Source organism: Aedes aegypti, chromosome 2 (assembly GCF_002204515.2).
Source record: "Aedes aegypti strain LVP_AGWG chromosome 2, AaegL5.0 Primary Assembly, whole genome shotgun sequence".
In the NCBI taxonomy this organism is placed as follows: Eukaryota; Metazoa; Arthropoda; class Insecta; order Diptera; family Culicidae; genus Aedes; species Aedes aegypti.
The window spans coordinates 184,334,014-184,401,804 of NC_035108.1; the positions used below are offsets into that span (position 1 = coordinate 184,334,014).

General features: G+C 36.9%; 3 protein-coding genes and 1 long non-coding RNA gene across 4 annotated transcripts; 2 read left to right on the forward strand and 2 right to left on the reverse strand.

Moving 5' to 3' along the window:
- Positions 1 to 19,535: 19,535 nt before the first annotated feature.
- On the reverse strand, positions 19,536 to 21,373 carry LOC5572631 (carboxypeptidase B). The gene is made up of 4 exons (XM_001654078.2): positions 21,222 to 21,373; positions 20,940 to 21,149; positions 20,457 to 20,735; positions 19,536 to 20,395 (listed from the first exon to the last, which is right to left on the reverse strand). The coding sequence occupies exons 1-4, from the start codon at positions 21,293 to 21,295 to the stop codon at positions 19,681 to 19,683; spliced, it is 1,278 nt and encodes a 425-aa protein (XP_001654128.2). The 5' UTR covers positions 21,296 to 21,373; the 3' UTR covers positions 19,536 to 19,680.
- A 64-nt stretch (positions 21,374 to 21,437) lies between these two features.
- LOC5572630 (carboxypeptidase B) lies at positions 21,438 to 28,965 on the reverse strand. Its single transcript, XM_001654079.2, has 3 exons — positions 28,816 to 28,965; positions 28,020 to 28,752; positions 21,438 to 22,004 (listed from the first exon to the last, which is right to left on the reverse strand). The coding sequence occupies exons 1-3, from the start codon at positions 28,893 to 28,895 to the stop codon at positions 21,504 to 21,506; spliced, it is 1,314 nt and encodes a 437-aa protein (XP_001654129.2). The 5' UTR covers positions 28,896 to 28,965; the 3' UTR covers positions 21,438 to 21,503.
- A 9,335-nt stretch (positions 28,966 to 38,300) lies between these two features.
- On the forward strand, positions 38,301 to 50,121 carry LOC110676250. Its single transcript, XR_002500205.1, has 3 exons — positions 38,301 to 38,435; positions 41,213 to 41,215; positions 50,109 to 50,121. It is a non-coding gene; the product is annotated as an uncharacterized LOC110676250 (long non-coding RNA).
- A 3,745-nt stretch (positions 50,122 to 53,866) lies between these two features.
- On the forward strand, positions 53,867 to 55,751 carry LOC5572636 (carboxypeptidase B). The gene is made up of 3 exons (XM_021843394.1): positions 53,867 to 54,392; positions 54,449 to 55,202; positions 55,275 to 55,751. The coding sequence occupies exons 1-3, from the start codon at positions 54,289 to 54,291 to the stop codon at positions 55,731 to 55,733; spliced, it is 1,317 nt and encodes a 438-aa protein (XP_021699086.1). The 5' UTR covers positions 53,867 to 54,288; the 3' UTR covers positions 55,734 to 55,751.
- The last annotated feature ends 12,040 nt before the right edge of the window (positions 55,752 to 67,791 follow it).

A 67,791-nucleotide genomic window follows, 5' to 3' on the forward strand; every position in this document is an offset into this window, starting at 1 on the left:
TCCAACTTTTTTTAAATTTTCTACTTTGCTATCATGCATGATCTGCATGTTTCTCGAGCAATGTTGCCAGCTGCACGAAGATTCGTGTATCTGTATATATTTTAGTACTCAACCTACTTTATCTTAGCCAAACATTAGCTGTCGTTGTGCTCAATATTCAATGATTTCTAAATGTAACAATCCCGTATAATGGACTCTTTTGGTGATAATCGAACCGTGTTGCCATTCAAAGCCAAATTTGCTATCATGCATGGCTATTCTGGAGAACTCTTAAACTATGCTTCAATATGAATATGCATTTTGGACTTCTAGACCTTGCACTTTTCACAAATATAATTCATCCGGTTGTACCCCGTTGGACATAAGGTCATTTGGCATGAAGTCGTTTGGCATAATGAGTGATTTGAAACGAGCAGATTCAAACACAATATATCATATATAATTCTTGATTTCTTTTGCACCTTCGAAACATTTTTTGAGATTTTTCACCGAGATTGGCACCACCGAGCACATATCAAAAATTTATGACTAGTTCTCAGCAGACTAAAGCACAAGGCAGTGACAAAAATACCGTACACTATTTAGGGGAACTTACGTATTCTCGGCAGTCTAAGCCGATACTGCGCTTCTTTTGTAAAATTCTCGGACATCAGCAGATAAATTCCGTGTTTGTCTGTTTACATTTATGCGTTACTCAATCCTCTATCGATTTACACCGACAGATTTGTCAAAATGCTTTTGGAAACGTTTTTACAACGCTGCCAACATCTCTTGTCAGTGTGACTATTGTCGGCAGCCTCATTCTGTTCGGCAACTTTCCCATAAGAACTGCTGGTGAATCAGTTCGGCAGCTCCAAATCAGGCGCATTTTGAGGCGTGTTCATTTGAATTAATGACATCTCTGGCGGTATTGTTTGTTCAGTCTCAGAAATCTCGTCAGTGGAAAGCGAACAGAACAAAGAATCATTTGAATGGTTTCAATGACGGGTTTTGATAGAATAATACTGTGAATTTGGCGTTTGAAATTCGGTTGCCGATAATAGTCGAATGGTGCCGAAGCCGTAATTCTCCCTAGGTTGTGTTTACATCGTAATGTTTTAACCTAAGCAAACCGAAATAAGTCTAAGAAACCGTCAATTTGAAAAAATGAATCCTGAGTAGAGTTTTTAATCAATTTATCAATAATGGTTGTCAAGAAAACAGGTTAATGTAGGACTGAAATATTCACGAACAGGTTTTCAGTAATTATCGAAGAGCATAACTTGATAAAATTACATAACACTGATAGCTTAGCTTAGACTGACTACACATATCAATGGTTGCTATTCCGTAACTGACCGAAGTCAGTGAAAATGCACAAATAATCAACTAGAAGTTCGGCTGGGATTGACTCTAATCTTTTTCAATGTGCATAATTCAGTGCTTCTATGTATAAATGGCCAATAACGGCGCCAGCCACGTACAGGTCAGGTGGGATTGGGGAAAGGAATTTAAGTGTGTAACCTTTACTCTTTTTAGACCATGTTTGCCTCTGCATCTCCACAAAGGTTACTGGGAGGGATGTTTATTAGTGGGGTGGATCATTGGATCACAGGATTCACTTTGATAAGCGATTAGACCATGATAAAACAATATTTGGGAGATATAAACATGCTTATAAACATTATATTTTCAATTGATATGGAAAAATTTTAAGTAGAAGAAAATAATGTCGATACTTGAAGTGATGAACCATTCAAAGTTTTTTGAGCAAATAGCTAAACTCAATATTCTTTCAGGTGTCAGGATGAAAGCATACATGTTGTCATATTTTACTCATATGAAAATAAAAGGAAAAAACACGAATGTCTGGAGCATCATAGAACACACTTCCAATGACGAACCATTCAAAGTTTGTAGAATAAAGTAAACCTTTTGCCAGTCTACACTTAGAGTGTCAAACCACACTGCGGAACACGATTTTGTCTCAAACACCAAAATACCGCTGTTTACTTTATTAAGGGTTGCTGAATCCATTGCCATTTACAGAAATATCATAGCACGTCTAGTTTTTGAGATATTAACTGTTGAAAATGCTAAATTTGACTATTTCAGCCAACTTGCATGCAAGTTTTTCAGCTTGTATGTCAATTTATTTTCTTAATTTGCCACAGATCTCAAACTTCATGTTGTTATACATACATATCAACAAAGTTCACAATACTTCCGATACTCAAAAGTTATTTTTTGTTGGTTTAGAAAAGAATTGTATTTTTCCATAAAAAAGAAAAGAAGAATTTCATATGGAGACTGCAAGCAGGTTGAAAAAATCGATTTAACCTCAATTTAATCGTGCAATTTCAATCAAATTATATCTGAAATGAGAGGTTAAGTGCTATTTTGCATGGTTGGTAGATTGGATCATAATATTTTTTGATGAATCATTGTTAAAATTTTATGTAAACATCAATTAAACCAGTGTTTTGTGCAACTTTGGCGACCTGCAACTGCCGACACTCACAGTGACCAACCATTCATAGTTTATTGAAAAATTACAGATTTAAAATAAAAGCATGAAACGAGCTCATCAGTTGATCCTTCATCCTTGATTGAGCAGCCGCAATCCACTTTCAACTTGACTTAACATGTACAGACACTATACATAGAAAGAGAGCAATCACTATCACTAATATACATATTAAACGTTAATAAGGGATTATGCCGACTCTTGAAGTGACGAATCATCCATAGTTTGTTTGAAAAATACAAAAAAAAACGTAACGTTGCCTCGATATAAATATGTAAGAAAAGCATGAAACGAGCTCACCAGTTGGTAATCCATCCTCGATTGAACGCGAATACCTTTTCGCACTCGCCAACGATAACGGGTCACGATTTATCTTGATTATATCGCTCGCTCCATGGGGACATAGAACAGAATCAACACACTACCCCACTGCCCAGCAATTCGCTCGCAAACAGAGAAAACAAATGAAATCGCACCACCACCGACACGAGGAAAAAAAACACTCTTGATAAAATTGCATAACACTGATAAAGACAAACTTGGCAAAAGAAGGGAAAGTTATTATGTGAAATCTTGAAAGCTTTTATCCCAAGACTTATTATTGCAGCATTATTCAAAAATAAAATTCATATGAAAGCAGATTTTTTCGTTTAAATTGATGAAAGTTTCAATGCCAAAATATTTTGACACAGCATAATTTGAACGAACAACGCATTTTGAAAGTAAATATATCTGGCAAATTTTTTGAACGATTCAATATAAAGTTTAATTTTGCAGGTGTTAATCAAATGAACCACTTTTTTGAATACAGGGAATATCTGAAATTAGGGCTTCACAAAATATTTGCTTATAACAATGCAACTCTAAAAAACAGTAAGTGTTTAAAATATGGCAAAATAATCAATAGAACAATTGAAGATTAGATGCCAAAAACAATAACAACTAAGAAAATGGAAGAACAGTAAAACTTGCGTTTAGTTTCATCGGAGTAACGGCAATAATCGATTTTACTGATTTTTATTATTGCTGTGAGCGTTTGAAATGCAAATATCAAATGCGGGAACACCAAACGCGGTAAGATTTTTCACAAGGAAGGCGAAGTCAGAGTTTGATTTTCTTTGCTAGGTTGGCTGTGATATGGATCATGGTTGCTAAGAGTCCTTTGATTACTTTGTGTTACCGCATTTGAAGCCCAGTTAGAGAAGATTTGCACGTCAAACGCAAACAGCAATATTGATGATAGTTTGCGCAAATTAATATATTCGTTTGTCACCCTTATTTCAGTAAGATGCTCAATATCAGCTGTCAAGAAAACAGGTTAATGTAGGACTGAAATATTCACGAACAGGTTTTCAGTAATTATCGAAAAGCATAACTTGATAAAATTACATAACACTGATAGCTTACCTTAGACTGACTACACATATCAATGCTTGCTATTCCGTAACTGACCGAAGTCAGTGAAAATGCACAAATAATCAACTCTAATCTTTTTCAATGTGCATAATTCAGTGCTTTTATGTATAAATGGCCAATAACGGCGCCAGCCACGTACAGGTCAGGTGGGATTGGGGAAAGGAATTAAAGTGTGTAACCTTTACTCTTTTTAGACCATGTTTGCCTCTGCATTTTTAACTGATTGATTTTCACTTGTATCTTGATAGCTTACCTTATTTATATCTCTTAAATCAGTATTCAGATCAGATGCATTGCGAACACTTATTCCTGACGGAAAAAAACGACATCCATTTCCATTGATTTTGCGTATATTCTTCAAAATAGCATACCCAAACTGCAAACTTTGTTGAATGCTGCTTCAATCAGCATTTTTTAAGGCAATTTTACATTCATAAATACCGATTCATAACAGTATGCCCTTATTTGTGTATTTTTAATGACAAAACAGCATTTTTCGATGACAATCTATCAATTATGGTTCCGCCATATTAATTTTACTCCGATTACCACAATTTCACTTTTTCAAATCATATTATCTCCATGGATTCAAACCAAGAAATGTTGAATTCGTCACTTGGCGATCTTTTTTTTATAGCAAATGCTAGCAATAACTAGAAATATGCCACTTTCAGAGGGGGAACAGGCAAATTTACTTCTTTCTCATCGCATTTCACAGTAAATCTCACTCGGCCCTAAAGCTGTTGAGCACTATATCCTAATGAATCACTTCAAATAAAAAGCACTACGCAATAAATTATCTCATAGGTGTTTTCAATCTTATTTTGTTTTGTTTACGTTGGAATAAATCCGACAAGATCAACGTTATGATAAAATCATTTTCAAGATGAAGTGACATCTAGAACAGGTGGCCGAAAAATAGCTAACATTAATGCTATTTTGCTTTATTTGTGTAACATGAATATAAAATTCATAGCCTCTTTTAGAGTGGGCCAACTAGTCACGTTCTAGTCTACAAGAGGTTTTGAGGGATGCGATGAAGGCAAGAGTACCTTGGCCGTGGATTGTATGTGCGTTTATTTATAACACCCTGAAAGTAATTCATAAATTAAAATTGTTACTTGGGTTTTTACCTAAATAATTTATGTATGTAGAAAATGTTCCTAATCATCATATCATTCCATCTTCAAACAATTAAATACGCTTTTTAAACGAGAACTTCGGATATCGTGAATAACGATTCTAATATCGCAATTATAAAGCAAGAGTATATTCAACAATAAACAGACTTAGTAGAACACGATCGATTGGCAACTATTGCAGTTGAACACTGCTCTCGAGTGATTTTGCCCCTTCTTGGGAAGAGCTATGTAACCTGGTAGTGTGCAACAGCGAGCGCCCGTGACCTTATTTAGGGGTACACTAGATATAATTCCATATATTTAATAAAAAAAAACACACAATTAAATTAAATTCAAAAAGAAGTGTTCCGCAAAAGCTTTTTTTAATCATTCCAAACATTACATTTATTTCTTATATCTAGGTGTTCTGTGTTAGAAAACACTATCATCCTTATTTGGTAAAACTAAATTCAGCATTTTCGCGACAGCTTCCAATTCTTACAATTGCTCCACGAGCGTTGTGGTCTAAATACGTCTCCTTTACCTAAACACACACTTTTTATTATTACTTTCTAGTAACATGAGGTGACCTAAACTAGATATATATACATGGTCGTATAAATAAGTTTTTATATCGAAAGATGTAATTTTCCGTCATTTAGAACTTTATTTCATACAGTATTGAGTTTTCGCGTGCTTTTAATTTAAGTACTTACCTTCTTGAAGTGTTTTGTGCATACAATTGTATCGAAATTTGAACGGTAGTCTTGGGATCTCCCTCAAATAAATCAAGTGATTTACGTATATCTCCAAAGATAGGAAGATCAACGTCTTATTTGCATTCGAAAACAAAATGCAAATAGATATAAATTTTTATTACCCTGTAATTGTTTTCTATCATGACGCCTCGCTACATCTTTTTTCCATTTCCCCCAGGGGAAAATAGTCACAAAAACTTTTCCAAGCCATTTTTCACCTCCATCCCCAACTCCATCAACTGCCGGCGACAGTTTCCACTTCCATGATCTTTTATCCTCTACAGCTCTTTGCCGTTCGGTTTTTTATTGCACTTGCTCCCTCTGTTCACGGAAACTTTGCCTGCGTCCAGAAGCCTCTAGGTTCCTGCAGCCTAGTGTCAATGCCACTCGTCCTGAGCTCTCCCGACTGCCAAATGCCTTCTCAAACATTGTTGAACGATATGATAGGCTTAAAAACTTTCTCATTCAATATCGTACCGACGCGATTCGAAACGGCATTGACCACCCGGCAATGAATATTCATTTGAGAGTTCATTCCTGTTGAGGTGAGCACCGATCGGAGGTGTGAGACAACTTTTTGCGGTGAAGTAATAGACTCGATAATACTCAATATTGAATTTGACGATAAATTTCAATCAATTATTCAACCGCAGAGCGGGAAACTTTTTTCATATCACCGAAGATGGCAAAGGCTATAGTTGGCGATAACAGAAACAGATTACAGTTTGGCCGATTGGAAGCAAATTTTCCTCTGGTGTCCTTTCGCAAGGAGAGAAGGAAACTAATCTGGTCAATGAGAAAACAGGCATTAATATTTATGAAACAATGGAAATTTATATTAGAACACAAAGTTTTAAATCGATTTTCAGGCTTAATAAGTTAGCACGTCGCTTCCTACACTTCATAATATGGCATCTTCAATCAGTTCAGTTTAATCATAATGTTGACATCATGACAGCCAGCGTAAACTAGGGAGAGATCCCGTGGTACTAAAATACCACAATTTAAAATACGTATATCTTAAAATCCAGATGATTTCGAAACTTGGGGTCTTCAGTACAGTTGTTCTGGAGGTGTAACGCTATCTGATGGTATCTCATTTAATTCGGAAGTTGACCACGAGGTGGTGCTAGTGAGCATAAAACATTTGCTTTTGTTATGCATATATTTTAGGAGCAAGTCCATTTAGAATGCTGGCCTCTTCGGCAAAGTTGTTCAGTTGCTCAAGAACAATCATTATTCAACCTAAGAAATTTGAGATTTCCCACCAGGCAGCGCTAGTCAGCAAGTTTTTTTTATATATATTTCAGGATCTTGACCATTTAGAGAGGTGGCGTCTTGAGCAAAGTTGTTCAGTAAGTTAAGGATTAACTTTGTTTGAGTTGAATCAAAAAGCGGCGCTAGTAAGCATGCAACTTTTGTTTTGCGTGTGTTTCAGGATCCTGAACATTTAGAGAGATGGGTCTTCGACAAAGTGGTTCAGTAGCCTATTTTACCCAATCTCGAAAAACAAAGCACAAATAAGGAGACCTTTAAGCTATTCAACAACTCTGCCATATTTCTAAGTGATAAGTCTCCTGAGATAGCTGCAAATCAAATGCTTCATGCTCACTGGCGTCACCTAATGGCAAAATTCAGAATCATCTAGCTCGATCTATGATTGTCCATGGCTTACTAAGCAACTTTGCCGAAGACGGCACCTTTATAAGTGGTCAGGCTACTGAGGTATTTGTAATACAAAACTTTCATGCATACTAGTGCCGTCAGGTGGTGGAATTCCGACCACTCGCGTTACAAAAATTCGCGCGACAAGCGAAAGGTTAAAAATGTTAAAAATCTGCAAACAGACGCCTGAGAAAGTAACTCAGGCATTGTGTGGACAACCCACTAAAACCACCCAAGTAACATGCGAAACATATTCCAAAGAGATGCTTTTCAAAAATGGTTTCAACCACGTATCAATAAAAGCATCTATAACTTACCTGGTTTCAGTTCGGTTTTTTTTTTTTTTTAATTTCTTTATTAGTATCATTCCAAACATTACATTCATTTCTTATATCTAGGTGTTCTGTGTTATTTGACAACACTATCATCCTAATTTGGTAAAACAAATTTAAGATTTAATTAACATTTTGTTAACAACATATTACATTTCATTTGCCGTAGCAGTTCAGTTTTTTTACAGGTGAGTTGATTTCACCTGCTTATAAGAGAAAAAAAAATGTTTTTAATATACTTAACCTAACTTAACCTAAACATATAACGCATTAATCGTGGCAATAGAAGATTGTAACGATTTTTGCCTGAAATTATTAATGATTGTATTTGACATTTGTTCCAATGTTTCAACATTGGATATTCTATGTAACTCATTGGTACTATACCAGGGAGGAAGCCTCGGAATCATTTTCAAAATTTTATTTTGAATTCTCTGCAGAGATTTCTTCCTGGTATTACAACAGCTAGTCCATATTGGTACAGCATACAACATGGCTGGCCTGAAAATTTGTTTGAATATCAACAGCTTGTTCTTAAGACAAAGTTTTGATTTTCTATTAATAAGGGGATAGAGACATTTTACATATTTGTTACATTTGGCTTGAATGCCCTCAATGTGATTTTTGAAAGTTAAATTCTTATCTAGCATGAGCCCTAGATACTTAACTTCATCTGACCAATTTATTGGAACTCCTCTCATCGTGACAACATGTCTACTTGAAGGTTTCAAATAAAGAGCTTTTGGTTTATGTGGGAATATTATTAGTTGTGTTTTGGAAGCATTAGGAGAAATCTTCCATTTTTGCAAGTATGAAGAAAAAATATCCAAACTTTTTTGCAATCGACTACAGATGACACGCAGGCTTCGTCCTTTGGCGGAGAGGCCTGTGTCATCCGCAAACAAAGATTTTTGACATCCCTGAGGTAGCTCAGGTAAGTCAGATGTGAAAATATTGTATAATATTGGTCCCAAAATGCTGCCTTGAGGAACACCAGCTCTTACAGGAAGTCTTTCAGATCTGGAGTTCTGATAATTAACCTGAAGTGTACGATTTGACAGATAACTTTGAATTATTCTAACAATGTATGTTGGAAAATTAAAGTTTTTTAATTTTACAATCAAACCTTCATGCCAAACACTGTCGAATGCTTTTTCTATGTCTAGAAGAGCAAGACCAGTAGAATAGCCTTCAGATTTGTTGGAACGGATCAAATTTGTTACACGTAAAAGTTGATGAGTGGTCGAATGTCCATGGCGGAATCCGAACTGTTCATTGGCAAAAATTGAATTTTCGTTGATGTGGGCCATCATTCTGTTCAAAATAACCTTTTCAAAAAGTTTACTGATGGAGGAAAGCAAACTGATTGGACGATAGCTAGAAGCTTCTGCAGGATTTTTGTCTGGTTTTAAAATTGGAACAACCTTAGCATTTTTCCATTTTTCAGGAAAATATGCTAATTGAAAACATTTGTTAAATATATCAACTAAAAATGATAAGCTACTTTCTGGAAGTTTCTTGATGAGGATGTAGAAAATTCCATCATCGCCAGGAGCTTTCATGTTTTTGAATTTTTTAATAATAGTTCTCACTTCTTCCAAATCAGTCTCCCAGGCATTTTCGAAAACGTTCTCTTGATTGAGAATATTTTCGAACTCCTGAGTAACTTCATTTTCAATTGGACTAGTAAGTCCTAAATTAAAATTGTGCGCACTTTCAAACTGCATAGCAAGTTTTTGAGCTTTTTCGCAATTAGTTAGTAATAATTTGTTTTCCTCTTTCAATGCCGGTATAGGCTTCTGAGGTTTTTTCAAGATTTTAGATAATTTCCAAAAGGGCTTAGAGCCAGGGTCCAATTGAGAAATTTTATTTTCAAAATTTTTGTTTCTTAATTGAGCAAAACGTTTCTTGATTTCTTTCTGCAAATCCTGCCATATAATTTTCATAGCAGGATCGCGAGTGCGTTGAAATTGCCTTCTCCTCACGTTTTTAAGACGGATCAAGAGTTTAAGATCATCGTCTATAATCACGGATTCAAATTTTACTTCACATTTTGGAATTGCAATGCTCCGGGCTTCAACAATGGAATTTGTTAAAGTTTCAAGAGCATTGTCAATATCAAGTTTAGTTTCTAAAGAAATGTTAACATCAAGATTGGAGTCAACATACGTTTTATATATATTCCAGTCGGCTCGTAAATAATTGAAAGTGGAGCTGATAGGATTGAGAATCGCTTCTTGGGATATTTGAAATGTAACAGGGACATGATCAGAATCAAAATCAGCATGAGTAATCAGTTGGCTACAAAGATGACTAGAGTCGGTTAAGACCAAATCAATCGTAGATGGATTTCTAGAAGAGGAAAAACATGTGGGGCTATCAGGGTATTGAATTGATAAATATCCTGAAGAGCACTCATCAAATAAAATTCTGCCGTTGGAATTACTTTGAGAATTAGTCCATGACCGATGTTTGGCATTAAAGTCACCAATGACAAAAAATTTTGACTTATTGCGAGTCAATTTACGCAAGTCAGTTTGGAGCAAATTAACTTGCTGTCCAGAGCATTGAAAAGGCAAATAGGCAGCTATGAAAGTATATTTACCAAACTGTGTTTCAACAGAAACACCTAAAGTTTCAAAAACTTTAGTTTCAAATGATGAAAACAGTTGATGTTTTATACGCCTATGAATGATGATTGCAACTCCCCCACATGCCCCATCAAGTCGATCATTACGATAAACAAAAAAGTTAGGATCTCTTTTGAGTTTAGATCCAGGTTTTAAATACGTTTCGGTAATAACTGCTATATGCACGTTATTAACCGTAAGAAAATTAAACAGCTCGTCCTCTTTACCATTCAGAGAACGAGCATTCCAATTTAAAATATTTAAATTATTATTTGGATCCATTAGAAAAACGTAATCCAATAACAATTTGATTTGTAAATTTTACACCTACTTGGACTGCTTCAGTCATAGTGGTGGCTTTGAACATTGCATCAATCATTAGATTCAATTGTTCAGTTAGAAAATTAAAATCAGAGGCAGACATGTCATGTGATTTCCCATTGGAATTTCCGGTAGACGAAGAAACGGAGTTACCTGTGGCGGTAGGGTTTTTTCCATTTGATTTGAAACAAGTAGGATGGGTACCCATGGATCGAACAGGAGAGGAGTTCGAATTTCCTGCTACGATATCGGCAAAGGATTTACCGTGGGTAGATACATTCGAAATAGAAAGATTCGAACGGCTACCCGACGGATTAAAATTAGTTTGTGAATGAGCATGATTATGATCTTCCCGATGGGTATGATTCATGATGAAGCGATCGTTAACTGAAAAATGAGCATTGTTCGATACTCTACCAGGCAAATTCCGGAAACGACCGTTATCGTAACGGATATTATCTTTCATCTGCCTGGCACGAGCCTCAATGACCTTTTTGCGTGAAGGACAATTCCAAAAATTGGACTTATGGTTAGCCCCGCAATTACAACATATGAATTTGGTGGTATCTTCCTTCACTGGACAGACGTCTTTGGCGTGAGAAGAACCTCCGCAAATCATGCATTTAGCATCCATGCGACAATTTTTTGTACCATGACCCCACTTTTGGCACCGACGGCACTGAGTGGGGTTCTGGTAATTTCCTCCAGGTTTCTGGAAATGTTCCCATGTCACACGGACATCAAACAAAAGTTTTGCTTTTTCTAAAGCTTTAATATTATTTAGTTCTTTTTTATTAAAGTGAACTAAATAAAATTCTTGAGAAAGCCCTTTCCGAACAATGCCAGATTGGGTTCTCTTTTTCATAATGATTACTTGGACTGGGGAAAATCCAAGTATATCATTTATTCCATTTTTGATCTCTTCAGGTGATTTATAATCACTTGAGAGACCTTTCAAGACAACTTTGAACAAACGTTCAGTTTTGTCGTCATAAGTAAAAAATTTGTGCTTCTTCTCTTCAAGATGTTTGAGAAGAAGCTCACGATCTTTAAGAGTTTCCGGCAAAACGCGACAGTTTCCTTTCTTTGCGATTTGGAAGGAAACCTTGATTCCCCTAATGGAGTTCAAGATCTCCTGCCTAAATCCCCCAAATTCGGAACAACTGACCACGATAGGCGGCACTCTTTGCTTCCTCACTTGAATCAAAGAGCCTGGGCTAGAGGCTGCTTCGATTTGGTGTTCGGAAAATTTGTCTAGAGCATCGAACTGATTGCTCATTTCGATACAATTATTCATTTCACCCTTGGAAGAAAGTTCGCATTCCGGGGAAGCGTCCTTTCTTCCATTCTTGCCACGTGTAGTGACAGTTTTAAAACCCACTTTTTTGGAAGGAAGTAGTGAATTCAGAGATTCACCCTTCCTTTTGTTTGTTGTTGATACCATGTTTAATTAATAAACGAAAGAAGACGTGACCTTCGAAAGGTTTTTTCCCAAGACGGTGTCCAAGAAGGATTACCACCGCTAGCTTTCGCCAACGGGTCCAACGAAAAATCGAAGGCACGGGTCCAAACAAGGATCGTAAAGGGATCAATAGTAGAAAAAAATAGTACTGAAAAGTACTGTTTTAGTAGCACTGAAAAGTACCGTTTTTAATTTTAGCACTGAAAAGTACTGTTTTTGTAGCACTGAAAAGTACTGTTTTATTGCTTTAGGTAGTTTTTAAGAAAACTTCCAAGAGCAGAGAGAATTCGTGTACGCACAGCACGAAGGTACGATGCGCACTGGTTTCAGTTCGGTTGCATATCAATATCAAAAGCTCATAAAGTTTCATTGCCGTTCCAATGAACATGCATTTCATTCCTTGTTTGATGTCCAACATTTTTGAAACGACTTGCTGCAAATGTCCTTTGCAAATAGCAATGAAGTCGAGTTTATCAAGATGTTTTCAGCAACTTTCCAAACAAACTCTTGAAACTTCTCCCAAAATGCCGATTTAAATGTTATGTTTGAAATTACTTTCATTCAAAGCATCCGCAACTTGCAATCAAATGTGTTTCCCATACCCACAACTCAAGAAGATTCATCCCAGTTGCGAGAAAGTTGCACTAAACTACGTGTATGACAGCTAGAAGTTTGTTTGTTCCAGTTGCAACATGGTTGAGTTGCACCCTATGTATCATCTAACACGTATCATCTAACAACGAAAACATGTGCTAGCAACAGTTTGTTTGTTAAAAATGTGTTTCTCATGTGTTGCGCGGACGTTTTTGCGAAAACTTTAGATTATTTCAGGCGTGGCCTAATTTCACCTGTAATGAACTTGTATTTCGAAGGATGCAGTAAAGTTATAAGCAACAATCTTTGATTAATTGGCAATGCGATGGGTTTTATAGTGCATTTGCGAGTGGAGGAGAAGATTAGTGATCTTGAGGTCGGAAGTTCAGTGCGCATCGTACCTTCGTGCTGTGCGTACACGAATTCTCTCTGCTCTTGGAAGTTTTTCTTTAAAAACTACCCAAAGCAATAAAACAGTACTTTTCAGTGCTAAAATAAAAAAACAATACGTTTCAGTGCTACTAAAACAGTACTTTTCACCACCACCTAGTTACCAATCGATTAAGTTTTCAGCTTAAACGGAAGTTTGGTTCTCTAGATCCGTGCTCTTGAAAATTTAAAGTTTGGCTTCGATTCATCCTTCACCTTAAAGTGAAAGTCGTTCGTATGATTTGTCGTCCGTTGAATCGTAAAAGACACAACGTAGGAAAGACTTCCTGACAGAAGCAACATATTTAGAATATATTGATAAGTTTTCAAAGAAAGTGGATCTTGAGATTTGCTCCTTCAAACGTTAGCATAATAATTGATTGTTACAAGAACTTCACGTGCGGCTCCCATAGGGCCTGTTAGCTTTAATACTAAATAATGTTGCTGATAAAGGGTACACAAAACACCCAACAGTGCTTCAATTAACGGAAAGCTTCTTCTGACTGGAAAGAGAAGGATGAATTACTGCACGCTTCCAAAAATTCAGGTAAATTTACGTGTTCTTTGATGCACATAAAAGAGGCGAACCATTTGACATAAAATTAAATCTGTTCTTAAAATTACACGACAATAAAAAAAAAAAAAGGTTATAACTGACTTTTACTTCACGACGTGTAATTTTGGTTCAATCTTGTTGTCATGTTCATTGAAGAATAATATTTATGTGCGTAATCGAAAATTTCTATTTTGAAAACAACTTAGTAACTCTTACCTTGCTGCTGTTGACGAAGAGCTATGAATATACATTCGATGGGAAACAACTAGGAAAAACCTATGATCGTTGTCTACAAAACATATGCACGTTCTCCTAGACTCTTAATTGCTCACAAGAATAATAATTGAAAACACTCATAATTTCCTCTTTTCCGAAACACACGCACTTTATAATCGAACGACAATCCCAGAGATGTAGCCAACGATTATCTATCAGGATAACTTGCTCTAGTCTGATAGCACTAGCTTAATAACACAAAACACCACTTTTGGAAACGGCGGCAATTTAGTTTTCCAAATTTTAGGCAATCATCAGTCGACGCGAATCAAACGGAACATAGTTTCACACCCGCGAAACATAGAAATAATTCATTGGTTCATCACCATCGCAGCCGCACTTTTTCAATTGTTTACTCACAAAACCATTTTAAACCATTATTTACTGCAAAATATTCAATGTCCAAGTTATTCTTTACTACATTTTAGATTTATTTCACTCAAAAACACGCAAGAGAAGAGTCACGACGTTCGACCGGCCATATTGAAAAAGAACTGCATGATGCCGGCGCTAAGATCGGACCCCAAGTTAAACATCATGTAAATTTACGTCTATTAAAATGTTAATTCTAGTCTTCGGTTTATATTTATGGTACGCAACTCGTGAGATTGGGATATTGACACAAACACTACATGTGTTTGTAAAAATGGATTGATGAACGTAATATACAATCTGGTTTGATTAAAATTCCAATTTTGTTTCACGGTTTTGAACTTTCAATCATTAGAAACATAAAAATGTGTCGTAAATGCATTTGCGTCAAAAAATCATTCAGTGCAGATTGAATTAAGTCATTTGTAAATTCCATTTTTTTTAAGAGTGTGCGTTACACTTACAATGCGTGTAAATTACTGCCGCCGTCAGCGCACGATTATAAGACCCACAAAAGAACACATTTTCCTATGGGAAGTGTGCGAGTGGTCATCGGTTTTCAGTTCTGTCACCTAAACGGTAAAAGATACCACATTAGCGTCTATGGACGAAAGCTGGGAGGGAGACACCGATACTACACACGAAATATGACATGATTTTTTTCAAACTGCAAGAAAACTCCAGCTTACCAACGACAATCAAGGCAGACCTGATGAAAATCGCTAGTTTTCTTTTGTTGTGTACCTTCCACCTTTTCGGACAAACATTGAAAAAGGGCCAAAGTTTTCTACGCATTTCATTTTCATTTTTTTTTTTTTTGGAAAAGTAAAATGATGCGTATTTAAGTAGTTTATATTCAATCAGAATAAAAGGTGCTATCGTGACATTACTTTTGAATAGGCATGAATAGCTTATCAATCGATTTTTTGTCACATTTGATGAAATGCCAAAAAATGTTTTGATCAATTACGCACTTTTTCAAGTTTGTCCATTGTTTGAGATCCGGGCTCACAGTGACAGTTCGTGACAGCAGAATCTCGGCTCACTATGACGTACAGAAATTTTGTATTGGTTTCTCCCTCCCAGGACGAAAGTAAGAGTATGAATTGATGAAACAAAAAATATTTTTTTGAAAATTTTTCATTATACAGACGATAGGTTTTTCCGCTATTTTCCGCTCCATGGTGAAAAATTTTCCGGGAAATGTTTTTTTTTTATTTTTAATGAATTGCTTTTCCTTTCGATTTTACTAAAAGACTTTTGTTCTACGATGCATAGTTCAGGAGATATGAATTTTTAAAGTTTAAGGTACATAGAGAAATCGTGAAAATTGATCCAGAGTTTTCCGGGAAAATAGGCCACTATAATTTTTTTTTTTTTTGAATTTCACTTTTGGTCATATATCCACGAGCTCTACCTTTGCTGAAAATTTCATACAAATCGGAGAACCTCCGGCCCAAACCTGTTCGATAATTTATAAAAATGTCCATCTGACTTACCTGAGTTATCTCAGGGAATTGTGTTTGGAACAAATTACCATTTGCTCGGTAAACCTAGAAATAAAGCAATTGTTTTTCTATTGTGCTTTAGATGTGACGTGGGAACTAAATAAGTAACTATATGAGGGCGTAAGTTATTTTTCACATTATTACTAAATAAGCACTTCCGTCAGGACGTATTTTAAACCCAAAAAAATCTACTCATATCAGTTCCCTTCAAATTTGAAATATTTTTCTCTAAAAATATCGAGGAAAAGTTATTATATTAGCTCCAAAACTAACTTGATTTTTTCCATCAGGCTTCTGATTGTTGCTGCTTTCAAAGAACAAGCCTGTTTTGAAAATAAAATATATAGATTGCTGAATTTTCCAGCCAACTTCTAACATTCATTGGTTTTGATAACCTCCAAAAATCGACCGTTCGAAACGTTGTTCCATATTCGTGAGAAATTTAATTATTTTGGAGAATATTTTATTATCACAACTGTAACCAACAAGCCCCTCGGTTAGAGAGCCAAAAATGAGACCCAAAAATCACCAATACGGCGAACGTCAGAGGAGAGAGATGAATTAGTTTAACGACACTTTCTAACTCAATACAATACTACCTAAAACTAAACGAAGTACACTTTTATGAACTAGCCAAATTGAATTAGTTATCGGCTGTAATTGTAAGTTTTTTTAATTTCTTAACTACTTAAATCTAAATTTATTGAATTGTAGATTATAACCTGGAAATTGATTTAACCGTTTTTGTTCGCTGATAAATCTGTTCGGACACTTAATTGTAAGTGATGCAATATGCTAAGAGAGCGTGAATTTATTAATTAATAAAACTTGTAGCTTGAGCTGTCCAGAATTTAAAACGAACGACTTTGCTTCGCAACTGCAGAACATCACGAACAAAACTCAAGAATTTAACAAACATCTTCGATATGACCAGGAAAACACGATCCCAAGCTAAAGCCAAGGCGAAGGCGACGACTAGTAAGCAGCAACATGACGCTATTGTTACCGGCATTTTTTTTTTTTTACCCGCCACTTTCCCCCACACCAAAAAGCTCACGTGTAGCTTCCTGGTAGTGGACGCAACTATCTCAGCTCACTCTGTGCAGCACGTGAACAATAAAAAACTAATGAAAAAACAAGCAAAACATGAGATTGAAATTAACGTTAAACTAGATTTTAATCAATTTAAATAGAATTACATGGCGTCACGTCCCAGTGGAACAAATGTTCCTTTTAAGGGACCCACTTATGATATAATTACTAATTAACTTTAAACAAAAAAAGAAAGATATTTAAGAAAAAATTTGCGATCCAAGAGGTGAGAGCGTAGCAACAACGAGCGATATTGCTCGCGAAGTAGAAAGCAATCATCAACAAACAAACCGTCTAGTCAGATTCATGACGTCAGATGTGGCTGCCGATCGTGGTACTGATTGCGAGTGTCCCACGTGCAATCAGCTCGTCGAGATGGAGCGTAGTTTACAATGCCAAAAATGCGAAAAATATTTTCATCTTACTTGCACCAACACGGAGAAAAAATATTGGTAAAGACAAACAAACTTTAGTTTATTTCAACCAACATTTTACATTAAATTTTGCACAAACAAAAAGTTAGTTTGCTTTTACTTCCCGAGTTTGTTGAAACAAACTAAAATCTTAGGTAAATGGTTCAGAAACCGTCTAGTTAAATTCAACCAATATTTGTTTGTAACAACCATCCCATTTGTTGTTTCAATTTGACAGCTCCTGAAACAAACCAAAATATTTGTTGTTTCAACCAAACCGATTATTTTGGATTAACTAATATTTGGATTGAATCAACTAATAATTTTGTTTGAATCAACCAACATTTTTGTTTGAATCAAACGATGGACATGTTCGTTAGAAAACATTCCCTGCATTTTCTGTTTTTTTTTATTTGTAAATAATTACGCAAAATTGAATCCTCTTGTTAATTTTAGTTTTGAATTGGAATTTATGTTGAAATCTGATTCGATGAAATGTTTACATGAAAAATATGATGTATTACGCCCCAGTGACCTTTATCGGAAATTCTGTTTTCATCTGAAATGTAATCGAAAAAAGTAGAAACAATTATTTTTATATCAAAATAAAATAGAATATACAACCCACCTAGTGATTCTTGCCGACATTTGAACGTGTTTCAACCCCAAATTGATGTCGCATGCCTTCTTCATCTCTATTCGGTTCCGGAACTTGAAACATACTATAAATTATTGATTTTTTTGTTATCAAACTCAGTTTTGGCTAGCGAACTAAAAACTACTTACATGAGGGCAAAATGTTGGTCTTTCCTTGAACTTGATATTTTTTTTTTTCTTATTTCGGAACAGAACACGAAATGCTTGAACAAATCGAAAAAGCATGGTACATAAAGCTAATGAAAGCGGACTCTGTTCATACTATAAATTAGGATTGAATAAATCGTTGTTTGGTTTGTGTTCTTTAAACAAGTTATCAATTTACTTCAACATAGTATTTTTGTTGAAGTAAACTAGAATTGTAGTTTGAATATCACAGCTCTGAACAAATTAAAATTTGGTGAAAATAAACTGTATTTTAGATAGAAATAACCAAAAATCTTAGTTTGGAGCAAACATATTTTTTGTTGACTTGACAAATATTTCGAGTTAGAATCACCCAAACATTTAGTTTGTTCCAAACTAATGAAATAGTTTTAAAACAACAAAACAATAGTTTGGAACAACTAAAATACAAATTTGAAAAACAACAAACATTTTGGTTGTTTCAAACTGTGCTGATTTTTCTCCGTGAAAGTGAGTATGGAACTACCAGAACAATTTACGTGCGAGGCTTGCATTTTACGTTATTCTGTACCAAAACCGCCGTCCAGTTGCGGACGTTCCAGCAATTCAAGCATAAGAAGAGCCCGGTTAGCCCGAGAGCTGGCTCTGTTAGAGGAAGAGCGAAGATTGGAAGAGGAGGCTCGGAAGGTACAACTAGATCGTGAAAGGTTGATGAATGAAAAGGCCGCTCAGGAGAAAATCGAGCGCGACAAGCAGTACTCGGCGCGAAAACGTGATTTGTTGATACAGCAGGACGAGGAGGATGATGTGGTCAGCATCAGGAGTCATCGCTCCACCCATTCAACTGGAAAACGCATTGAGGATTGGATCGACAAACAGGTGAAGACAACCAGTAGTATTGGAATTGACGTCGTTGGAGAGACGTCGAAGCCATCCGAGCCAGCTCATCATACGCCAGTGAGGTCTGTGAATGCACATGGCCAGCAATGTACTTCTACTCCTATTCGAGATGAGCAAATCATAAGTAAGAAGTTGTTTGCCGTTAAGAGCGAACCCTCGAATTTCATTAAAATGGACCTAATATTACCGACTCGAACGACCGGTAGCATAACAATCGGGGATCGTAATATAGGTCATAATTCAATGTGAAAAGCAAACGATCATTTAATTTTTAGTTACGTCTTGCAAACTTTAAAGTAGCAGGAACAAAGAAAATTGGTTTGGTGATTTCCGGTGTCTGACTATGACAAAGTAATTTTTGGATACTGTGATATTGCATAGTAATATCAATTACAGTGAAATCTGTGAATCCATTGATTCAAATTGTATTGTCTTCAAGTGGTAACGTACTGATTGCAGTATATTTATGGAATGTTAAAGAAGGTTGTGGTTTTTGATCCCTGTTGATGAAGTTTTGTTCTAAATTCGATATTATATTTTACTTATCTAGGCATCTGATGTCGGCAAAGGCAATGTTCCTGCATACTTTCCAAAAGCCTTATAAATTTCCATCGTTTCAGTAGTCACTTTGCCCAGTTCAGAAGCTGGCAAATCAAATCCTTCTAATCCACCTCCAGTGAGCTCAATTGTGTAAGCCAACCTGGCACCATTGCTGAAAGCGTAATCGTCCGTAGCCCCGGAAGCCCTATACAACACATCAGCCGAATTTCCAACTATCCACTCATTGCCTCCTACATCCTTGATCGCCTTCTGAGCAACTTTACCCAAATTATCATGCTCTTCCCAATTATCGCAATGCACAAAGTCATAGCCCCATGGCCACAGTATCATTTCACCGTGCGTATGAACGGCAATATATAAAGTCATAGCTGATTTGTACTGGTCCATCAACGACATCATGGCTTGCGTCTCCGATTCCGTTGCAGCTTCCATGCCAGCAAACGTATTTGTGCAAGCATTACTGGTGAAAGCCCACTTGAACGGGAAGTTACGATTCAAGTCAACTCCAGCACACAAGATGTTGTTCTGGACACGATTCTTCCTCCACAATCGGTTCACTTCGTGCGTATAGACATATCCATCTGGATTAAGCACAGGGATAATAACATAGTCAGTGTTATCTAGCTGATCTGCGTATTGTTCCGGATGACTGGTAAACTGTTCAATCATATACACAACCGACATGACTCCAGCCCATTCCCTGCAGATGAAATTGAATATGTAATCATCAACGTCTTGAAGTCAACTAATAATCAACTCACCGTGCATGAATTCCAGCGTCCATGAAAACAACTGGACGCGTTTTGGTTACCTCTCCTGTTTTGGATATCGTCAAGGCCTTGATAGGTCTGCCCTCAGGAGTTCTCCCGATTTCGAATGACTTAACGGATGGATTACTTGTCGCCAGATCGTCAACAAATGTGTATATTTCATCCAATGTCCAATAGTGGTCAAAGTCCACGACCGCTTTTGTGTCTGCAGCATTGCGTTTCGATCGTTTGTAAAAATCATCGTTAGTGCGTCGTTCTTTATCCAGAATTCTAGAAAAAGAAAGTATAACAATAATGATTTGCACTTCTCAATACGCTTTCAATGATTTTTGATCCATCATGTATACTCAAACATGAAAGAACAGCACACAGTGCATGAACCGTTGGTTCAATGATCAAAAGCTATTCAGACGACCCAAGCACCAACTGTAATAAAAATAAACTTTGTTTCTGCAGATCAAAAAACATACTTACTGTTGAACGTTTCCTATGACAGAATCGTAATCAATATCATACTGTTCCAAAAACTTCTCGAACTTGGCCTCGGCATAATTGCTAACCATTACTCGGGCCTTCCGGTTCAACCGTGGAACATCCCAGAAATCGTAGTTTCCATCTTGCTCCAACTCGCGCACCTTGTCCAACTGTTCTGGTGTCGCTGGGGTGATCACGTACAGCTGAAAGCTGCAAAATGGGAAGCAAAACTATACATACTGTACGTCATAACAAACTTACAGACGGTTCGGCTTATCTTACTCAGTGAACGCTATACTATTCACCCCGAGCACTACTAGTAGCAAGCAACCCAAGACAGGCAGCCACAGTTTCATCTTCGTTAGCAGAAGTTTATGCAATAACTGACGACAACGAGGAGCGAGTTGGTTTGAAACGGGAACGATTTGTGCAACGTGACTTATCAGGAGAATAGATTTTACCGAAGATTGACACCGTTAAGATAAGGATTCATTGAAATTGGTTTATGAAGGTATTCATTGTTTATTCGTTCGCAATTAAATGGTCAATTCAGACCGATAAGATTTACAGAGACTGGTCAGCTATGTTCGCTGTGTTCAGAGGTTTAACTTTTTGTTCTCCAGCAAATGTTCCAAAAACTTTAAACATTTCGAAAGCTTCTTTGGTGATTTTCTGCATCTCCGCTAGATCGATAATGAAACCGTCTCCACTATTAGCGCCACAAGAAAGCTCCAAAGTATAAGCATATTCCACCCCGAAGCTGCCATAGATAAAATCATCACTTCCGTTGGCTGGATAAAGCAAAGTGGCCGAATTTCCCACGGCATATTCAGGGCCACCAATCGCTTTGACGGCTGCTGCAGCTTTTTCTCCCAATAACTGCAACTGGGCTTTATTCGGTACATCGACGTAATCGTATCCATAGGGGTACAAAATAAAGTCCCCACAGCTATGAACTGCCAGATATACTTTTGTGACGCGTGCATAGTTTGCCATTAGTAGCATCATCGCTCGCGTTTCCAACTCTGAAGCAGGAGTGGGACCAGCGTATCCAATCGAACATTCCTGAAATAAGATTAAACAACGAGAAATTAAACAAACAAATACCATTTGGTTTTAAGTTTTGTTAAATTTTGGGCAACAATAGCATTAGCATGGTTACAGTATACATTGTAGTTTTAGTACTATCAAGATTCACGTTTCTTATTGATAATCTTATCTTCTAAACTATTGTCGCTTAAAAAACCTAAAACCAATCACCTCTACGTATACCGTAACATTGGATAGACAAATAAAATGTGTATATAGTTCTTTCTTGAGGTGAAGATGAATCGAAGCCAAAGTTCAAATTTTCAAGAGCGCGGATCTTGAATTTTGGTTTTTGATTTTTATAATTTTTATTTTTGAACGTCCCTATTCTTTTACATTTTTTCTTGAAACCTCTTCTAGTTATTGATTTTTGGCAATAATAAAAAATCAAGTTTTTACGATACCTTTAAAAATATTATTTTTTTTTATATTTTTCTGGAAGTATTTTTATAACAACAATATTTGACGGAAAACAGGTTTGAAATTATTTTAATTGCAATGTCCCTTGCTTCAACAAAGGAATTTGCTAAACTTTCGAGAGCATTGTCAACATCAAATTTAGTCTGCAATCAAATGTTAACGTCAAGATTACTATCGATGTTTGTTTAATATCTTTTCCAGTCAGCAAAAGCTGAATAATAAGTGTAGCAGATGGGATTAAAAATAGTCTCAACGAAAATTTAAATTAAAAAACAAACTTCTATTAGTATAGGGTGCGCAGAAATTATGGGCTCGACTTTGACAACGAGAATCACAATATTTTTTCAAACAAATATTTTTTTTTTTGTATTTTTGTATTTTTGCTGTTCCGAGGGAAAAATGTAAAACCTATGTAAAAATGTACCATTTTGTTTAAAATTATTTGTATCATTCCCGAACGTTTACTAATGGAGCACTAGGGCAAATACTGGAACACGTCTACCAATAGTGGCTCAAGCGATTTTATGTTGAAAAATTAGTTTTATCACTCTTATTATATATTTCCCATATAGTAGAGGTTGAATCCTTCCTGTTGACACCAAGAGATCTCTGTTAAGGCTTTTCGTTATTTTGTTATAATTTTTTATAGCTAATGTAGTCCACTTATGGCACCGGCACCCTAATAACTTGACCCAGAAAAAAATATTTTGATATTTATGTTTTATAGTTCTTTTATTCAAGTTTTATAGAATCTTTTTGAGGTTGGTAAATGGCTGCCATGCCTACTATTGGTACCTCGCATACCTGAAGAAAAAAAATAGACCCCTCTGTGCCTCTTAGCCTCTTGCCCAGCAACTCCTATCCCTACCTCTTCGTGGTACTGGCCGGGATACGAGTAACCTTAGGGAAGATCTGGTAACCAACCCCGGTGGGAACTTTGGTTGTATGCTGACAGGGAAGGAGGTGTATGCTTTTGCTTCAGCAAACCTGGAGCGTCTGTACTCCATGTTAGGAGCGGCTTACAACAGCATCTGTTCCCCATATCAGGGGAGGCTGCTCATCGTCCGAGTGCCAGCGAAGGACTCTAAGCTAAACTACGCACTATGGTCCTCCGAACATTCAGGGAGAATGGTCCTCCGGAAATCTAGGGTGTTGATGTCAGGCCCTGCAAGCCAGCCGTAAAAACTTCAAGCAACGAATAATCAACGAGAGAATACGAACCGGGACAATCGGCGAAGACCACAACGACGTAAAGGTACTTGCGATTGGAAGCTCGGTACCTGGAACTGTAAATCTTTCAACTTCATCGGGAGCACACGCATACTCGCCGACGTGCTGAAGGACCGTGGATTCGGCATCGTAGCGTTGCAGGAATTGTGCTGGAAGGGATCGATGGTGCGAACGTTTAGAGGTAACCATATCATCTACCAGAGCTGCGGCAACACACTCGAGCTGGGAACAGCTTTTAAGGCTCCCCCAAATCTACGCGACTTTTTACGTCGACAGCGACAAAAAATCGTCGCGATTTCGTTGTTGTGTCGTTGCAAGTACTCTTCTATGGAACCATCTTGACTGACACGACGCGAATCGCTGCCGAATCGCGTCGCTGTGGCTTAGACGCACTCATCAAACAGTGCATGCAGCGAAACATCAGCGAAATTGCGGCGATTGTTTGTCGCTGTCGCCGTAAAAAGTCGCTTAGGTCTGGGGGAGCCTTTATAGTGATGGGTGATATGCAGAGGCGCGTGATCGGGTGCTGGCCGATCAATGCACTATGGGCGGTCAGACTGGCGGCCAAAAATATTTTTTCCATCTCATGTCGTATTTATGAGTTTTATGATACAAATTTGATGTTTTATTTTCAAAAACAAGTTTTCGAGACTAACTTTTGAATAGGGCCTATAGCGAAATATTAAACTTTGTTACTTATAATGCATATACGCCATTTATGCGATTAACGTTGTGCAAACCAGTATAAATATTAAAACTTACATAGAAATGATGATATGAATGATTTAGCGAAATTCAGTTATTTTCTGAATTAGTTTTTAGCTGTTTTCAATAGAAAATGGTTAAAAATATTGGAAAAATTCAAAAAGCCTTAAATTAAAAAAGTGCAAATTTGTGCAGCTAAATTCTTTACGATCCTTTAGTTTACATCTCAAAGTACCCTTGGAACTGAATTTAAGCCTGGGACAACTTGGGACAAAAAAGTACTCGATGTGTTAACTATAAGCTTATTCGATTTTTTAACCGCTTTATAAAAAAACATCATTGAAGCCACTATTTTAAAGCTTTTTTTATTTTGTTTATTGTTTCTAGGAAGCTCTTATTGTAAGCTTTCTAATGGTGTAAAAACATTTTACGTAAGTATTATAGAAGAAAAGTTATATTCATTTGAGTAAACCATAGTTTTTGTTTATAAAAACAAGTTTTTCTCCATAGGCTCAACTTTGGCACCTCATATCTGAGTGTGCAATGCAAATCATGCCCTAATATGTTGGAGATTTCTTAGCAGACATGTTTACAATGAAATGGCGAACAAGAATTGGAATTTGGGGCACATCACTTTATTGATTATTGGCCACCTGATAAGCCATAGTGCAATGAGAGAATACGCAAGTTGAGGCTCAAAAGCCGGTTCCTCAACTTCAGCATAATAAACGTGCACAGCCCTTATTCCGAAAGGACTGATGATGATAAAGTCGCTTTTTACGCGCAGCTCGAACTCGAGTACGACAGCTGCCCAAACCACGACGTCAAAATCGTCATAGCCTAGAGATCTAAACGCCCAGGTTGGCCAGAAGGAGGATTTCAAACCGACGATTGGAAAGTTCAGCGCCCATCGGCTGACGAACGAAAACGGCTTACGACTAATTGATTTCGCCGTCTCCAAGAATATGGCCATTCGTAGCACCTACTTCCAGCACAGCCTTCCATACCGATACATCCGGAGATCACCACAGCAGACAGAATCACAAATCGACCACGTTCTGGTTGATGGACGGCACTTCTCCGACATTATCGACGTCAGGACCTATTGTGGCGCTAACATCGACTCTAACCACTATCTGGTGATAGTTAAACTGCGCCTTGGTACGACCTAGAGCGGCTCAAGCAACCGGATGTCGCAGCAGCATACGCGCAGCACCCCGAGGCTGCATTACAGGAAGATGAAGCTCATCTTGAGGTCTGCTGAAGAACACCCAGTGAACACATGATCGTACATAATAGGATATAGAAGTACAAATGTGGAGGCAATATACGTACTTATTGCATTCAGTCTAATGGCACATGTACGTATATCGCCTCCAGATTTGTACTCTTATGAGCTGTAGTATACGAGTTTGTGTTTACTGGGCAGTGAAAGAAGCCATCAACTGCTGAGAGCAACGTTGAGTACGTGGGACGGAGTCGACGGAACAATTGGTTCGACGAGGAATGTAGGTAGATTCTGGAGGAAAAGAATGCAGCACGGGCGGTCATGCTGTAGCAAGGGACCCGGCAGAATGTGGAACGTTATAGACGGAAACGGCAACAGCAGAACCGCCTCTTTCGGGAGAAAAAACGACGCTTGGAGGAGACGGAGTGCGAAGAGATAGAACAGCTGTGCCAGTCTCAAGAAACGGGTAGGTTCTATCAGAAGCTGAACGCATCCCGCAACGGCTTCATGCCGCGAGCCGAGATGAGCAAGAGTAAGGATGGGAACATATTGACGGACGAGCGTGAGGTGATCGAAAGGTGGAAGCAGCACTTCGACGAACACTTGAATGGCGCTGAGAGCACTGGCAATGAAATACAAGACAAAGGAGGAAATGCCTTCGTTAGTACTGCGGGTGATGGAAACCAACCAGCCCCCGCTTTGAGGGAGGTTAAGGATGCCATTCACCAGCTCAAGAACAATAAAGCTGCTGGTAAGGATGGTATCGGAACTCATTAAGATGGGCCCGGAGAGGCTGGCCATTTGTCTGCACCGGCTGATAGGCACAATCTAGGAAACAGAACAGCTACCGGAGGAGTGGAAGGAAGGGGTAATATGCCTCATCTACAAGAAATGCGTCAAGTTAGATTGTGAGAACTTTCGAGCGATCACCATTCTAAATGCGGCCTACAAAGTATTATCCCAAATCATCTTCCGTCGTCTGTCACCTATAGTAAGCGAGTTTGTGGGAAGTTATCAAGCCGGTTTCGTTGACGGCCGATCGACAACGGACCAGATCTTTACTGTACGGCAAATCCTCCAAAAATGTCGTGAATACCAGGTCCTAACGCATTACCTTTTCATCGATTTCAAGGCGGCATACGATAGTATCGATCGCGTAGAGCTATGGGAAATCATGGACGAGAACAGCTTTCCCGGGAAGCTCACGAGACTGATAAGAGCGACGATGGAAGGTGTGCAAAATTGTGTGAAGGTTTCAGGCGAACATTCCAGTTCGTTTGAATCCCACCGGGGACTACGACAAGGTGATGGACTTTCGTGCCTGTTGTTCAATATTGCGCTAGAAGGTGTTATGAGGAGAGCTGGGCTCAACAGCCGGGGTACGATTTTTACGAGATCCAGTCAATTTGTTTGCTTCGCGGATGATATGGACATTGTCGGTCGAACATTTGAAAAGGTGGCAGACCTGTACACCCGCCGGAAACGCAAGGCAGCAAAGGTTGGACTGGTGGTGAACCTAGCGTGTCGAAACGGATTAAATTTTGTAGTGCTAGCATGCCAAGCATCTACCATAGCTACATAACAAAAAGAATCCGAACAAACCCGAGCTTGACGAAAATTGTTCATATTCGTGTTTTATGAGTTACGCCACAAATTGCATTGTCTATGGGTAGGGTAAGGAACTCCGGGCTGAGTGCATACCGATGTTCAAATTGCTGTTTACAAATCTCTCGAGGCGAGACTGTGTGGTCCAGCAGGGTGATATTGGAAGTGAGAGAAGAAAGTGCGAGATTAGTCTTTTCCCGTGAGCATAATGTACAGGACCGCATTCAGGTAAACTTTAAAATCTCTTGTGATGGAGTCAAAAGCCCAAGTTTAGAACCATCGGTTACAATCTCTACATTTATAGTGTTGATTATCAGATCTTAATGATTTATGCAACTTGAAATTATTTACATTTGAAATGCTGTCTATAATTGTTTGAAACTGTTCTATGTAATAAATTAAAAACCCGTCGGATCGTGTACTGAATATGTTGGAATATGACGTACGTACTATGAAAATAGCTCGTTTGCTATACATAACACGAGTGTGGTCAGGTTGGCGATGGCAAAGGACGCAACTACTCATAAGTTGATTAAACGCTATCTTTATTAGACTTGCCACATTTGTATCATTATCTGGAAGATACGAAGTTATCTACTTTATGATTGAAAATCGAACCCAGACACCTTAATTATTAGTATGGTTTTGCTTTCTATTCGCAAATTTTACCACAAGACTGAGGAAGCCGCCCGATCTTCAAAAGTGAGGTTAGTAAAATAGGATATAACTTTTGCTTAACTTTTTCATCTGGAGGGACATAATAATGCAATATTGAAAAAATTAAAGACTAGGCATATACTTACACCTCCATAAAAAGCCCACTGGAAAGGAAAGTTTCTGTTAAGATCCGTTCCAATGCAAACAGTATTAGCAGGTGCTCGGTTCTTCCTCCACAATCGGTTGGACTCATGTGTGTAGACATATCCATCAGGGTTTGCCACCGGCATAATCACCCAATTGGTGCTGTTCAAAAGTTCCATATTCTCCGCAGAACGTTCGACTAATTGATGAATCAGATAAACCACTGACATGTGCCCTGCCCATTCCCGGGCATGTATACCACCATCAATTAACACTGCCGGATGGAATTCATCAACAACTCCCGTGGCACTGATGGTGATAACTTTGATTGGACGACCTTCATGAGTAACTCCGTAGTCCTTCACTCGTACTAAATGGGGATACTTCTGCTTTAGATCATCTAAGTATTGATATATCTCATCTAGTGTCCAGAAGTGATCAAATTTGGCAATCGTATCATCTTGCTTGGTGTTGCGACGTCTACGAGAGTTGATTCGATTCTCTGCGCTTTTCTGATTCATCAAGCTTTCAACATCGCTATGAGTAAGCCGATGCTCAACATCATTTTTAGTTAACAGCTCTCTGAATAATCCATCATTCCAAGGGCTAACCATTACTGAAGAATTTCGGTTAAGAGCTGCGGGGCTCCAGAAATCCAAATCCAAGTCATTCCTTAGACGGTGGAGTAATTCTAAATCGGCATGTGTTTTCGTGTGAACATTGTATATTTTGTAACTGCGGTAAAGTGTTGATAGGTTTATAAAACATCACGCAATTTTGATCAGAAAAACTACTCACTTTTTATAAGACACTTCATCAGCGAGCACTATTGACAGTAATATCAATAGCAACGAAACTGCACCGAAAATCTGAACCATCCTGATGGTATGAGCGAGCACAGTTAACTGATAAACTAAGCGAGATATGGTCACACATGTTATAACGAAAGCACAAATTAGCTTGTTTATTGAATTTATTGCACCGTCGGCACCTTAGATGCTCCCGACCAGTGTGTGTCCATTAGAGTACGGCTTATTTTTTGAAAGTTCTTAGCTCAAAAATTCGTATGCTCTCCTGCATTTAAATCACATAAAAAGAGAAACCCCAAAGTTTTTGTTTGTTTGTTTGTTTGTTTATTGTCCAGTAGCGTAAGATACATATCTTTTAAATTACTACCTCCGGTCTCGCACTCGTTAAAACTTTACATACTAAACTAATGCTATAAAACTAGCCTACCATAGCAAAATTACAAATCTAATTATTGCGGTTCCAAAAGTCGATGCAGCCTCTCTTGAATATTACTTCCGAAGATGAACGTTTCACTTCGGGTGGTAAGGAGTTCCAATTTACAACACCTCGAACGAACAGTGAACTCGCGTAACATAGCGTATTATTTGCTGGGATTATCAGGTTCTGCAAACGGCGACCACGAGTTTGCATTAATCTGCGGTGCAGTACAGCTGGGGAGTTATTCGTCAGCAAACTTCTCAGGAACATGCAGGAGCGGTAAGCGTAGAATCCTTCTAGGTTGCATCCAATAAGATTCTGTTGCAGATGACTCACATGATCAAAACGGCTCAGCCCATAGACGTAACGTACGCAGCAGTTTAGGGCCACACGAAGTCTGCCGAAGGAACTTGCACTAGAACGGACATGAAGGACATCCCCGAACAAAAAATGTGGCAGAATCAAGGCTTTGAAGAGTTTCAGCTTTGTAGCAATCGTCGCAGTGTATGTACAACTATACAAGGTTCGAAGGCTTGCGTAGATCTTTCCGCATTGCTGTGCTATAAGTCCATCCCATAGCAGATCATTTTGGAAAACGAAACCAAGGTTGATTACACTTTCCGTCCATGCGATTCTATGGCCGTTCATTACTATTGCGGATGCCGGTGAAACGGGACCGTTCACTCTGCGTCGTTGATTTGCAATGTACATTGCCTTACTCTTAGCTGGATTTACGTGGAGTTCGTTCCGCCTCGACCAATCCGCAACTAGTGCAAGATCGGTATTCATCATCGTGACTAACTCGCGACTACAGGGGCCCATGCGACTGATGTAAAGTTGCACATCATCGGCGTATATTTGAATTGAGTAATATCTTAGCACACTTGGTAGATCGTTTATGTGGCAACAAAACAGTAACGGACCAAGTACTGAACCTTGAGATACACCAGACGACGCCTCAGCGCTGCTTGACATACGATCACCACAGAAGACGGTCTGCCTTCTATCAACCAGATACGATTGTATTAGACTAACAGCGGCATTGGAAAAGTTGAACTGTGATTCCAGCTTGTCCAGAAGTTTTCCATGCGGAATAGTGTCAAATGCCTTCGAAAAATCTAGTAGCACTAGTATACCGGTGCCTTTTTTATCGACGATAGCTCCTAAATCATCGTGAACTCTGAGGATTGCCGTTTTGATGCTTTGACCTCCACGGAAACCAGCTTGATACTCGGAAAGTAAGCTGTTGTTTTCAATGTAAGACGTCATTTGCTGTTTCAGTACTTTCTCAAAAGCTTTTGACAGTGCACAGAGAATGCTGATCGGTCGCAGATTACTAATATCGCTCAAATGCGCTTTCTTTCTCAGAGGCAGAACTTTAGCGTGCTTCCAGCAGTCGGGAAAGGTAGAAGTCCTGATGAATAAGTTAAACAGATGCGTTATATGTTGAATAGCAAGCGGAAGGATGATCTTGATGAAACATATCGGCAGACCGTCCATTCCAACTGCATTTGATTTAATTTCCCAGATCGCATTTACGACTTCCCAGTACTCTACAGGTCGAAAATAGAAATTGTACGGCGAAGTCGGTGCAGCTACTGTATGTCGTCGAGCTCGGTCAGTGTTGTTGCTGAAGTTCGACAAGAAAGCATGGTTCACTTCATCCGGATTGAACTCACACGAACGTGCCGATTTGTTCTTGCCAACGCCGAGGCTTTTTACCCGTTGCCAAAGAGTTTTCGAAGGGGTTCTGCTGTCCAAGAAACGATGCAGGTACTGTTGCTTGGCCTGAGAAATTTTTGTAGTAGCCCGGTTCCTCATAACTTTGTACCGTTGCCGCATGGTTTCTTTCAAATGCGAGGGAGCTTGTAACCAGTCCTTATAAGCTAAATTACGTTCGAGCAAAGCTTGCCGTACACTATCGCAGAACCAGGGGTTGTGTCGACGGCGATTGTTGATAACACGAAGAGGAATACACGCATCGTGCACCGTTTTTAAATGCGTCTGGAAAAATTGCATGGCTTCGTTCGGATTAACAATATTGTAAAAGCGATTCCACGGTACAGAGAGAAGCGCATATTCCAATGAATGTATATTAAAACTGGTATAATCACGGTATGTGGATAGGCTTGATGGTTTCGTGATGTCGATATCTACTGACATATAGAGCAGATCGTGGTGCGACAATCCAGGAAAACTAGTCTGACCAAACCGCAAAATAGTTTCGCTGCGGCTGGTTAGAAAAAGATCCAGTTGTGAGCACCCAGCACCGTGGAAGAAAGTCGGTTCTTCGCCAATGGATGTCAACGAAAATGCACCGAGGACTGTTTCTAATTTCATGCGCTTGTTGCTGGGACGAAGCATGTCAGTATTGAAATCGCCCACCAGAAAAATACTATCGTAGCGAATAGAAAAATCGGCTAGTTTTTCTGACAGGAAAGATGAACAGTCGTTGTCCGGCGGATTGTAGATGGTCATCAGTAGGATCTTATGCCCATCCACTCGAAATTCTAAGGCCAAGCATTCTGTTTTGTCTGTAGATTCCGTAGAGAGCACTGAACGAAAGATGTTGGAACAAGCCATATGTTCTCTGTAGTAGACCACAATACCACCGCCACGCCTATACGATCTGTCGTTTCTCATCACGGAGTAGCCGGGAATACCGATGCTGCGGTCACTGTTTTTGGAAGTTAGCCACGATTCAGTGAAGCATGCAACTGCCACTTTGGAACCCGTCAGAAGATCTCTAACTTCATCGAGCTTGCTAGAATTGCGCGCACACAGACTTTGAGCATTTCCGTGGCAAATATTGAGCTTTTCACCGTAGAGAGCGGCGTTCAACACTGCACCGGGGATGCTCGTTCGAGTGTCATTTTGTGTCGGTAACATTAAGTGAAATGTGGGAAGTAATTTCGAGAGGGCTGCATTATTACGGAGGGATAAAATACAAGTTGGTCTAACATACAATTTCAATCAATCACAAATACAAAAGTAACAAAACTACATAAACATACTTCAAAAGTGAACGAAAATACATAGTTACGAATATTTATCCAAGTCTCTCTCAGACTGTATCTCGATGGTTGGACCATTAGCCGCAGGCTTGATGTAGACGACTCCGTGCTTGGTGTAGACCGATGACAGTTTGCCCGATTTTTTTAGATGTAGTGCCGCCGACTTCAGCTTGCGTGCTTCGATTGTGAGGCTTTCATTGATGTACACACGCCGATCAGAGTCCAACCCAATGTGTCTCAGCTTCAGGTCACGTTTTTGCAGATACGCGCTGTAAAACTCATCCCTTGTTGACTTCAGTGCAAACTCAGCAACGATGAGACCGTCTGTGTTCATTTTGCTACCTGATTTCAAGCGCCGAGCTTCCACTACTAGAGTGGCCGTGTCCCTCACAGCCAGATGTCGACCGATTGCTCCTAGGGTCGAACTCAAGTTTTCACCAGGCTCGGATGGAATGCCGCTAATGATAAGCTCGTTGCGATTTTCGAGCGCCCCGCATTTTTGGGACACACTGTCAACTCTTTGATTTAGAGACTCCAACGCGGTGTCATGTTGATGAAATTTTGCTGCGCATTCATCTTTGACGGATTTCAAGTCGCACTTCAGTTCAGTCTTGATGGCATCAATTTTGTCGTTGACGTCTTTGATTTCGCTGCGTACAGAGTCAATCAGCTGCCTAGTTTCAGAGAATTGCTTCAACATAGTCTCCATCATATTTTCCAGTGTGATTGGATTTTCTTCACTTTGTGATGAAGACGACCTATCCAGGTTGGGATCATCCATTCGCTGCCGTTTATTCGTCATCGGTGTGTTGTTGTTGCTAGCAGGAGGAGTACGCTGCAGACTCGCCATCGTGTGAAGAACGGGTGATTGCGGTTGTGTTTGTGGATCTGAATGACGACAGCTGCTGGGATCTGAGCACAGCACAATAGCAATGGAGAAGCTAGTTGAGTTTCGGACAAAATTTATGATTGCGATATTATGCTCCAATTAACTAGCGCGTCGACTAGATAACACGTACGCGATCAACATGAATGCTTCGGTTCGCGATACAGTGGTAAACGGGAAATTCGAATCGGTAGAACTCAACTTTTTGAAGCAGTTTTTCTCCGCGACTATCTACGACACATTCTCGCGTCCGTCGTTTGTTTACTTGTCGCAAAGCATGGGAAACATTCACTCGATTATTGCGTTGCCCTATCTCACTTCCACATGTCAAGAGGGAGGTTGCCATTTTCCAACCAAGCTGAGTGTTTCAATAGGGCTATATTCCAAACTGAAAAGGCTCTGAAAAATCCTGAAGCAAAGAAAGCACCACGGAAGATGAACTAAACACAAAATAGTTATTTAGGCAACAAGTTGCAAAATGATGATTTTTTCAGCACGAGTTGTACATTTATCCAACGAGGCTCGCCGAGTTGGATGAATACAACGAGTGCTGAAAAAATCGAGTTTTGCAACGAGTTGCCTACAACATTTTTTGCTATTTCGAAAAATGCCATTTCAGCTGGATGAACTCTAAAAGCACAAACATTTCAAGAGAACTCACATGGGCACACATCCATGCGTAGTATCCATTCAGTATTTTTCAATCACTTAGGCTGTGATACAGTACTACTCATGAATGTCACAAGTTTTCACGATCCCATCGAAATCAGGTAAGACAGCACAAACAGTAGCTGACTGCAAATGTTGGACTATTCGATTCCAAATCAGAATCGCCAGCCTGTGTGGAGTCGTCCATAAATCACGTGATCATTCATGAGGAGAGAAAGGGTCTGGCAAATGATCACGGACCATACAAATTTTATAAATTTGTGAATGATTTGATTTGTGACTGTAGGCATTTGCCCATTATCTTAAACTAATTACAATGTTCTTCCGTCAATACAACTAAAAATTAAATCTTATTACATACTTAATTTGTTCTTTGGACATTTCAACATTTAAACAATCACGGTTTGCATTATAAAACGACATCATACGATATATAGGTTCATTCCTAGCATAGTTTTGAACTCTATTTGGAATTTGAAACGGCCTTGTTAATCTTAAACCTGTTCTACCCTCATATAATGAAATCTGCCCTGCTAGGTATTGAGAATTATATCTACCATCAATTATATCCTTTAGGAACAAAGCGTCAGCCGTTTTTCTTCTAATTTCGAGCGAATCAATTCCAACAAGCGTGCATAATGATTTATAATCCGGCAAAACGTCTCTCCACCCAAGGTTCCGGAGTGCAAACCTAACAAACTTTTTCTGTACACTTTCGATTCTTGTCTTATGCATTTCGTAATATGGCTGCCAAACTATTCCAGCATACTCAATAATCGAACGAACTAATCCAACGTAGAGAGAAATTATTGTGTACGGATCATCGAATTCCTGTCCAAGCCGTCTAATCATTCCAAACATGGCATTAGCTTTTGCGATTACCTTGTCAATATGTTTAGTAAAGGATAGTTCACTATCGAGGTCCACGCCCAAGTCATTCACACAAAACGATCGATGTATGACATCTGCACTCATTCGATAGTCATAGTGGATTGTATTAGGCTTTCTAGAGAAAGACACCACGTTGCATTTAGAAACATTGACCTTTAGACCAAACTGCATACAAAAGTTGGAGAACAGCTCAACATTTCGTTGTAGATTCCGACAATCCTTCAAACAACTTATAGGAATGAATATTTTGACATCATCGGCGTAAATGAGGATGTAGACTCCATCGAGGTAACTAGGCAATTCATTCATGACAAGGATGAAGAGCAAAGGGCCCAAATGGCTACCTTGAGGCACCCTGGAATCAACAGAAAATGATTTCGATCTCGTTTGGTGTAGCTTAACGTATTGGGTCCGATTTTCCAAATAAGTACGAAGCCAGCTGAGAATTCGATCTTCAATGCCGTGTTTTCCCAAAACTGATAGGATGGCATTAATGTTAATGACATCGAACGCTTTAGACATGTCTGTATATATTGTGTCCACTTGTAGTCCATCCATCATCCACTGGGAAGTTCGAGACACAAATTCAGCCAGATTCGTGGTCGTAGAGCGCTTTTTCAAGAACCCATGTTGACATGATGAAATACGCGGTTCAATCCATGAATAAAGCTGGTCATAGATTAGGCTTTCGAAAATTTTCGGTATTGCGGATAGAATGGCTATTCCACGGTAATTTTCCACAGGCAACTTGGAACCCTTTTTATGAACCGGAACAATGTGCGAGATCTTCCACAGCGCCGGGAAATAGCCACAAGAAAGAGACAAATTAAACAATTTGTGTAAAGGAAGTGCGAACGCTTCGACGCAACTTTTGATACAAATATTCGGAATACCATCGGGACCGCTAGCTTTGGAAACATCTAACGTTTGCATTTTTAAACACATTTCGTCCAAAGACAGTGCTATTTCAGGTAACCGCTCTTCCGCACGAGGATATACAGGTACTTGAATCTCATTGCGTTCGGAGTAAACTGCATTGAAGTATTCGGCAAACAACTCAGCTGCACGTTCGATGCAATCAGCATTCGTCGATTTGTACTTGGTAGTGTCATTCTCAAAACACACCCAAGCCGTTCCCATAGGGGACGTTAGCCACAAGGAAGTGACGTTTCAAGTAATACTGTTTCATATGGTATGCCCTCTTCAACATCTAATCCAATTTCTCTCGCCGTTCCCTTACGGTACCTATCCATCTAGTATTCATTGCTTTCTTCTCCATGCTCCCTCTTACTTCGAGCAATATAGACCGATATGCCGATAAACAATTTCAAAATTTGAACGTAACATTAACTGGGATTCCAGTATCACGCCGTTTTTTGCTGACATATTTCCAAAACACTTTTGGATTAGCCTGAATGTTAAATTGCAATTCATCCATATATACCGCAAACTGGGAACGTTGCTTCGTTTTAAACTCTCGCAATGCTTGTCTGTACGCATCCTCATCACGGATCGATTTGCTCCGCCGGAACTTGTTGTGCAGCTTGTTCTTAATCTTTAACAGTTGTACAGTTTCGGAGTCGAACCACTCGGGGTAGACTGGGCCACCTCTTTTACTGTTAACGACACGGCAATGTCTTGAAAAAACTTCATAAAATGCTAACACATTAAAGTCGACAGCATTGTTCACACGATGTACACCATTTCCTAATTCATCAAACATTTCAAACCTGCGTAAGTAGCTAACCATTGAGTCGATGGATGCATTCAATTGTGCTGCGTCAAACGTTTCGTATTCAATGAAAATATCATCCCAATTGACGGTTAAGAGCTCTTGCACAATACCAGCGTAATCACATCTCTTGAGGTCCAATTTAAGTCGTGTTGGTTGACTGTGCAGTGCAGATTCATCATAGGTAAGTTTGTTGTAGTTAACGGTGAGTGACATAGCATTATGATGAGTTTCGTTGTGGAGTAGGGGCTCACACAAGTCCATTTGACAACATTCATCGTCGTTCGTAAATGTTAGATCGAGGAAACGATTGTTTTGATTCGGAATACCACACACTTGAACCAGTGCACAGGCAGTCAGTTCATCAACAATAACAGTTTCCTCCGGTGTGCGGACTTGCAGTGGTAAGAGATGCAGATCGTTTTCGTTCTCACGGTACCAAATGGTGTTTTTCAGATTAAAGTCACCAATTACAATAACTTTGCTTTCAAGGCTTGCTGTATCGACCAGTTTACGAACGCTGTCGCAGTGTGACGAGTATCGTGCTAGACTCGCATCGGGAGGTAAGTAAATGCAACACAAGACGATGTCGGTCTTTCCAATGGAGATTCTTACTGAGACTTCTTCATTGCAGGATGAGTCATTAATAATACAACTCGGAAGAGTGGCTCTTACGGAGATGAGAACACCCCCTCCGGATGGCTTATCGGCATTCAACGGCGAACGATCACATCGGTAGGTAACAAATGATTCATGAAATATCATTCCATTCGTTATTGACGCATCCAAATTCGTTTCACAGAATACGTAAACATCGTAGTCATTCTCAACGGACGACAAGAAAACGGACTGCAGTCGGCCGCTACTACGGATACTGTTCATGTTCTGGTAGTATATGCGTATTTCGTCGACAGAGTGGACATTATAATCATTTTTCCTTACAGGCTTTCGAGCGGGAGACGGGATCGGAGAGTGTAAAGTCGGTGATATTGGCGCAAATGAATGACTAGAGCTAAGGTTCGAAACGAAAGACATCAGGGCGAGCCGACCGCGAGAATTCAAATTCTCGGAAATATATTCCTTTTTGCCACGACGTGGCCAACAGTGCCTTTTCTCTCAAATCCATCTCAATTCCCACCTTGAAGGAAACGAACGAAAGATCCTCAATTCTTCGTCCCTTCGGAACAAGTTTTACCACTTGCACATCTGATTCAGTCTCCAAATTACGTTTCACTAATCGAACAATATCATCGGTAGTAGCTTTAGGATCAAATTGCGAAAGATATAACCAACATTTTTGCACTTGGCTTGCCAAGGGCACCACTATGCTCGGATCATCATCTTTACTTCCTACCTGTTCATCACGTGTAGATAGCCTATTTACAGAGCTACTACCATCGGTTCTGTTCCGTTTGGCAAGTTGAGATGAAAAATGGAATTCACCTACGCGTTTAGGAGTGCGTGGTGTCAGGCTAAGTATTGAGTTGATTTTCGCTGTATTTTGCTTAATCTCAGATCTTAGCTCTTCCAACACTTTGTTTTGCTGCACTTCAAGGTGTAGCATAGCCTCATTCGTGGATGCAATAGCCTGTCGAAACGTTGCGTTTTTCATCATCTTCGTGCAAGCCGAGCACATCCAGTACAGCTGAGAGTTAGACTGGATCACTGTGCGAATCTCCGGACTGAGGTGTACACATCGGAGATGGAAGGTTGACTTGCAGAAACCTTTACAGACGATCTCTTCTTCTTGGACGAGATCGTTACTGCATGCAAAACAACAGGAAGCCATTGTTGTGGCGAAACTATACGGTAAGGATTTCAGAACGTAAAATCTCGAGAAATTGTTCGAAACTCAAACGAACTCCACGATTTTCAAATACACGAGGTAATTCCACGACGATTCTGAACGAAGTACAAAATAAATACGATGCCAAACGCGTCGAAAACTACGAAATTATTGGATCGCAATTAGGTACACAAACGTAAACAAATTTAGACTGTGAATGGACAAATGACCCCCTTCGTGGCCTGGAATCCTAAAAAACTGATCACGTGGTTAATGGACAGCCCCTGCCGGAATCAGATCGCACAGCGGATCTAGAATCAGATGCAATTATGCTTATTTGGCATGCGAGACGAGTTGAATGAGGGACAATTGACGACCTGCTCCCATTGGATTAACATTAGTCGCCTCACATCACCCGAGGTGAGAACGACTCGTCTCGACTCACACGCCGCGCAAATAAGCACAAATGACATAAAGAGACTGGGTTGTTCGGTTGATGCCTACCAAATCAGTACTGAAAAGTGCTACTTTTCAGCACCGAAAAGAGTGCTGAAAAGTAGCACTTTTCAACACTGTTTTTTTTTCAGTAGGAAAAGTAGGCCGTTATGTTGATCAACTTCTCAATGAAAAGTTGATTGATTTGCAACGGAATTGCAAAAAGTTATCTATTCACATTACGCTTGATTTCTAATCACTACTTTTTTGATCCGATTGCTTAATTGCAAGTATTTTACGTTTTTCATTATTTTCCATACGTTTTAACAGTTCTCGACTACCATTTTTCCATACCCTTGTGCTGGAAGTTTGAGAAATTTGAGAATCCAGCGCGATCAGTGAGTGGAATACAAACATAAGTGTCGCCGCGAGGTGGCCAGTGAGAAAAACCGAATGTTCGCTGGCGCCAACTGTTAGCGTTAATAACGAAATAAACAGTCGTTACCCTATTTCCAATGCGTTTTCTATTGTTCGCCGAGCGACAATTTAGACAAAAACGGCAACAGAATGACTCGCTACCGACTCCATGTGCCGAAGGCATCCGATTGCTGTTGCGAATAAATATTTACATTCCGATTCCACAAGAGTGGCATTCGTGTTTGAGAGCTGAAATACATCCGGAGGAATGATTCAGTGAGCGCGAAATCCGTACATTCCCCTGAATGCATTCAGCTTGGCGAATGGCGAACGAGTTCTTTCGTGTCTAACATTTAAGGGGGCAGGATCCGTCATTGATTTCGGAATTTTCAAAAGCAGTTTTCTCGTTCAAAATCAAGAACATTTACAGGAAAAAGTGTTCACTGTATTTTGTTTTCCAAGCCAAACACAATGAACATATTTTCATAGATTAATTTGAAGTTTTGAACAGAAAAACTGCTGAAGTTTCAATGATAACGATGACGGAGCGTGGAACGTTAAGAGCGGATTGGTTCTCTCTCTGCTCCGTGAGTCTTTTGATTTTGGGTTTATCGTTTGCGATTCGTCGAGAATGCGCTTACCCTCGTAGCGTTCGTCTGTCTTTGAGCATTCTGTGGCAGCAGATACTTTGCTATTTTTTATTGGTAGCGTTCGGACGAGTGAGTGAATTTTTCCATGCTTGCTTGGAGTGAAAGTCCCTTAGTTGAATAGATTTGCAACCACCATTACATTTGTAACATTAGCTTTGAATTGAGCCAGCAATCCTTAGAAGAAACTCTTGTCTCACTCGAACATTTGCCCTGCTTTACTCTATCCGTTTTTTCCTATTTTTTAATTTCTTTATAAGTATCATTCATTTCTTATATCTAGGTGTTCTGTGTAAGAAAACACTATCATCTTAATTTGGTATTATTTTAACTAAATTAAGCTTTTATCAGCATTTTGTTAACAACATATTACATTTCATTTGCCGTAGCAGTTCAGAATTTTTACAGGTGAGTTGATTTTACCTGCTTTTAAAAGAAACGCTATCGATTCACTTTACCTAACTTTCCTTAGATATATGACGCAGAAATTGTGGTAATAGAATGCAATGCTTTTGTCGAAAATTATTAATAATTTTATTCGACATTTGTTCCAATGTTTCAAAATTTTATTCTGAATCGTCGGCAGTGCTTTCAGTCCACATTGGTACAGCATACAACATGGCTGGCCTAAAAATTTGAAAATCAAAAGTTTGTTCTTAAAACAGAGCTTTTTTACCTTATTATAGAGACTTTCAGCCCTGGACTTGTCGAAAAACAAAGTTTTGATTTTCTGTTAATAAGTGGGTAAAGACATTTTATATATTTGTTACATTTGGCTGCAATGCCCTCGTAGTGATTTTTGAAAAAAAAATGTTCTAGCGTGAGCCCTAGGTACTTAACCTCATCGGACCAACTCATCTGACTACCTTTTCATCACGCAAGCATCACGCAAGTCCTTTAGTGAAGCGACCTATCCCATCCGCAAACAAAGATTTTTGAAATCCCTGAGGTAACTCAGATAAGTTTTATTTGAAAATATTGTATAATATTGACCCCAAAATGCTGCCTTGAGGAACACCAACTCTTACAGGAAGTCTTTCAGACTTGGAATTCTGATAATTAACCTGAAGTGTACGATTCATCAGATAACTTTGGATTATTCTAACAGCAATTTACAATCAATATCGAATGTTTTATCTATGTGTAGAAGAGCAAGACCAGTGGAATAGCCTTCAGATTGGTTTGAACGAATCAAATTTGTAACACGTCATGAATATGGACTCGCTTGAAAAAGTATTGCAACAAGCAGCTGAATATAGAATCACCCTAAAAAGTTTAGCATCACCTCAAAACAGGAACATTCATGATGCTATATTTCGAGATGCTGATGATATATAATGGTGCGGTCATCAGCAAAGTTGTTCAGCAGTTCAAGGACATTCGGAAAGCAAACAATTTGGTTCGCAATTTTTTCGCTAGGTGGCACTAGTGAGCATGTAAAATTGAGCATTTTAAGCTTGTTCCATCTTGTGATCCACATGAGATAGAAAGTTCGTGTTTTGGGCAAAGTTGTACAGGCGCTAGTGTGTAGATAAAAATGAGCATCTATGTCATCATCCAGATAAGATATAAAGTTCGAGTCTTCGACAAAGTTGAATATAAGTTCAAAGACATCCAAAATCCAAATTGGCTTTAAGGATGCGCACATCATATTCAAATTATTCAAGTCAGAAACTTTTCATATCCAAGTGATTGTGAAGTGAAATTTTATTAATAATGTCACGTACAGTAGATCAAACTTCAACAAACATTCCAGGAGCAGTGTTAAATGCGGTTTTGCTTTCTGGGAAGTTTAATATATGCCACGGTAATGCACAAAGCCTGTGTGCAAGAAAGACGAGCAAGTTAGATGAGCTTCGGCACGTTTTATCAAAGTCTAAGGTGGATGTAGCGTGCTTTACAGAGTCTTGGCTGACGTCGAGGATCACTGATCGCAGTGTAGCAATCCCAGGCTATCGAAGTGTGCGTAATGATAGAGTTTATAAGCGTGGAGGAGGAATCATAGTTTATTATAAAGAACACCTTTCTTGTCTCAAAGTAATGAGTACGGAAGTTTCCACAGAATCGAATGATAAGACAGAATGTCTGGCACTGGAGTTTTGTTTATGTGGTGAAAAGTTTGTCGTAGTAACTGTTTATAATCCTCCTGAGAACGACTGTTCTTACTTCATATCTGATATGATGGTAGAATTTACTTCTCGTTACAATGGTATTTTCATGGTCGGCGATTTTAATACTAACCTTTTGCGGCCCTGTGTTAGAACATCTCGTTTGTTGTCCGTTCTAAACGGTTTCTCAATGAAATCCGTTGGTGATGAACCAACGTATTTATATGACGAGAGTTGTTCTCAGCTGGATTTATTGCTCACTAGCGACAGTGAGAAAATTTTGCGTTTTGGACAAGTCAGTTTTCCAGCACTGTCGCATCATGATTTGATTTATGGCTCCATGGATTATGATACGGTTGACGCTCCAACATTCAGCACCTATCACGATTATGTACATTTTGATGCTCAGCGATTACAAGATGCTGTTTTGTCTATCCCGTGGGCTGATTTCTATTCAATTAATGATCCAGACGAATTGCTCCAGTTTTTCAATGATCATATGAAAATAATCCATGATACTTGTATTCCATGTCGGATAATAAGCCACCGTAAGAAATTCAACCCTTGGTTTACTCCAGCTATTCGTCGAGCAATGTTGGAGAGAGATTTGTCGTATAAAGACTGGTTGAAAGCGCCGTCACAACTTAAAGCACAAAAACGACTACAGTATAAAACTTTGCGTAATAGGGTAAACATAATGATCACTAAAGCTAAAGAGCATCACATGGAAAGATTTTTGGACTGTCGTTTACCTTTTAAAACTTTATGGAAGCGAGTGAAAGATCTAGGAATTGGAAAAGATAATGAAACAAAACCATGTGAGTTCGATCCAGATGAAGTCAACAGCGTTTTTATGACAAACTATATCAATGATATTGGCAATCGTACATCACCAATACATGTTCCAGCTTCACCATATAACTTTTCATTTAAACGAGTTCAGGTTTGGGAAATTGTAAATGCAATATGGGACATAAAATCAAATGCTACTGGGCTCGACGAATTGCCGATAAAGTTCTTGAAACTAATTTTACCATTAATAGCTCATCACATTGCATATATGTACAACAAGTTTATTGAACTCTCCTTTTTTCCGTCTTCGTGGAAACATGCGAAAGTATTACCGTTACGTAAAAAGCCACATTTGAATGCAATCTCAAATTTAAGACCGATTAGTATTTTGTGTGCTCTTTCAAAAGCTTTTGAAAAACTGTTGAAAAAACAAATGACATCTTATATTGAGAGCAACGGTTATTTATCGGATAGTCAAGCTGGATTCAGAAAAATGCAAGGTGTAAAAACTGCTGTTTTGCGCGTTCATGATGACCTTAGCGCTTTGATGGACAAACGAGGGACAAGTATATTGCTTCTTTTGGATTTTTCGAAAGCATTTGATACTGTGTCACATAAAAAGCTATGTTCCAAGCTGGTGAGACAATTCAATTTTTCAACTCCTGCGGTTGGACTAATTGAGTCGTATCTCACGAATAGAAGCCAGACAGTTTGCTGTAAAGGCCGATACTCTGAAAGCAAAACTGTAATGTCAGGAGTCCCACAGGGTTCGGTACTAGGACCATTGTTATTCAGTTGTTACATCAATGACCTTCCCACTGTGCTGAAACACTGTTCCATGCAATTATACGCAGATGATGTGCAGCTGTACATTGGTCGAATAGGACCTTGTGCTCGTGAACTGACTGCAATGATGAACGCTGATCTAGAGAGGATAATGGAATGGTGTAACCGGAACGGATTGAGAGTAAACCAATCGAAAAGCGTAGCTTTGTTGATCCGAAACCGAAGAAGACGCGTGGAATCAGCTGAGCCTTTACCAGAAATGATGATGGATGGACTTCCGATAAAATGGGCAAACTCTGTGAACAACCTTGGCTATGTTTTCCAGAATGATCTACAGTGGGACGGCTTGGCTTTGCAACAGTGTGGAAAAATCTACGCTGGACTTAGATCGTTACGGTACTGTGCCGAACAAACACCGGTTACAACAAGATTAAAGTTATTTAAGTCGCTCATTTTGCCCCACTTTATTTTTGGTGATTCGTTTCTAGTAAATCCTGGTGCAGAAACCATGAATCGGCTCCGCGTAGCACTTAATTGTTGTGTGCGCTTTGTGTACGGCCTGAGTCGTTTTGCACATGTGAGCCATCTCCAAAAGAACCTCCTTGGCTGTCCATTTCAGAACTTTTACGCATATCGATCCTGTATGTTTCTGAGAAAACTGATAAAGATTAAAAACCCACCAGCCCTGTTTCAAAAACGTGTGCCTTTTCGTGGGCAGCGCTCGCAAAATATAATAATCCCAGCAAATCGCACGTTAACATATGCTAGCTCAATGTTTGTTAGAGGAATAGTAAATTGGAACAGTTTGCCCCATTCTATTAAACGGGAAACATCAGAAGTAGCTTTCAAGGAAAAATGTTTGAATTTTTGGAGTAGATAGTATTATATACGACTTTATTGTACAATATGTAACTAATTATAATCTGTGAAATTATTATTTATGTTAAATCTGCAATGTGTCGCCGAATGTAGTAATTTAAAAGGTTAAACCTTACGCTACTGGAAATAAATAAATGAATGAATGAATGAATGATTCAGGATTGATTGTCTTTATGTTCAAGTGATGCATGTTGATTCACTTCATTCCCTGATTAATATCTGGTCTTCTTTATTTTAATGTGTTTCAGGTTTGACTCACTTCATAACCAAGTAATTCAGGTTTGATTTCCTCCGTATTAAATAAATCATGCCAGATTCAAATTAGTTTTGTTCAAATGACTCATGACCGATTCACTTCATATTCAACTGTTTCAGGTTTGATTCACTTAATGTTCAATTGTTTACAAGCGGTTTATGTCTAATTCATTTCATTTTCAAGTGTTTCAAGCTTAATTCACTTTATGTTTAAGTGATTCATACCGTTCATATTTCAGTAATTGGTTATATCTCGTTAGGCCGAATGTCGTTAGGCCGAATGCCATAAGGCCGAATGCCGTTAGGCCGAAAGGGTCGTTAGGCCGAAAGGGTAACTGGGCCGAAAATGGTCGATAGTTCTAATTAAGCGTAAGGTCGAACGGGGTAATTAACAGATATAGGTAAGGTTCACCTAGAAACTGTCGGATGAATTTTCAGGTTGAATGGATTGTTAGTAATTAGATCAAGATGGTTTGGATTACCTAGAAGCATACAATAACCACTGAGAAATATAACTAGAAAGAACATCCTTTGACTAAAAGAAGGAAAAACACTGATGAATGTGTTAGCCATTTAAAATAGTAGTAAATGACCAAATGTATCAAATGTAATATTTCGGCCTAACGACCCTTTCGGCCTAACGGCCCTTTCGGCCTAACGACATTCGGCCTAATCGCCTTCGGACTAAAGACATTCGGCCTAACGGCATTCGACCTAACGACCTGCACCCCTTCATATTCACCTGTTTCAAGTATGAAAGACTTAATATTCAAATAGTTCAGGTTTGATTAACCTAAAATTTAGGTCATTAAGTTTTGTTTTACTGCATTTTCCAGTTGACCAGGTATTCACTCCAGGTTCAAGCATTTTAGGGCTGATTCACTTAATTTTCAAGTGTATCATGCCTGACTTACTTTATATTCAAGTGTTTCCGGTACGTATGACTGCATTTTCTAGAGATTCAGAGCTGATTTACTTCCTATTTGTGGAAGTCATTCCTAATTCACTCCATTTTTGAGTTATTCGGGTCTGATTCATTCATTTACAAGCGATTTATGTCTGATTTACTTTATATTCAGGAGTTAAAAGTTTGATTTAATTTATGTTTTACTTAGGCTGATACAAATATTAATTTTCTTTTATGTCACTTCCCCCCCGTTCAAAAATTCGTAAAGTTTGAAGGGGAGAAAAAAAAGATTCATCATTTTTTTGACATCAATTAGGTTTTTGAATTTTTAAAATAAAAAAAACAGGTAAAATAATTAGTGGTCTCGGACATAAAAGAAAATTAGTATTTGTATCAGCCTTATTTGGATTTCATTTGCTTCATACTTTATGAATTCAGGACTGATTTACTTTATTTTCATGTGATTCAGGTTTGATTCACTTCACTTTCAAGTAATTAAGTCAATACCTGAATTTTTAAAATCCTCTTTGTGAAGTTTCTTCATAATTGAGACTGATACGCTATATTCAAATACTTCAGTAGGTGAATTCCGGCGCACATTGTTTTCGAAGAGAAGAATTTTTTTCCATGACTGACAAGCAAGAAAATATTCTTTTCTTCGAAGAAAATACGCGCCGGAATTCGCATACAGGTCTGTCATACTTCATATTCAAGTGATTCAGGACAGATTCACTTCAGAGTCAAGTGATTTGTATCGGATCGATTGCGTATTCAAGTCTGATTCATTTCATATTCCAGCGATACATTCCTGATTCACTTCATTCCCTAGTGATTCGGGTTTAAATCATTGGATATTCAAGACTCCAATTTTCTATCTCATCTGGATCAGAAAATATAACTATAAATCCTTCATTTTATTTGCTTACTAGTGACACTAACCGGATTTTTTTTAATTAAATGGTCTGCTTCCCGGATGTCTATGACACTCTGAACAACTTTCTCGAATACTCGAGATTTTTACCTCTTGTGAATCACGCTCAATTTTTACATGCTCACTAGCACCACCTATCGGCAAAATTTCGAACTGTTTGCTCTTCGGGTGTCCTTGATCTTATGAATAACTTTACCGAAGACTCTATCTTTCTTTCTCATTTAGATCACAAGATAGAACTAGCTTAAAATGCTCAATTTAACATGCTCACTAGCGAACCAAACTGTTTGCCTCGCGGATGTCCTTGATACGCTGAACAACTTTGCTGAAAGTCGTTTCTTCACATATCATAAGCATCTCGAGATATAGTAAAACCAAAAATTGGTGTGCTCTACTGAATTCAAATCACATTAAAAGAGAAACCTCAAAATCTGAGTCAAAAATATTAACATTTAGGGGTGGCGCAAGCGTCTTGAAGGTGAATTTTCAAGTTATAAAAAATAACATTCAGTGAAGTAAACATATTTTTGTTAGTTTTTGAACGATTTCAAAACTTTTAGCATCGATAGCTTCAAAATTAAATTTACAAAAACTTTGTAGAACATCAAATTTGTCTAAAATCAAAACAAGTTTAAGTTAAAAAAATGACCTTCAGTGAAGTAAACATAACTTTGTTATTTTCCAACCAATTTCAAAACTTTTAGCATCATTATCTTCATAATTAAATTTATAGACACTTTGTACAACATCAAGTTTGTCTAAAATCAAAACTAGTCTTAGTTTAAAATAAGTTTATATAAATTGTTCCTCATTTTACTAAAAATTTCAACTTTGTTTGACCATAACTTTATGATTACTCAACCGATTCAAAATCTTTTTACATGTTTTTGAAGCTATTTCAATTGTTTTTAAATCTTTCATATAACACATTTCACTAAAAAAATGTCTTTACCAAGTTATTCAGCAAAAACTGCACAAAAACATGATTTTTTTACGAAAAATGCCAGTTTTTTCAATTTTTGCCAGTTAAATATTATCTCTAAAGCTGAAATTGATTTTCTCATTTGTTAAATCTTTGAGAAGGACTTTGCAACAATTTTTAAATTATTTTGAACCAAAAATTAGTTTGAATATGTTGAAAAATATATGCACTATTCAACTTGTAATAAAGGCAAGATGCTTTATGTATTTAAGTTTTATAGAACAAAAGCAATTCTCGGTGAAAAAACTCAAATAATCAAAAGAAATTTGATTTTTTTATTAAAAAATCATGGTTTTGGATAGTTAATGGTGAAAAACTTAGTCAAAACCATTTTTTAGAAAAATGTGTTGTATGAACAGTTCGATAACAACTGAATTTTCTTCAAAAACATGTAAAAAGATTCGAAATCGATCGTGTTATCAAGAAGTTATGGTCCAACAAAGTTGATTTTTTTAGTAAAATGAGGAAAAATTTGTATAAACTTATTTTAAACTAAGACTAGTTTTGATTTTAGACAAATTTGATTGTTTCTACAAAGTTTCCATAAATTTAATTATGAAGATAATGATGCTAAAAGTTTTGAAATTGGTTGGAAAATAACAAAGTTATGTTTACTTCACTGAAGGTCATATTTTATAATTCACCTTCAAGACGCCAGTGCCACCTCTAAATGTTAATATTTTTGGCTCAGATTTTGAAGTTTTTCTATTAATGTGATTTGAATTCAGTAGAGCACACGAATTTTTGGTTTTGAGATCTTTTGAAAAATAAGCCGCACCCTAATGTATATTTATCTATTTTGAGGTGATGCTAAACTTTTCAAGGGGTGATTCAATATTCAACTGGGTGTTGCCGTTTTTATTTTAATGAGTCCGTATTTATGACGGGTAGTGTAAAAATTGATGAGTGGTAGAATTTCCATGGCGGAATCCAAACTATTCATCGGCAAAAAATAAATTTTCGTTAATATGGACCATTATTCTGCCAAAATGACCTTCTGAAAAAGTGGAGGAAAGCAAACTAATTGGACAATAGCTGGAAGCTTCTGAAAGATTTTTGTCTGGTTTCAAAATTGGTACATCCTTGGCATTTCTCCTTTTGTCAGGAAAATATGCCAACTAAAAACATTTGTTAAATATTTCAATCAAGAGTGATAAACTGCTCTCTGGAGGATTCTTGATGAGGCTATAGAAATTCCATCATCGCCAGAAGCTTTCATATTTTTGACTTCTTCCAAATTAGTCTCCCAGGAATTTTCAAAAACGTTTTCTTGACTAGAAATGCTTTCGAAGTCCTTAGTAACTTGATTTTCTATTGGATTAGGTTAGATTGGATTAGTGAGTCATAAATTAATGCTTTCAAACTGCATAGCAAGTTTTTCAGCTTTTTCGAAATTAGTTAGTAATAATTTGATTTCCTCTTTCAAGGCCGGAATTGGCTACTGAGATATATTTTTTCTAATCCCTCGGTTCAATGGAGAAATTTTATTTTGAAAAAACTGTTTTTTAATTTCTTTGTGCAGATCATGCTATATAATTTTCATTGGATATTGTCTTCTTCTCACGTTTTTTAGACGGTTCAAAAGTTTAAGATCGTCGTCTATAATCAAGGATTCGAATTTTACTTCACATTTTGGAATTGCAATGCCCCTTGGCTTTAACAATGGAATTAGTTAACGTTTCGAGAGCATTGTCAATATCAAATTTTGTTTGCAAAGAAATGATAACATCGAGATTACTATCGATATATGTTTCATATATATTCCAGTCTGCTAGTTAATAATTGAAAGTGGAGGTGCTAGAATTGAGAATCACTTCATGGAATATTTTCAAATGCAACAGGGACATGATCAGAATCAAAACCAGCGTGAGTAACCAGTTGGCTACAAAGGTGACTAGAGTCGGTTAAGATCGAATCAGTCGTAGAAAGGTTTCAGGAAGAGGAAAAACAAGGAGAGCTATCGTGGATTGAATTGAGAAGTAGCCTAAAAGGCACTCATCAAATAAAATTGTGTCGTTGGAATTTCTTTGCGAATTATTCCATGAGCATTAAAGTCACCAATAACAAAAAAAGGCTTCTTGCGAGTCAGTTTCTGCAAGTTAGTTTGGATCAAATAAACTTGCTGCCCAGTGCATTAAAAAGGCAAATAGGCAGCTATAAAAGTATATTTACCAAGCTGTGTTTCAACAGAAACCCCAAAGTTTCAAAAATTTTAGTTCCAAATGACGAAAACAGTTGATGCTTTACACGCCTATAAACGATGATTGCAACTCCCCAACATGCCCCATCAATTCGATCATAACGATAAACCAAAGGTCTGGATCTCTTTTGAGTTTGGATATAGGTTTCAAATAAGTTTCAGTAATAAATGCTATAACATACATTAGCTATTAGAAAATTAAACAGCTCGTCCTCTTTACCAATTGAAGAACGATTTAAAATATTTAAACAATTATTTGAATCCAATAGAGAAACGTAATCCGATAACAATTTTGTTGGTAAATTCTACACCAACTTGGTCTGCTTCAACCATTGTGGTGGGTTTGAACATTGCATCAATCATTTGATTCAATGGTTCAGTCAAAAAATCAAAATTAGAGGGAGACATTTTACTAGAAGTAAGTGCCTTTTCTGATTTTTTTCTGTTGGGATTATCCATTGATAAAGAGACGGAATAGGAATTGCCTGCAGCGGCAGTTTTTTTTTTCATATGATTGAAAACAATAAGAATAATTATCCATAGGAAGACAATTTGAAGGGGAGGAGCAGAAACTGCCTGCTACAATATCGGCATAGGAGTTTCCATGGGTAAATCCATTTTAAATTAAAAGATTCGAACGGCTACCCGATGGAAGAAAATTGACTTTTGATTAAGCATGATTATAATTTGCCTGATGGGTATGATTCTTAAGCAAGCGATCGTTAACTGAAAAATGAACATTTTTGGAGATTCAACCAGGGGAATTCCGTTCATCTGCCTGGTACGAGCTTCGACGATTCGTTTACACCAGTGATTTATAAAACTGAAATTGGGGGGCAAAAAATCCCGAAAGGGGGCGAAAGTGCATATATAATAGGCAATGAGAACAATGATTCATCAAGAACAAAATTTGGTGTAATGTATTCAGTTTTTCTACACATTATGTGAATTTCAAAACATGAATCATCATTTGAAAGTTTCTTAAAAAATGACGTAGATCTAAATGACTTCTTGTTAAAACAGTTTTATGGAAGTTAAATCAAAATAGTTTTATGAAAGAAGAATAAGGTATGCAAAACAGAACAAATATTTGAAAATCGGAAAATTAGGTTTAGATGTTTAGGATTAGAGAGCAACTGCTTTTAATGATAGTATCTGGTGTTTCACGAACAATTTTATCGACACTATTCATTTTAAAATTTATGGAAAATATCACTATGTTAAAAATACAAGTGGTTTAGTTTTCTTTTATTTTTACATATTTTTTTTAGCTTTTGGAATCGATGGAAAAAGCGTTTTAGGCTTCATCAAACATTTATTTCTGAAACTTTTTTTAACAATTTCAAAAATGACAGGTGAATAAAATAAAGTATATATATTATATAAGATTTAAAAAGCAGGAATGCACTAAGACTGATCATTTCAATAATTATCGATTATTGAAATTTAGAGAGATATATCGGAAAATTTTGTTGATAATAGAAATAAAACAAAAGCGATAGATTTGTTGATACTGGAATGTAATCAGCATGATATTTATTCCATGACACTTTTCTGGATAGGCAAGTCGAGGATATTTTTTGACGTATCGGTTTTTAAGTTTAAATTTTTTCATAATTTCAGGAAAACGTATTCTAAGTATTCATAACAACAAGTATCTTGTTTTCTTGTATTAATTTGTTTAGTAATTGAGCTTACCAGTTGTATCAACTAAGCATAAAATAGATCCGAATTGATGTAATCGCTGACTTATCATTACATGGCCAAAATTTTCGCTAGTCCGGTTTTTATGAGCACTGACCATATGTGCTTTGAAATCGAAAATGGTCGACAATTTCATTTCATATTCTTATTCATACTCAATACAATACATACCAGTAAATTTGATAATATGATCAACTTTTGATTCACCTATGATAAGATGTCGATCAGAATCTCAACACATTATAGCGGTTATACAATACAAAAATATAAATTACATATTAGGGGGGCGATTCTAGAATATATTGACTTCAAGGGGGCGAAAGTCAAAAAAGTTTAGGAAACACTGGTTTACACAAAAGGCAATCCGAAAAGTTAGACTTATGTACTCACCTTTCGTCGCTCTTCATTTAGACGTTCTTTTAATGTTAAATGAGAGTAGACGCAACCCAAATAACATTAGTAGCTGAATAATAGTTTATTCAGCTGAAGTACGCTTGAGGATGCTTTTTTATTCAACTGTTCTTCAGCAAAAATGTTTGTTGGGAAACCGCCATGATGAATGTAAAGAACATAATTTGACATATAAGATTTACACCCCATCGGAGGACATTACTCGATCAGAAAGCAATAACAAGACCATAACAATCACGTAACAGATTAGGCTATAGTACATCGACTTGGTTTTTTACTTTCTATTATATGGTAAAGTATGGAGGCCTATTGAAGACCATATTATGTTATCGTAACAAAATCAGCTGCTGACAAGCTTTTTATTTTGATTTTTTTGTTATAGAATATGATCAAAAATTATGAAATGCATACTATACTGTTCCTTTACCATGTTTTTTCTGCTCAGGTATGTTGTAAAGCGATGTAAATTCATTGACAAGGGGATTATAACCATATTTCTTCATCCGATTGTAGGTACATAAAGGTTAATATTTGGAGGGTAGAATAAAACTTCGCTATGTCTACTGAATTAAATTTGTACTTATATTTTAGCTTAGCTTAGCTTAGCTTAGACTGACTACACATATCAATGGTTGCTATTCCGTGATTGACCGAAGTCAGTGAAAATGCACAAAGAATCAACTAGAAGTTCAGCTGGGATTGGCCATAATCTTCTTCAGTGTGCATAATTCAGTGCCTCTATTTATACAAGGTCAATAACGGCGCCGGCCACGTCCTTGCAGTCAGGTGGGATTGAGGGAAGGAATGTTAGTGTGTAACCTTTGCTATTTGGAGACCGTGTTTGCCTCTGCATCTCCACAAAGGTTACTGGGAGGGATGTTTGTTAATGGGGAGGGTCGTTGGGTCAAAGGATTCACTTTGATAAGCGATTAGACCATGATAAATAATTATTTGTGAGATATAAATATGCTTATACGTAAATATAATTGTTCATATAATTTCTATGTAGAGGAAAATTATGCCGACACTTGAGGTGACGAACCATTCAAAGATTCCTACAGCTGTCAGTACGAAAGCATGCGTTATTATATTTTACTCATTTGAAAAGAAACAAAAGACTCAATTGGTTGGGACATCATAGAACACTCTTAAACTTATGTCGACACTTACAGTGGCGAACCATCCAAAGTTTGTTGAATAAAGTGAACCATTCGCAAGTCTACACTTGTAGTGTCGAACCATTCAAAGTTTTTTTAATTACAAAAATAAAGGTATATAAGGGGTGTTCTGAAAAAAAATGTTAAACATAAATAAATCATGAATCAGAGTTTGTGTCGACACTCACAGTGACGAACCATCCATAGTTTGTTGAAACATCATATTTACATCCCACCATTGTAACGATTAAATGTGCAGTCATACATATTTTATAGATTAGAAATAGTAGCATGAAACGAGCTCACCAATTGATCCGTTATCCTTGACTGAGCAGCCACAATCCACTTTCAGCTTCACTCGTTTGCTCGGCTAGCACTCAGAAAAAAAAATAGGCGCGCGACCCGAAAAAAAAACACGGACGACAGCTCGGACTTTCTTGACGCACTGCCCAGGAGCAAGCGTCAAGGTCGTCGAAAGATCAAACAGAACGAACCGATCGCGGCACTTTTTAACTTACTCCAACTGAACTCCCCGATCACGCCACTTTTTCACTTACGAGATCGACGCGCGACATGTTTGATCCTGCCCTCGTCGCTCGCTCCGGCAAAAGCAAGCGTCAAGGTCGAAAGATCAAACAGAACTCTGAATTAAATTTGTGCTTATATTTTAGACGAAAAACTCAAATTCATAGTTTCGAAGCAAAAATCAATTATGCAGTATTGCGAAAAAAAATCTTAGGTTTTCCATGCGGTATAAATAAACAAAAACCTTTTTTCAGTTTTGAAAGATTTGATTCAATTTCAGGCGATAATAAAGTCTGAAAATTTCCATGCAATGATTTTGAATGATGATTTTTTTTTACCTTCAAATGGTCGAAGTATGTGAAAAATGTTTTGATTTTGTTGCTTAGTGTAATAGTTTCATGGGAAATATTCGATGCTCACAAGATTATTGCTATGCTGTGAAACGTACAAAAATGCTGTACTTCTCATACACGTGTGCTAGACTTGAGCATGAACGATGCAAAAATGCTAAACTCAAACGCCGGTCTGTTTGCTGGCTTCGATCTCACAGTTCACAGTATACCAGGCAAGGCGCGGTAATCAGCTTCGCCACAAAACAGTAAATGATTTTACAGCAGAGACAGTCATTCTGACATCGACTAAATCTCTTCTCCACGAATTAATTTGGAGTTTTTATATTCGCTAAAACAAAGTTGAGCGTTTTAGCACATCACCCAAAAGGCAGCACAATTACATTCATTAAGTCGCATCATGAGAGAGAATCCTCTTTGCTCACTTCTAAGCTGTCCGAAGGCAGACACAGTCCGTCCCATCTAATAGCATTTGCGTAGCATACCAACGAAGACAGCTCAACAAAGTCCCATAAACCGGTTGTTTCACTACAAAGCACCATGCTGTGCGATCATTTGTCGCTTGGTTTATCAGTTCGATATGAGTGCGCAAGCTGCCAAGAAGATGCAGATTTTAGGCGCAGTACTGTTGTTTTCTGCTCTGCTGACATCCTACGCGATTTGCGAAGAAGTTCCGTACAAAGGGTAAGATTCTACACAGGTGTCACTCGTAAAATCAATTTTGGCATTTCTAATTTCAGTTACAAAATATACGATGTACAAACGACCACACGTTCAGATTTGAAATTTTTTCAAACTGTGAGCCGTGATTTGGGATTGGATATATTGAGCTCACCTAAAATTGGTAGGAAATCATCTGTAATTGTTAGTCCATCAAACGACGAGATATTCAGGTCCTTTTTAAGTAAACAAAACGTGACTCATAAACTACTTCAAGGCGATATTCAGAGGTTGATTGATCATGAAAGAAATTCCAATGACATTCACATTCGTAAACGTCGCACAGTTCAACAGAATGATACCATTCCTATTGTGAATTTCAATGGTGCAAATTTCGAATACTTCTGGTCACTGAATGATATCTATAAGTATTTGAATACTCTGAATGAAAAATATCCTAATCTAGTGAAAGTAGTAGACCACGGAACGACTCACGAAAACCGGTCAATAAAAGTGATTACCATCAGTACTAACGGGAAAGTTAATGGGTCCCGTCCGATTGTGCTGTTAGACGGAGGAATACATGCTCGCGAATGGGCATCTCATATGGCAGTGGTATACTTGATATATCAACTAGTTGAGCGCTCAGCCGAGAATATGGATCTTTTGAACAACACCGATTGGGTGATCATGCCAGTAGTCAATCCGGATGGTTATGAGTACACCCAAAAGGATCGTTTGTGGAGAAAAAATAGATCCCCAAATAATAACACGGTTTGCTTCGGAACGGATTTGAATAGAAATTTCCCCATTGGTTGGGGAAACTTTGGGAGCGTAAGTTTTCACTTTCGATAACAACTAAAATTCATTTCAAGATATACTATTGTAAAAATATCCTGATTTTAGGAATGTTCAGTTGGATACGCTGGTGCTAGTCCTGCTTCAGAGCATGAGACTCAAGCTTTGATAAGACTAATGGAAAAATATTCAAATGCTACGAAGGTCTACTTGACAGTTCATTCGTGTGGAGACTTTATCTTATATCCTTTTGGATACAAATATGAAACTGCGCCGAACAAGAAGCAATTGCAATCCCTGGGAGAGCAAGCCGCTGCAGCTGTAAGGGCGATTAATGGCCCTCTGTATTCTGTAGGAAGCTCATCTGCTTTGCTTTATCCAGCCAATGGAAGTGACGATTACATCTATGAATGTTTGAATGTAGAATATGCTTACACCTTAGAGCTTTCCTGTGGAGATTCCAACAAGAGTAGCATATTTATCATCAGCATAGCGGAGATGCAACGCATCAACAAAGAAGCTTTCGAAATGTTTAAGGTATTCGGAAAATTTGCTGGAAACAAATAAAATCTTCAGGATAATTCAGAACAGTCTTTTATTATAAGGAAAAGGTAAGTTTCCCCATCACAGGTTCAACCCCATTAGGACTCCATTTATTGTAGTCATCTTCTTAAAATGTGACTATAAACACACATCCCAAAAGGCAGATTAACAATATTAAATTTAGATTACCGGTTCCGGTAATTGTTACTGGGTTTTAAACTACTGATTTTACTGTAATTTTTCGATTAACGAAAAAAGCCAGAAAACCAAAATATGTTTTGATTGACGGAAATTACTGACTTAGTCAAAAAGGTGGTAGAGCGTTTCTACTGGCTTTCCCGGTTTCCCATGCTTCACCCTTTGCTCCTTCGGGTTCTAATTATTTCAAAAATAATACTAAAAAAATATTCGACATGGACATGTCCCTAACCAAGCATTTTTCGTGAAAATAAACATCAACCATACGTAATGGAAGTAGTCGAAAAATGTGTGACAATAATATTGTTGGTTTCCATACTATAGGTAAACTCATAGGGGCCCAGATAGCCGTAGCGGTAAACGCGCAGCTATTCAGCATGACCATGCTGAGGGTCGTGGGTTCGAATCCCGCTGGTCGAGGATCTTTTCGTAAAGGAAATTTTCTCGATTCGCAGGGCATAGAATATCTTCGTAGCTGCCACACGATAAACACATGCAAAAATGGTCAATCGGCAAAGAAAGTTCTCAGTGAATAACTGTGGAAGTGCTCATAAAAACACTAATCTGAGAAGCAGGCTTTGTCCCAGTTGGGACGTAATGCCACAAAGAAGGAGAAGAAGGCAAACTCAAAGATGCTGTCGAATTAACCTCTTGTATGGAAACCAACTAAATTTACCAGTGCAAAAGGTTAAAATCATGCTGAGCCGATCTGCTTGATTGCAATGGTTAATTTTTTCACTAAATTTCAACTACCTACCACGATAAAGCGCAAAATAGGTGCAGAAAAGGTTTGGTCGCCACAGATGTGTCTCCGGATGATTCTACAGCATGAGATTTGGTTTTGACAACAAGTCAGTAAAAAAAACATCAACTACTGAATAGTCGGTAATTGTATTTTTGCAAGGTTCAATCGTAAAAGGCTGTTTTTCATGACGCAAATCTGTGACGAAACGGCGCATTCCTGTACTGAATTATGCAGTGTGGTAATAGTCATTACACAACTCAAATTAGTTGCGTAATGATTATTACACAACGCTTTTTCATTACGCAACTATTTTGAGTTGCGTAATGCATCGTTACATAACAATTTTCAGAAATTATGGAATAGTGGTGAATGGATCCCGATATCGTTTTTGATACCGCCCTGTGGTGTTTTACGTTTTTTGCAATTTCTCATCATAATAAGCTATTTTTCATCACGTCAATCTGTCACGAAACGGCCTACCTTCCTGCACTGAACTATACATTGTGGCAAAAGTCATTACGCAACTGAAACCACTGCTGTAATGATTCAGTACGCAACGCTTTCTCATTATGTAACAGTTTTGAGTTGCGTAATAAATCATTACACAACATTTTTTCAGAAATTTGTAAAATAATGGTGAATGCATTCCGATATGATTTCTGACACCCTCAAGTGATCTTCTACGAAATTGTAAAAAATGTTATTTATTTATTTATTTATTTATTTATTTATTTATTATTTATTCATTTATTTATTTATTTATTTGTTTATTTATTAACTTATTTATTTATTTATTTATTTATTTATTTATTTATTTATTTATTTACTTACTTACTTATTTATTTATTTATTTATTTATTTATTTATTTATTTATTTATTTATTTATTTATTTATTTATTTATTTATTTATTTATTTATTTATTTATTTATTTATTTATTTATTTATTTATTTATTTATTTATTTATTTATTTATTTATTTATTTATTTATTTATTTATTTATTTATTTATTTATTTATTTATTTATTTATTTATTTATTTATTTATTTATTTATTTATTTCAATTGAAAATTTTGGAATAGGGAAAAACCCATTTGAGTGATTTTCCTTTGGAATCTTTCTCAAAGAGGCACAAAACCTCTCTATCTTTTATGAAACGATATAAACACAAAATTAAAACTTAAGGCTCACACGGTAACGAACCATAGCAGAGCCATTATCTTGAAAAGGACATCAATTAAGCCTTGAAATGGACAACTATCTGGTTATCACCAAACGTATAAAGTAACAGGTCATGGAACGAGACACAACCTTCATCTGTAAATAAAGTTGAAAAAAATAACAGAAAAGTATCAAACATCCCGGCAAACTTCGTCTTGCCATCAATTAGGCTGTTGAAAAACGCAACGGATCGTCCCATACAAAATGACAGTTCCGTTCACGCTTGTTTTTCCGATTTTTCCGGTGAATATCCTGGGATATACACAAACACGTCGGACCCCTTGATAAACAAAACGAAGAAAGATTAATTCGAATCCGTTGACCCGTTCGTAAGCCATTTCGTGACATACAAATACCATTCCATTTTAGTTTATATAGAAGAAAGATAGATATAGATTGAACAAAATTGCCAAAACGGGATGACATTGCGCACCAAGTATGTCACGAACAGATACAGGAACTGGGAGACCTAAATTTGTTATACTGTTTATTAAATTATTCCTTGGAGAAATGCATTCGTTACAACATGATCAATGTCTTCATAAGATTTCCCACAATCGAACAAATTAGAATCTGTTATGTTTATGCGATACAAATGGCTGTTTCAAATCAAATAATTTGACATCAACCTAGAAATAATTCAAATAAAATTTCTGCTAACTGACATTTTATTGAACCACGGAAAATGACTTAGGGACTGTTCATTTTACAAAGTGGGCACCTTGTGCATGGTGTATCTTTTAAATTTATCAATTAAATTTCAATCGGTTTTCTGTACATCGTTCGACTAGTATTGTACAATGTTGTGATAATAAAATATTCTCCAAAACAATTTAATTGCACACGAATATGGAACAACGTTTAGAACGGTCGATTTTTGGAGGTTATCAAAATCAATGATTGTTAGAAATTGGCTGGAAAGTTCGACAATCTTTTTTTTTTGTTTTCAAAAAAGGCTTGTTTTTCGAAAGCAATATCAATCAGAAGCCTGATGGAAAAAATCAAGTTATTTTTGGAGCAACAATTTCACAGATATAATAAAATCATTTTTGTTCGATATTTTTGGAGGAAAATATTTCAAATTTAAAGGGAACTGATATAAGTAGAAGTTTTTTGGTTTAAAGTACATCCTGACGTAAGTGGTAATATAGTACTAATATGAAAAATAACTTACGCCTTCATAGAGTTTCTTATTTAGTCCCCACGTCACATTTATAGCACAATAGAAAAACAATTGCTTTATTTTTAAAATACCTTTCAAAGCACAATGGCAATCATCAAAATTGGCAAAACTGCTGTCATAAAATCGATTTAATTTTCCACATATTATTCTGTTATTCTGCGATTACCAATTGAAATATTCTGAGAAAAACGTTTACAATTTGCTGCAGATCGATATACATGCGTACATGATTTTAAAAGTATGAGACTTTTTAGTAAAACGACCATAAACAGTAAAATTTAATTTGGACATAAATGGATAATCACTAATGTTACCTAACGTCAGTGAATGGTGGAATATAATTGATTTTTTTAAAGCTACACCTTCAGTAGAATAGTAAAGGATATAAACAAACAATATGTTTATGAAAATGAGAATTTTTGTTTTGCGAAAAATAATGTTAAACTTTGACAATCAGCTTTTCTTTGGAGTTTTTGGAAAAACTATTTAGCTCTTCAACCAAAAGCATTTTCTAGGATCTTATATTTTCATGGCATTGTAGAATAATAGTTGAACGATGCACAGAAATTCGATTACGATTTTTTCAATGAATAAAAAAGATATAGCATAAACAAAGTGTCCACTTTATAATATGAACAGTCCTTACTTTGGGACAGATTGAATGACACCATCGTCCCTTATCACTAGAATTCCAACAATTTTGCCAATTGACAAGATATATTCTTTTAAAAATTGGATAATACTCAGAAGCTGAGATATTACGATTGTAAGTTGTCGAAGTACGTTTCGACTAGCGTTTTACCGGGCTGATAGGGGCATTTTTCGAATCTGTAACCTCCAGAGCAATTTGTATTCACGGCTCTTTTATTGGGAGTTTATATATTGCCTGTATGGAATAACATAGTTAAAGAATGTAATTGTTAATAACTCGACTTAGCGCATAGTTGTAGTATAAATAGTTTTAGATTCACTGATTCAGGCAATGAAATCTGCTTAAAAATAGTGAATAGTCAACTTACGTTTAGTTTCCCTATCGTATTTTAGCCCCGGTGTTTGGGTCAACCTTGTAGGTTTTTAGTGGGTTTGCTATAATAGTTCATTATTTAGTTATTTAGTTTTAGGAAGAAATTCTATAGATTTGCATAGTTTACCGGATTCGATTCAAGATTAGGTTAACAGTCTCGGTGCGTTGATTGCGTAAGTTCGTGTCGTCAATAGTCTTCTGTCTAAATAGCATTAATTGATCTGAAGTTTATATAAATTCATAATTCATAGGATTACCTTTCAATTTCATATAGTTCACTAAGATTTAGAATATATTTTAGCTAGTAAACTTTCAATAAACGTGGTGTCGCCAGAATAGCAACAGTATAGTTGTTACTGAGGCAGAACCACAATGGGCGTGAACTGTTCAATAGGACAGTTCACATAAGTTATTCCACGATTTACTCCAAATTTAGCTAAAGAATCTGCCTGTTCATTTCCATAAATATTACAATGAGATGGGATCCATACGAATTTTATGATAAATCCTTGAGAAATTCCAAAAGCATTTTTCCATCATGAAAATGATATGATGAGTTTTAAAATTAAAATTAATTGTATTCAAAGCATGAAGACAACTCACACTATTAGAACATATAATATAAAAATTTGGTGTAAAACTTGATCAAGTTGAACACGAAAAATAAAACAATCACTTCTGCTACGAAACCAGAACAAGGATATTATAATTTTAAAAAGTTAGCTGAAAACAAGTTACATACTTCAAAACCTGCAACATCCTGAATCATAGAACCTTCCGTGTAATAAAGTTGTGTTGGAGTTATTCCATTGAATTTTCGCTTAAATAAAAATTTGGCAAAATAAGAATGCTGATTTTTTGGAATTTGTTTCAATTCATAAAATAGGGACAAGTCAATAAATGGTTGGTAATACCTTATATTGATATCAGAATTATAAAATCTACTCACGGGAATTGAACCAATATTTTCGACAGAGCAATGATTGAAGGACTCTAATATTTTGCTCGTAGGATTTATTTCAAATAATGATTTCAAAATTTTCATGATTGGATGATTGTTTGAAGAACAATTCATCATAAATTTAGAATTCAATTCTTGAAAGCGAATTTTTAATGGTATAACACCTGCGAAAACTTCAATTGATTGAGTATGAGTTGAATTCATAAGTTTCAAACAAAATTCTCAAACAATGAAATTGTATTTTTTCAAGTTTGACAAAATATGTTTGTACAGCACTACCAAATGTAAAACAACCATATTCCATAACTGAATGAATGGTTGTTTTATAAAGTGTTATTAAATCAGAAGGATTAGCTCCCCACCATGTACCTGTAATTGTATGGAGAAGATTTATTCGATTTGCACAAACTTTTTGAATATATATGATATGAGTGTTCCAACTCAATTTAGAATTAAATCATACGTCAAGATATTTATAAACATTAACTTCTTCAATTTCAAGACCATTAAGATAAAAATTTATACTTGTGGAAGAATGATTTCTTGTAAAACCACTATATTTCGTTTTCTGAACAGAAAATGAAAAACCATTCTAACAGTTTACGAAAACATGATAACAAACTGATTGGTCTTCTACTATCTGCAAATGAAGGATCTTCACCGGGCTTCACAATACTATAACTTTAATGAAACGCCATTCACGAGGTACGATATTTTGAAGTAAGAAATAATTATACATTGAAAGTAAATGAAGTTTTCCTTCATCTGGTGAATTCTTCAATACTATAAATCTATTGTTATATACACCAGAGGAAGTAAATTTAGTAATTCATAAAGGCATATTAAATTCAGCCAATAAAAAAGAATTGCAGAGTTCCGGAAAGTAATTTAAAGAATTTGTTTTGAAGTTTATAGAAGGAGGAACAAAATTAGGACATATTTTTGAAGAAAAATCGTCAATCCAATTTTCCGAATATTCCAAAACAGAAGGAAGATGAGATTTCAAATTTCTTAAATTTCGACCATAATTTGGATAATGATCATCATCAAGATTTTCAAAAACAAAATTTCCAATAATTTCTCTTTTTGAATTAAGTAATTCTTGTGAACTGTGCTTTACAATATAATAAAGAATGGCCAGATCTGCGAAATAATTTGAATGCATCTGATTTGTTTCTTAAAGACTTGGAACACTTATCATCCCACCAAAAAGTTGGACTAGTGTTTTTTATAGTGCCAGGAACTATTTTTCTCTTCTGGGGAATTCGTAAACAGTTATTTAATAGTTTTCAAAAAATATTATAATAGACCATTTCCGTCATATCTAACCCCCATTTTATTTACATGCACTCCTGAATTTCTTACAAATTTTTGAAAACATGGATACTCACCACATTTTGAAAAATAATTCGAGATGCGGCACAGTTTGTTCAACCCTATGGGTATCAGCGTGGTGATTTTGCAACAGTTTTTCGATTCCACCCCTGCATTGGGATGCTTGTTTACATTTGAAAACGTCAAATCAGGTGCGCGTTCAAACTGACCGTGATCCCGGTCAGGGCGCCCCAAACAGGAGCGCCAACGGAACTAACCTGAAATTACTCAAACAAACGTTTTTGAACCAAGTTGGAACTGGCGCAACCCGTTCTGAATCACAGTTTCAACTCCAACCCGATTCAGGTTTGGGAAAATATATTTTAAGTTTGTTTAGTAAATTGACAGAAAGTATATAAGCCAATAAAAAATTTTCACGGAAATGGTCTATTAAAATAGGTAAATGATCGCTACCATTGGGATCATCAATAATTTTTTAAGAAGATTGCATTGATAAGTTATTTGGACACAGGAATAAATCAACATATGAATGATTATTAGGAGGCACAGCAACCCCTTGTAATCGATCCATCATTTAAAATACTCAAATTAAAGTCATCAATTAAATCCATAGTCAGAGAACCTCTAGCATCAGTTTTTTTACTTCCCCAGGCAAAACTATGTGCATTGAAATCACCTAATATATAAAATGGAGAAGGTATCTCATTTAAAATACATTTAATATGTGGTATTGAAAAACTAACATTTGGAGGAATGTAAAAACAAATAATAGATAACTCATATTTACCCTTTCTGATAGAAACAGCAACGTATTTTACTTGTAATTGAAAATATAAAACTAAAAATTTGAATTCAATGTTATCACGAATCCCGATCAAAACTCCTCCGAATGACGAATCCTTATTTTTCCGTATTATGTTAAATTGTGGAATACGAAAAAAATTTGACGTTCCTAACCATGTTCCATTCAAACAAAAAACATCTATATTGAAATTTGTTAACAATGCTATCAATTTTGGGAATAACACTGCGGCAATTCCATTGTAAAATATTCAAATTATTGTTATTGTTTAAAGCTATTAGAACGAGAATAATGAGGCAATGAGGGGAACAAATGAATTCAATTTATCCAAAATAGAGGCCAAAAATGGTAAAATCATTTTAATTTTTTTTCCAAAAATCACTTAATCCCAAAAAATCAACAAGTTCTCCTAAAATTTTCAATATTGAATTATTTGAACATTCGTCATTTTGTTCATTAGAAATATTGTTTCCTTTATGATTATTAGTTTTGGATGAGTGATCAGGATCAATTCTTTGAAAACCAGGAATATTATTATGGGGTACAGATGTCTTAAGGGGAGGAAAGTTCGTGTCAAAAGAAGTTGATGGTTGAGGTTCATCAGATATATTACACGAAAAGGTTTATTCGATGAAGAGGTTTCATGTGATCGATTCCCGTCTTTTGATCCTTCCTCACCTCCATCGGTTTCCATAACAGAAACTCAACGAGGGAAAAATTGTTAATTTCTTCAAGAATGGTGTTCGAGAATAACAAAAACGCGTAACGCTTATAGCTGGAATATTTATTCAATTAGTATAGTTCATTAGTTATGGTTTACTTTTATAGTAGTTTACTTTAGTCCGTTTATCATACTCGCCGACGTACGGCTAGAATAACGGTGTAATACTGGTGCCTGGGATTGCTATAGAGATATAGTTTAAACTTTAGGTTACTGTAATCCATCAAACAATTCACTTTCTAACCTACAATACAATTTCTCTCAACCAAACCATCAGCAAACCACAGTATCACCAATTACTACTGAACTACAACCGATTTCAAAGTTCACTATCGGTACTTATTACACAGTATTGTTAAATTTAGTAATTTGAAGCATCATAAAGTGAATATTGGCAATTTATTCCATAGACCATTTAGGCACGTGCACTATTACTATGACTTTCGCTACATTCTATTGTCGCCTTTGTGTGGTATATCTAGGCTCCGTTCTCTCCGTTTCGCATAAGCGATTCATTGTTGGCAGGGTTGCCAAAAGTGGAGCTGTGTCGCCAACAAATGGAATATATTAGAATAAAGGGAAATAGTAGAATAGTAGAATAAAGGAATAAAATTAAAAAAAAAAACGTATCTTATTGATGTCTAAACAAACGAAATTCCACAAAGAACTTGAAAAATCAAGCTTCCACAACTAACTTGAATATAGGACCAAACTCTTAAATGATCGAAAAAACAGCACTCAAAGAAATACTGCAGTATGTGTAAAAAATGTTGTACGCAACTTTAACTTTATTCATTACTGCATTGTTTAATTTATAAAGACTATGTTTCTCGCTTTGTGTATGATTTTTGTCTGTTACTTCCAATTGTTAGGAATTGAAACTAAATCTCTGGCCGAAACTGGTCCTGGTGGCCTATATTTACCAACGAGATTATCAAAGCGAAAAAATAGTTTTAGCTTTTATGGGCTGCACATATAATTTTTATTGACATTTTCTCCTAGGCTGGCCAAAACCGATGATTTTACCTTAGTTGTTGTTTTATGGAAAAATGGCGTAGACTGATTTTGTCAAAATATTTGGATCTCTGAGGATAATATAACAAAATTTCTCAAATACTGATCAATTTGTGCCAGTTAACGACACTGCGAATAAGTTGGTAGAAAACTGTTTCACAGTCGATTACTATTCTCTGCTGGTAAACTAGGTCACGGTGTTTCATAAATCGTTGTATATTAAAAATAAACCTTCGAAACTTTAAACGCCAGGCGATATAAACCAGTGTAACTTTTTTTAACAAGCATACGCTTTAAATATAGTACATGCATTTTAAAGTGCAATTATGCTTCAAGCCCCCGAGCTTATTATCCATAAACTATTATAGTTCAGACAAGACCTGCAAGAGTTTCGCAAATTTCACATCAATTTGTCCATTTAATCAAATTGCAAAGTATATGTTATGTTGAGTTTTATGGTAGTTGTTCAAACTTCTACTCGGCTTGTAGCCGTAAACGATAAATCATAATTAAAAAGTATTATGGTGGATCTGAAGAAAAATTGAGTTTGTAATAATTAAAAAATGAAATCGACTTCTTATTGCTACATAAGCACCCTAAAAATAAACTGTTAAAATGGTAAGTCTTAATAAGAACATATCTAACATTGAAAGGGTCTCTTTGTTTACTTTCTCTTTAGTAAATAACTGAACCACATTTACCTCATCTGTTACATTATTATTATATAACGCTAATCAAGGACAATGTCTCTCGATTCGAAGCATAATGAAAAACTTGTACTGTTATAATTGAAACAGAGCAAGAGAGGAGAGTATATCTTATTGTTACACACAGGGGATAGGCAAAATGATTGGAATAGGCAAAACTTTGCCCAATTTCAAATGAGCATAACTTTATGAAAAATTTATAGATGTTTACAATTTCCCTAGAAACTAGAACTAATAGGAAGTTGAATGCCGCCGGACGCATTAAGATTCGTTAAAAATTTTCAGAAACACGACCATTTCCGTAAAACTGGTTCCATATTTTCGGTCAGTCATCCGTTTCAGTTCCTGAAACTAGACCAAATTTGCCGTCGACTGCTTCTGGACGCATCCAATTTCATCAATTTTTCATAAAGTTATCATCATTTGAAATTGGGCAAAATTTTGCCTATCTCAATCATTTTGTCTATCCCCTGTAGGTTCTTTAGTTAAGTTCAGGGATTCTTTAGTTAAGTTCAGGGAGAATTTCACGCATTGTAAACATTCAAAAACTTTTTCCGAAATGAAAGCATTTATGTATTGAGCATGAGTATAGATGACCGTACAAATTATAGTTGCTTCTCCTTGATTGACCAGAACAGGCGCAAGAAACCAACAAACACACTAAGCTCATTTTACCGGAAATCGATGAATTTCACCGTAATCGCAACAGCTGAACAGTTCGGTGGAATAAAACATCGTAATTTCGTTGGAATTTTACGGATTCCGGTATTTTTTTATTGTTGAGATTTCACAGGAATCCGTAAAATAATTTGAGTATGTACGGAGTTTGTGAGTAGCTTACCATCTCCAGAGTACAATTTCAAAAATTTCAAAGCCAATTACGGCGCCGGTCATATCCTTACTGTCATTGGGAAAGGGCGGAAGTGTTAGTGTTGCATCCATTGTTATAAAGACCGAGTATACTTCTGCATATTTATGGTTCTCACGGGAAGGAGTTTATGTTAGTTGGAAGGATTTAGGAGCTACAAAATCTGGATTCTCCTTAGTAAATGATGCGATTGATGAAATCTCAATTAAAATAGCCATCTATCGACATAGATGAAGATTAATTATAATATAAGTCGGCACGAACGAACCACTAAAGATTTCAAAAAAATTGTAATGTATTGAACATAGAAATTTTTCGTACTTTGTAATTGTATCTATCACTCGCTTCTATCTTCCACTCTTAACCTATTCGTTCATAGTAATTGCTGGAACCTGAACGGACAAGAAACCGTTTTCCAACCTTTCCATTCTTTTTCCAAAATAGTTCCCAATTTTGAGAAACAATTCGTTAAATGCGTTTCGCCATACAAATATTTTTCGCGTTTCCTTTTAGCGATTTTTCGTGCATAGACACTATGGCATGTGTATTACTATGAGGCGAGTAGCGAATCAAGGCATGCATGTAACCCATTGATTAAAGAAGAATGTTCTTGTCTAAGTATGCCAAAACATTAGTTTTGTAAAAAGTTGAGAGCCTCAAAATGTAAGGAATATCACAATCTTGATAAAATTTTGTTCTATGAAAACCAAAAAAGGTGAATATGTCCAAACATGTCCAAAAATACGTAAATTTTGCCATGAATTTTTGAATCTGGACCACTGTGGGGCGGCAAATCAAGCTGAAGCTGAACAGAAGCAATTTTTGTTGGATTTATTTTTCTAAAAATCGTTGCCAACCATTTGACGTTTAAAGTTGTTGTGTCTTATTTTTTGATAATAACGGTAAATGTAACACCGCGTAGGTATCAACATTTCCGATTAAACCATTGCAATCGTTCGATAACCGTGCTTTGATAATGGATGGATAGACAGATAATTGGCAAGCTGGGTTTTCTCAAGTATTTTTGATGACGAAAACAAGAATGCTTCGTGCTGTTCTTGTGGATTGAACGGTATTGAATTCTGAGGGGCCCAAAAAGCGATATCGGTAGGAGCACTACTATATTCATTTAAAAGTGGGGGATCGCCGTCTAATGGAAGATTTTTCCGAGTTACAACTTTCTAGCCTTCTTAAAGCATAGAGTATTTGCATGCATTTGCCACTCGATATACAAATACAAATATGGTCAAATAGAAGAAAAAGAGTTAACGTTCTAAACATTATGAATGTCACTGGAAACTAA

Excerpts from the sequence above, each read along its gene's own strand:
- LOC5572631 (XM_001654078.2), bottom strand. The coding sequence starts at position 21,295 with ATGAAACTGTGGCTGCCTGTCTTGGGTTGCTTGCTACTAGTAGTGCTC. Across the intron at positions 21,150-21,221 it reads AATAGTATAGCGTTCACTGA|CTTTCAGCTGTACGTGATCA; the intron begins GTAAGATAAGCC and ends CCCATTTTGCAG. Across the intron at positions 20,736-20,939 it reads GTCATAGGAAACGTTCAACA|AATTCTGGATAAAGAACGAC; the intron begins GTAAGTATGTTT and ends TTCTTTTTCTAG.
- LOC5572630 (XM_001654079.2), bottom strand. The coding sequence starts at position 28,895 with ATGGTTCAGATTTTCGGTGCAGTTTCGTTGCTATTGATATTACTGTCA. Across the intron at positions 28,753-28,815 it reads GATGAAGTGTCTTATAAAAA|TTACAAAATATACAATGTTC; the intron begins GTGAGTAGTTTT and ends ACTTTACCGCAG. Across the intron at positions 22,005-28,019 it reads AGTGGGCTTTTTATGGAGGT|GAATGTTCGATTGGATACGC; the intron begins GTAAGTATATGC and ends ATCTTATTTCAG.
- LOC5572636 (XM_021843394.1), top strand. The coding sequence starts at position 54,289 with ATGAGTGCGCAAGCTGCCAAGAAGATGCAGATTTTAGGCGCAGTACTG. Across the intron at positions 54,393-54,448 it reads GAAGAAGTTCCGTACAAAGG|TTACAAAATATACGATGTAC; the intron begins GTAAGATTCTAC and ends TTCTAATTTCAG. Across the intron at positions 55,203-55,274 it reads GTTGGGGAAACTTTGGGAGC|GAATGTTCAGTTGGATACGC; the intron begins GTAAGTTTTCAC and ends TCCTGATTTTAG.